Genomic DNA, 72089 nt, shown 5'->3' with positions numbered 1-72089 from the left:
TTTAACTGTCAAACATTAGTGGAATTTTATTGTTTATCGTTTTGAGTAAAGGAAGAAAAACATTCAACCAAGACTTGGTCCAAGAGAGATAGTTTTAGAATTTGTGAATCATTTTTCATGAAAAATTTTTATTTCTCACCAATTACTTCGATTTTTCTCAACTTTTGGTCAGTGTACTTTTTAGTGAATTTTACTGAACTAGCGCCATATCCTCTGTCAGAAAATAATATTCCATTTTACAAGCAGAGGGCCCTCTTAAAATTCTCCCTTCTTTAAATCGACAAATTATTAGTAGGTCTAAGACCATGCAATATTTCGGATGTGAAATTTCAAATGGTATCGAGGAAGTACAATTATTGGAAGAAAGAAAATGTCGCTGAATTACAGTGTTCAATTTGGTTTAAATATCAAGTATAGTTAAAAATTTCCATGTTTAGGAGATTCTGATAAGTTGTTCTGCCCTTATTATTGAAAAACAAGAGGCCCATTTAATGGCCTTATAACAGTCAAATTCAAAAATTGTTGTTCAAGATCACTGCACTTGTTTTACCCACGGGCACTCTATGGGTGAATTTTGAGCCAAACTGGGCCAAGGGGAGAAAAAAATATGCCATGGACAAAGGGATTTACATAGAGAATTTTTCTTTACATTGACCTTTGATTTAGATTTAGAAAATTGGTTCAAGGTCACTCCCTCTACCAACGGGCACTCTATGGGCCAAACTGGGCCAAGGGGAAAGAAAATGTGCCCCGGAGAAGGATTTTACACAGAGATGTTTGATCTTGACCATTGATCAATTGCAAGAAAACTGGTTCAAGATCACTGTACACATTCTGCACTTGAATGCGACTGGGCCAATGGGAGAGAAAATATGCTCCGGAAAAGTATTTTACACAAATATGTTTTCGACCTTGACCTTTGATTTAGAATATTAGTTTAAGGTCCTGCACACCCTCTACCAACGGACACTCTTTCGGTAAAGTTTGAGCTCGACTGGGCCAAGCGGAAAGAAAATATGCTCCGGACAAATGAAATAGAATTGACAGACTGATCACTATATATATTTTAAAGCACCCGCAGACCGGGGCCTTAATTATGCACTTAATTGAATTCTCAATACTCAGGAGCAGAGAAAAAGATGGTAAAAATTAAGCATTTTCACTAAAGGATCAATACTACGAAAGCCTATTAGGATCAAACTACGGTAAAAAGAAGATTTAAAAGGCGTTAGAAAAAAGGCGTAATAACGCCTTTTCAAAGGCGTTATAACGCGGAAAAAGGCGTAATAACGCAAATAAAGGCGTAATTACGCCTTTCCAAAAGGCGTTATAACGCGAAACAAGGCGTAATAACGCCTTTTTTCGCGTTATAACGCCTTTCTAAAAGGCGTTATAACGCCTTTCCAAAAGGTGTTATTACGCCTTTCTAAAAGGCGTTATTACGCCTTTCTAAAAGGCGTTATAACGCCTTTCTAAAAGGCGTTATTACGCCTTTTGAAAAGGCGTTATAACGCGAAAAAAGGCGTTATTACGCCTTTCCAAAAGGCGTTATTACGCCTTTCTAAAAGGCGTTATTGCGCTTCTTTTTTTTTTCTCAATACATGACTTAGCCCACCCTGGGGGCTGATTATAATTAGATTTCTAGGAAAAAAGATTTTTAAAAGTGTATAATATTTTCAGTGTTAAACCAACTTAGTCCTTCTCTGATGCCAGACGCTTCTACCAAGGTGTACGGATTTCAGAAATTTTGTTGAAGGCTAATTGCTCATTATACCTATGCAAATACTTTGCCTGTTTTTTACCAAGAGGAGAGAAAAATATTTCAAATTTGACATGAATTTTTAATACGTGGCTAGCAAAGCCCAAAGCTGGTTCTGCCTATATCCTGGATTTTCAAAAGTAGAGTGTTGACTTCTCTTAATATGCATGCAAAATGCAAACAAATGTCTGCGAGATGTGCAGGAATGTAGAAAATACTATAATTTATAATATAATTTATAATATTAAAACTATAATCTAAATATTGCATAAATAAAGATGGCTTTGGTTCAATCTTTCATGTATTTACTATTTTAAAATAACGCCTTTCCATTTTTGGATACAACTCCTTTTCAGACAGGCCGGTAGTACGAATGTGAGGGGGGGGGGGGGAGTCCCCCACCCCACTTTTTGGGAGAATAGTCTTGCTATAGTTTAAATATAAAAAATCATTAATTGATTGCTTGGCTCCTTAACATTTTGTTGCAGTATGGTTAAACTCGGGCAAGTCATTGCATTTAAAAAAAGTTTTACCGATAAATTAGAAAAAGTTTCCCCTCAAGTTTAGGCAGTTTATTTTTTTTCGGGGGGGGGGGGGGGGGGTTCTTGTTTTTTTGTTTGCTTGTCAATTTTATGGGACCCCCCCCCCCCCACTTTAAAAGCACGGGCCTGTCAAAGACATATTAATGGCCCTTCAAAAGGCATAATAACGCCTTTTAAAAGGCGTAATAACGCCTTTTGGAAAGGCGTAATAACGCCTTTTTTTGCGTTATAACGCCTTTTGGAAAGGCGTAATAACGCCTTTTTTCGCGTTATAACGCCTTTTGGAAAGGTGTAATTACGCCTTTATTTGCGTTATTACGCCTTTTTCCGCGTTATAACGCCTTTTCAAAAGGCGTTATTACGCCTTTTATAACGCCTTTTAATTTTTTTTTGTTACCGTAGTTTGATCCTAATAGGCTATCGTACAATACAGCCCCACCCTGACACCAGAACCCCTTACTCAGGGGCCACCAATTTCACAAATTTGGAAGAGGCATTCTTCCTCAACAAAATCCATGGGAGATGAAAATATTCAGATGTTAACGCATGACGGACGACGACGGACAAAAACTGATAGCAATAGGTGCCGGAGTAACTTTTTTTTTGTATATAGATAATTACTTTCTTCCTATTATTCAACACATTACCAATTTATGCACCCTCTTACAAGGAGTTTTTGACAAGACTTGCCTTCTTTTTCTTTTTTTGTTTAATTATCCATAATGCTCCCATTTGTTTCAATTTCAACCAGTTACCTGAACGACCCACATTTCTTGTAAATAATTGAAAAATTAATTCATCTAAATGAAATCGTTTCAGTAATAAAATGTGAAGTTGACAAAGTAATCATGTTTAAAACTCCAACATAACATTTCAGATTAAGAACAGAGCAAAGACGGACGCCTGAAAACATTAGAGGTGGGTCAGGTTCCATGGAGGAGCAAACATCCTCCTCGACCGCGGTCACACCCGCCGTCAGTCCTTTGTCTTGATCGATGAAAATGGCCAAATGATTTGTATTATCATTCAACGTTCTTGACCTTTAATATGTAATATTATTATGTAGTCGGAAAATAGCTCTTCAGAGCTAATGTTTTCCATTTGATTTACCCGACTTTAAATAAATATTATATTATCTTATCTTTATACTTAACAACAGGTTGCATTTGCAAATGAGGTCATTGTATAAACCGACCAAAGATTTTGCAGATTGTTGACTTCAGACGAGATTAATACCTATGTAACTTCAACTAATTTGTCAGTAGCCTGTTTCGGTTAAGAAATGTAGCGTAAGCAGAACAAGCCCTTGCTCTTTGATTTTTAAAAATGAATTTTAGGATCATTATATATCTGACTTATTTGATGTTTAACAGATTTGTTATCTGAAGAATTTAATGAGAGAGAGAGAGAGAGAGAGAGAGGGGTGGGGGGATTCTTTTCAGCAGATATGTGCCCATAAGAAATTTTCATGATATACCCAATTACCCAAGGTAAATACACATCATATAAAGTAATTTCTAGAAAATGTGCGACAGGAATAACAAAAATGTGACACATCAGACCAACATTCGAACCAAGGCCTCCTGAACTCCAGACAGGTGCTCTATAAAATTAGCTATCTGGTCACTGACATTTAAAACTGCGTGACTACAGCACCCCCCCCCCCCTTTTCAACCGTCTTCCCTACAAAACCGATCCCCAACTCGTTAATTCTAAGGCATGGTCAAAGCTCTAAACTTAAGAAAAATGTGAAAGAGTAGCTCAGTGCTAACCAGGGTTCCCTGAACTTTACAAAAATGGTTACAACTGATGCCCTCCATGTTATGCATCCGATTGGCCGCGCCACATTATGTATCATTGCTAAACGCCACATACTTTGAAATGGTGACACAAGCTTTTTCAATGCCAAGTGGAGACGTCAAATCTTTTTATAGTTGCATCTATACACTATTGACCAAAGACTTGAAAGCTACACTATGAAAACATGGGTGTAAAACAGACAGTGAAATCTAACCAGACGTGAAGAGTCCTTAAATCCTTTAATTTCTTTTTAAAACAAAACAAAACAACCCATATTTCTGTCTTAATTTATTACGTATCCCTTTGCCATTTGGTTTAAAAACCGGCAAGGAATAAATTCTGAATGACAGTTTTTGTTTTCAAGCCATTAGTCAAAAAGCCCAAAGCCCATGTCATCGTCGGATTCCGACTCTGGCTCTGGTTTCTTCTCCTCTTTGGTGGCTGCAGGAGCAGCAGCGGCGGCGGCCACAGGGGCAGCAGCCGCAAACTTGCTGGGATCCTTCAAGTACTCCTTGGTCTGAAAAGTGACAACAAATTTTCAAACCTATCACATTCTGGTATACAGAATTCACACAATACACATCATCACCTACACAGCTGAACTGATAGTATCAGATGTAACTAGGGATTGTATTAATGTTATTCAGAATAAATTCAAATAAAACATCACCTTTTCAGCCTCAGGGAAAGTGTAGTCAGTTTCCACAGCAATGGCAAGGAGTCTCTTAAATCCGTTGGCAATAGAGTGGGGGGCAGAGGCAGCCGTTGGGTACCCAATGACAAGGGAGAGGGCTGCAATATTTCTCACTCCCTAAAACAGAAAGGTTAATTTCCGAATCGTATTAGTTACAAATGACTGGTTTATATAAAGCAAATGATTGCAAAAATTCAACAACAAAAAAACTTTTAAAAGTTATGAAATAATTTGACTCACAATCATGAATTTGTCTCTCAGATCCTCATCAGTAATGTCCAGAATCTCAGGCTCAAAAATGGTACCAGAGTCATACACTGTTAAAGAAAGAGTAGTCTTAAATTGATCGTTTCAGAGTAAATGGGATCAAAAATCTGATGTAAAGAGCAAACTCAAAAATTTTGTATAAAAGCCAACATTCATCAGATGTCAAGAATTTTCTCAAGTCCTCAGACAGCCATCACTGGCAGTTTCTTGGTCTTAGTCCAGGACAAGCATCAGTGGGTTCAACCATTTCTGGTTCTGATACTTTGGTGTCCTAAACTCACAACAGACAATTTGTTCATCACAGAACAAAGAAAACTCTGACATACATGTAATTTTATGAGAACAGTTTGATAATCAATATATTGAATCTATAAATTCATTATTGCCATAAATTTGCCATATTTATAGTACATACAGTCAGAAACTTAGAAATTGCCTTGTTTTAAGAATACAGTGAAACCTCGTTATCTTGAACTCGAAGGGACCAAGAAAATACTTCAAGATAACCAAGGATTTGAGATATCCAGGGTAAAATACTTAAGGAATAAGCAGATGGGACTTCAAAATCACATTGACATATCCATGGTATTCGAAATATCCATGTTGGAGATACCAAAGTTTAACTGTATCTTGTAGATAAAGGACTTGAATATGGTCAAAACTGAAGCCAAATGAAGAACCAACCATCAAAATACTTTCATGATCACAGATGGTTTTTCCCTCCAACAGGAGAGAAAATACAGTCCAGACAATGATTTTACACCGAGATCTTCTATTATCTTGACCTTTGACCTAAGAAATTTGTTCAACGTCACTGCAATCCTCTACCCACAGGCACTCTGGGTGAAGTATGGGTGAGAATGGGCCGAGGGGAGAGTTAATTTGCTTTTGACAAAGATTGTTTTTTTAATATAACCTTTGATCTAGAAACTTGGTTAATGGTCACACCCCTCTATCTATGAGCACTCTATGGGGTGAAGTACAAGCCAGTTTGGGCCACAAGAGGAGAAAATTTAGTCGGGACAAGCGAGTTTTGGATCGACAGATTGGTCACTATCTGAGCACCTTCTCTACCAAAATCTTAACACTGCACTTCAATCAGTATTAACTTGGTCAGAAACACTGCTTTATACATTGCACAGATTTTCAACATGCAATGCAACAAAGAGTTACTGTTTCACTGCATGTTGAAAATATGAGTCAATAACATTGTAGGACCTGGGATAATCAAATGACCTGTAAAATTATCAAGATCAATTTTTGTTTTTCTTGGTAACATACTTTTATCTACATAGGATACTCATGGTTTCAGCAAGTTATGTTTCAGGTTACTAAATAATGTTCATCCTCAGACAGCCATAACTGGCAGTTTCTTGGTCTTAGTCCAAGACAAGCATCAGTGGGTTCAACCATTTCTGGTTCTGATACTTTGGTGTCCTGAACTCACAACAGGTTGAAGATTCATCCTTGGATAGAACACTGAATCATTCACATCTACAAAAACACACTGCATTGTATCGACATATACCTTTCTCAAGGACAAGTCCGTAAGAAAATGGAGAGATGTTCAACATGTTCAGGAGAGTGGACTCAGATGACCCTACCCTGTCACCAGCCTTGATTAGATGCACTTCATTCTACAAAGTTTAAGATAAACATGTATCAATCTTACAGAAGTAGTAACTCCCACTTCTAACTTTTAATGAAAATTTATAATATCAAGTGCCAGTTCTAGCATTTAGGTTAGGACCAGCAGTCATTAGATTTTTAGCATAACTCATTAGACCACCGAGTCTTATGCTTCATACTTACAAGTTACATGTTTAAGTATCTTAGTATTTCATGAATCTCGGACAGAAAAATATAAATTTTACAAGATCAAACTTTACAAAACTTCAATAAAATCCTAGTCAGTCAGTGGTAACTTACCCACATGGCTTACAGTTAAACTGAAATTAAGGTATACTGACCAAGATTTCAATGCATCCTCTTGTAATCTTGGTGGGGATCTGCAGAGCTTGGAAGAAGGAGGTCTTCTCAGGTCCCAGTGTGGTGGCTTGAGCCGGCACCTTAACATCCAGGGGAGCTAGAGCACCTGCCTTAGCTGGAGCTTTCACCTAAAACAGTCAGTACATTTGGATTAGACAAGTAAGGAGGAATTTCTGAAAACTGCTCAAAAGTAGGGGAGTGCATTACATTAGCGGAAAACACACACAACATAATGGTATAACATGTATACTGTATGAAGTTCTTGAGCATGATTTTGTTCGAGCCTGTTACACAGAATTAATTTCTATTTACCTTGTTGGATAAGAGAACGTCTCTGGTCTCAACCAAGTCACCCTTCAAAAACACAAACCCTACATTGTTCTTGATGTGGGGCAGGAGTCTAAAAAAAATGGTAAAACCATTACTAAACACCAATTCTTAAATATACTTTTTCAAAAAAAATTTGCTGGCTTACTTGTAAAACACTTTTTATTCATATTTTAATATAAAAGACTCCCTGCTTACTTTTCAAGAAGTGGATTCTTCTCAATGTGGCCTCTGATGGCCTTCCTCATCATGGTATTCTTCCCCATCAACACAACTGAAGAAGAATTATTATGGGAGTAAAATTAAAAATGTTCTAGAAGTATTACGTGTAACAGCTGCAATTACCTCTCCAAATAATGATTTTTTTCATGACTCTTTATCTGGAATGACCAATACTTCTACTTTATCCAAAATGTTAAGCAATGATTTTTTTTAAAAATTCAAAATATTTTTTTTAAAGAGGTGAAATGATATGCCTCCTTCACGATACAATATGTATTGCAATTCTGTCATGGTATGATCATATTGGATACATTTTGACTAAAGGAAAGAAATTCAAAGTTGTCTATTGTCTTGTTTCATTTGTTTAATTTAAGGGGAAGAAGGACCTTTAGCTGAAAAAATACTTGTCATTTAATTTTTTTTATATTTTGTATATTTCTTATTAAGTATGTCCCACATATCTTAAAGCAGTTATATCATTAGGTTTCTTATTTTAGAGATATTGATTGACAAATATTATGCCCTACAGTATCTAAGTGGAGTTTTAATTCTCCATGTTTTCGGGCTCATTACTCTGTCCATAATTGGATTTTTAAAGCATATATAAAAAATATGTAAGTGAACATGTATCTTTTAAAATATTTCAGAGTATAAATTGGGTTTAAAATTCGAAAAGGCAAGTTTCATATATCACACTGCATCTGGATAGGGAAAATTACGAACTTTTTAAGACAACTTAAACAACAAAAAACGTAATTTACAAAAAATCCTATCATTCAATATTTTTAAATTTACGTTGAAATGCAAGTCCTTCAAATTATTGATTAACTGTAAAAATTTCGAATGGTGAAGCTGACCTCAATATTGCACAGCACATCGTTAAAGACGACATAAGCAGGACAAAAACTTGCCATGTTTACATTTCTCGAGTACGGGAAAAACCAACTATGACGTCACACGTAAGCTAAATAAGCGAAATAAGATATACCTACATAAGATTTCCGTCATCAGCCATGCAAAAATAATTTCTGTTTTCCCCGTTTCTCAAAATACTTCATCATATACTGATTTTGACCTGTTTTTACATAATAATACCGCCCTTGTATTCACCGAGTATGATCTTGCTGTACTAGCAGATCGTGTATGACGTCACCGACTTGTTGGACGCGCAGTTTAAAAAAAACAGAGGAGTGGATCAATCTTTTTTCATAATTTGTTAATGTTTGCAAGAATGTTAAACTTTTTATTTTTTTTAATATAAGATGGTAATTAAAGAAAAAAAATTGTCAAAAATTTATACAGGAACTGATGCTTTACACGTTTTGCACTTATATAAATGGAGACTATGACGTAGTTCAACGATGTCATGTGACCATGTGTCCTTCATCCCCTTAAGTGCAAATTGACTACAAAAGATTGACTAGAATGAATTGACTGTTAATGATTCTCAGGGTTTGACATTAACTTTCATGATACTATACCAGTCAGGCTACCAACCATAATTTTTATTAGCCCTGATTGTTAAATCATTTACCCTGACTAAACTTGCAAACTTGCTTCTCATAACTTGCTAATTTTAATCATTTAACTTTTGAAACCATACTATAATAAAGACATCGTCTCTGTTGAATGTGTCAAGATTTTGATAGACTGTTTAATAGGTCGCGGCCAATTGAATTGGGTTAATCAGAACATGCAAATATTATCAAAGATAAAGAACATTCAATGAACTTAAATAAAATAATATTACCCTAATTGTTAATGAACTAATTAATGAATACTTTATTTGATAACTATTTATAGCATTTGATACTGAACAAAGTTAGTTTTGACTTCAACTTTAGCCATGGTTAAAAATACCTATTGCATCATGCATGGAATTTTTCCATCACAAGAGTGATGACTGTGGAATGATGACTTTGTATAGAGACATTTATGTCTCTGAAGTGTATAAAAATTTTCTTCAGAAGTTTTTTGAATATTTATTTGAAAGACTGAAATGAGGATTTACATTTTTTTTATCCACATGATTAGTCGGCCAAGTTCACATACAACTTACATGACTGGACTACTCATTAGGGGTGAAACGATACACCTCCTTCACGGTTCGATACGTATTGTATAATTTTGTCTCGGTTCGGTTATTTTCGATACGATACATTTTGATAGAAGGAAACAAATTCTACGTTGTTTTATGCTTTCTTTTTCTAAATCTAGTCACATATTTTACGAATTTTATTTGCAAATTGACTAGAAGAAATTGACTAAAATTATTTGACTGTCAAAAATTATTCTACAAGCTATCAGTCATCAAAAATTTACGTTTTCTATACTTATTTATACTGAGTAACGTGTTATACCTTATGCCAAACCCGACTGAATAACGATCCCGACCGAAAAATGAACCTAACCGAAAATTTGAGATTTTGCACCGTGTATCAAACCGAGAAAAAATACCGCGGTGCATCGATACCGCGGTGAACCGTTTCACTCCTACTACTCATTTACTAGACTGGGTCATTCGGATGTGCCGAGGGGTGAAACGATACACTTTCTTCACAGTTTGATAAGTATTGTATAATTTTGTCTCGGTGCGGTTATTTTTGATACATTTTGATAGAAGGAAACAAATTGAACGTTGTTTTATGCTTTCTTTCATTAAGAACCCTCTCTACACTGCACACTAAAGAGTTCTGATTCTATGGTATTTTTCTGCAGTTAGAGTGATCTGCCCTTAGATTCAAATTCCAATAAATAGAAATTTACAGTATATTACTCAATTTGTAATCAATTCAAGTATTCTTAACATTTTAAAAGGCCAAGATAAATTAATTGAACACATTTTTTACATGTATTTTCTCCATGGAAGTAAACAACAGCGATTTCTGTTCCTGATACTGTGTTGTGTTTGAACATTTTTCCTGGGGGTAAATGCCACGTACCATATATTGAAAATTAAATATATAAGCTCAATATTTACACCTTTATTCAATATTATTTTCTCAATGTCCAAAAAACATTTTGCACTAGTGTAGAGAGGGTCCTTAAATCTAGTCACTTACTTTACAAATTTTATTTGCAAATTGACTAGAAAAAATTGATTAGAATTACTTGACTGTCAAAAATTATTTTACAACCTATCGGTCCTCAAAAATTTCCGTTCTGTATACTTACTTATGCTGAGTAACGTGTTTTATCTTATGCCAAACCCGACTGAATGACGATCCTGACCGAAAAATGAACTGAACCGAAAATTAGAGATTTTGCACTGTGTATCAAACCGAGAAAAAATACCGAGGTGAATCGATACCGCGATGAACCGTTTCACTCCTAGATGTGCCTAAGTGTCAAACCCAGATTTTTCTTTTAAACTCTTAGTCTTCAAGAATCATGTTTTTAAACTTTATTCATGACACGTAGCTTTTTTTTTGATGAATGCTAAACATGACTGAACAATGATCCCGATCAAAAACAAGAACAGAACTGAAAATGGAAATTTTGTAACGGGTATCAAACCAACAAAAAGACATTGCAATGAATCGATACCGGGGTGAACCGTTTCACTTCTATTTTTATTATTAGAAGTTGACATTAGTTTAATGTACCTATTTTTTTTTTATTAGAACCTTGACATTAGTTTAATGTAATTAATGCCTTACCAGCTTTTCCTCTCAGTGCCTGACGAATTTGCTGCATCTGTTTGGATCCCACATTGTCAGCATTCACAATGAAAGCCTTTGGGTATTCATCTAACAGGCTCTATAAAGCAGGGCAATTTTTATTTCAAAACATTCTTTTAAGAAATAAAATTTTATAAATAAATTATATAATTCATTTTTAATACTCAAGAAGTCATCTGCATTGAAAACACATCTTAATCACAAAAATTATCATCCAAAATTCATGCTCTTATAGCAGACTAATTCCACTCTTTCATAAACCATCTCATGCACACACTCAATAAAATATTGTGAAAAAAGAAGATACAAAACATTAAGAATACAGCAAATATTTGATCAGAGTTGATCAATATTCTGAACCTATCACTTACAAAGTTAACAATCTACACTGTATATATTAAGTATTACACATGAATTTAACAGGGTTTCAGATTGAAATAAGTAACTATAGGACACCTGGCATATTTACCAGAAAAGTTATAAGCCATACTGTCCTAAACCTCCTAAAATTATAGGCCAATTCATAGTTAGAATAATCTGTGTCTCTGGACAGGTAGGGACCGTAGGACGTATATTATTATAACAATAGAACATTCTATCTAGCCAACTAATAGTCAAAAATATACAATTCTTTTAACAATTCTTTCACCGCATAATTAAATGAAGTCTGGTAAATTTAATTATGCGGTGAAAGAATTGTTAAAAGAATAAAATACTGAACAAGTGTAACTCAATCGTATTTATTTTATTTGGAAAAAATTGTGCTTTTTTTTACATTTTAAAGTCATGTTTTACCTGATTCTCATTAAGTGATGCTACTTAATTATCATCTTGCCCGTTCTCTCAAGCCATGCGCAGACCAAACTCCACTCCTAGCTCTCTACTACCCGAGGCCAAAGAGAGGATCATACATTTTGCCTGTGCTTGGAAACTTTGCATCATACCTAAGGTTAAAGCTAAGCCACATACTCCGAAATCTTCGCATCTCTTTCGGTGTGATTTTCTCCGTTTATTAAACATTATTTTAATTTTTGATTCTTCAGTTCCATTGACATCATTCAAATGAGAACTAATTTCTAAATCAAAGAATTTAATGCCCCACAAATATCACATTCCACGAGAAGTTTATTCATCAGCGGTGCATGTGCTTGTCCAGTACTCCATGTTAATATTGGTAAGGGAGCGTATCAGCAGCAAGAAATAGCATGAAGTGATCTGGTGATCAAGATCTAATACCCGACTGTCATTGGCTGATGAAATCTGCAGTTGCAGAAAGTAGTAATAGAAAATTAATAGGATCTGAATGGAAATAAATAATTTGACTGGCTTTTACATGCAGAATTTAATCGGCTATTATGTCTGTTCATGCAGCGTTAAACTTATAGTCCATTTCGGCAGATAAATTTTCATTTTTCCTGCCATTTTGAATTTTTATCAGCAAATGGCTGATGGCAATCTGAAACCCTGATTTAAGACAAAGTTTAGCAGAAATCACGTTTACTAGGTGTTTATTGGAATAGCCGATGTTCCCACCTAAAAGCTAACTCTACCAACTTACTGAAATTTTCAAGAAATAGTTGGACTTCCATGTTGGTTTGTCTTCCTTGACCATCTTGCTGTGGTACAGGGATCGGCTTATGCAGTTTTAAAGACAAACCTGTCAGAAAAGAAAAATTAGTCTAGGTGCATTGCTTTAAGCATCACAAACATCACCCATTATTTATAAGTAAATGCTTGCACTTCGGTCTATCAAAATAACTCTATCCAAACAGTTACATTTTCTCTTCTTTTTTGTTACACAAGGTAAACTTTTTTATGTCCCAGAATGACTGCAGTGTTGCACCAGGGACGTACAGTCATTTAGGGTATTCCGAATCACCTTTTACATTTTGACTGCAAACGATTTTATTTACAATTTATAAATGGTTATTTGGTATTAAAGGAAAGCCAATTCTATGAAAAATCAGATCTGCATTACAGGGCGAGTCTATCTTCGATACAGCAGCCTTGACGAGGGTTATATTTAATCACCTTTATTGTGTATTGCGGGTCACTTACAGGTATTTCTAATCACCAAATAAATGGCTAAACAACGGTCAGATAACAACATTATAATTAATGAATTAGTTGGTATTGTTTATCAAAAGCCTAAAAAAAAAAAAGAAATAAAAAGAATTATTCTCTTGTTGATTGTTCTTGCTTATTTATTAAGTTATTAAAGCTCCCCCCCCCCCTTTAGTCACACTATAAAACAGCATTCTCAGAGGCAGATCATGGCAGAAAAGCAAATACTAGTGATGGGAATCGGTAAGAATTTCACAATCGAGATCGGGTTACTGTAACTAATTAATTATCGATTATAATCAGACATTTCCAATTTCTTTTAATTTATTTAAATAAATGGTAAGAATGGGTAAATGACTACTTTTTGTGGTGGTCCAGCAGGTCCTTCGTTCATTTTGTAGAACTAGAACCCATAATACATCCATATCCAGGATGCTTTGTTACCAGGGTATGCAGAGTTTTTGAAATCCACCAGTCTCACCGGCAAAACTGGTAAAAATTTCAAAAGTCCAGTAATTTTCTCCATGTAATCGGTCTGAGCAACCGGTAAAAAAAATTCCGGAATATAACCTCTTAACCATGTTAACCTGTGGATATTTAGTTTTATTTGTGAGATTGTCAAAACTGCGTGTATGATAGAATAAACTTTGCTTTTAAGACAGTTAGTTTTTCACAAAATGGCGGCGCCATGGCCTAATAAATTTGGTAAAAGAAAATCAGACCCATTCAAATTACCCCTAGGTGAATTTTTTTCTGCCATAGGTTATCTGTATTTATTCAATCAATTGATTCAATTTATACAAAAAATGTTAATTGTCTAACTAGCTTTATTTGGGATATAACATATGTCAACCTAATCATCATTTCCCTTAAATATAAAGAGTAATCATTATTGTTACATCAAGCATTTCCCCCCACAACATTTAGAAGTTTGTTTTCTGCGCTAGACAGCCATGTTTGGTGTCCACTGTAAATATCACACCTGGTTAATTCAGTCCGGGAATGTTTGACTCTATTATTCATTATCAAAAAAAAAAAAAAAATTCTTCGACCTACACACCCTTGATTCTTTTTTTTTTTTTTGAATGTTAAAGGAAACAAACATAATTTTTTTTTAAGCCTTACTGGAATTAAAACAATTTCTCAGATTTTTTATTATTTTTTTTTTTTACGTATCTAAGCATGTATGCTGATGGACCAGTGAATATTTTTTTTATTTCAACAACTCTGGTTACGGATACAATTCTGCACTATTACGATACACAAATAAAGTAACCGATAAGTCGGGGCTGGAATATTTGGCTTGAAAACTATAATGCATTTGAAATAAAAAATAAACCGATTAATTGAAATAAAAATTTTGTAATCGAGTGCTTGGATTATGCCAGCAATCGACTGATTTTCGATTATATACTAGCAAATACCAACAAAATAATAGTTTCAGAAATTACTTGACTGTAAATTGTTGTCCTGTAAATATAGTTAAGTAATTTTCTTTACCCATGTGAATTTTTTTTTCAATGCAAAACAATTAACATTGAACATGTAATACTTATAAATATGTTAATCATAATTCTACGAGTAGGCTACCAAAAAAAAATTATAATAATGGTGATAAAAAAAAATGTATGAAAAGGAATTAAACCAACTCATGTTTAGATATCACAACTATCAAGTATGAATAAATCATTGCATAACTTGTAAGTACTTGTATACATATACACGTATATGTACACATGCATGTGTCCGTAGGATCAACACTGATCAAGTGTATACTGGACCCGGGCTAGTCTTCTTTGCTCTTGCTTTGTCAAATCATTACTTTTATACCCCTTGCATTTAAAAAAACAATGTTATAAAAAATATCTGACATATAACAAGTGTGTAGTGTGTGCAATTTATTTGGCTGAGGTCATGTACACACATAGTTCAAAATACCCCAAAACTGTAGGGGGCTACAAGTGCGGCCAGAACTAATATATATCTGAGGTGTTACCAAAAACAATTAGTTCTCACAGAAGCAGATAGCTTATAAAATTGCCGTTGTATCAATACCTAATATGCCATGTTTCATCCACCAACAACGCTATGACATCGATGAGAAATATCGTGCAATGTTACTACACGGGTATTTTCTTCGAAAAGGATAACAAGTTAATGAATTAAATTATCAACTTTTCAATTAACGCATTCATGTTTACCTCTTTATTTTTTGTATGTAATAAGTATACACCTTGCTGATAATGACTGGTTGTCACACGTGTGCATATATCGTGCGAGGTGCAGCAGTAATGTAAATACAGAGAGTAGCGATGTGCGGGGTGAATGAATGACTGTAGTATACATAAGTAGCTAATATAGTAGCTATTCCAGTTAACACCATTTTTTGCAAAGTTAGATAACTCGTGTTTGTGACCTGGCGACCATCAATGTTCGAATTTGTTATGTGAAGTAAACAATGATACTAAATTGAATATTCTGATCTATCTGTAAGGACAGTTGACAATTAAAGATTACGCAAGTAGCTATTTTGTTTTCCGATATAATCTTATGTTTTAGATAGAAAAAAATTATTTTGATAAGTATATTTTGATGAAGATGTATGTTGAATATGAAGCATAGCATGTACACTATTTTCCAGATTGTCTTTACGTTTTTAGTGTTAGCACAAAGTTGCTACTTTCTAAAGATTTTAAACATTATTTAAGATTTTTTCATGCCTAAACGAAGTCCCCAACATGTAGCACAAAAGTGCACAGACTTTTGTAAAATTTTGTCTTCATCGGGATCAGAGACATAGTTGGTATTTCATTATTTGAAGAAAATAAAGTGCTGACAGCTCAAAATACCTATAAATATAAGGAAATTTTTGCAATTTAAAATACATTTCTTAATTTTTCCAACTTGAAAATTATTCAAACGCTAAATTCAGTCATCTATATTTTGCTTAATTTCAATCGCGCTCGAAATGCTTCTGATAGTTATCTTCACTGATTTGCTCTCCTGGGTCACAGACGTTGTCAGTGTTTGGGTATTTTGGGGCATCAATATTTAATTTATTGTGTGAAATTCCTTAAAAAGAATGCTTATTCTTTTCATTCTATGGGCTTAACTTCCTAGAAATCAAAGATTTGCATTGAAATTCCTCTTTTTAATTTTTAGGTGGATTAGCTAAATATAGGCCCCTAGGTGCACTTTAAAAATATGCTTTCAAATCGTTTTACTCGTCATTAGATAAATGATCCAAACTATAATAATTTTGAAAAGATGTGCCTACGAACTGCATATGATAAATCTAAATATACTTGTGCATTAGAAAATTTGAAATCGATTTTTGTATCCCCCCTTCCACCCCTGTAAAGCAATGGGAACTGTACTACGCCTCCGTAAGTGCAAGGCCTTAACAATCAACGTGAGAATTAATTACATTTCCTAAGTCAATATTCTTAACTTCTTCTTTGAAGATTTAATGATATCGTCAGTTCTACAATACGCTGAAAAATATCAGTGACCCCCCCCCCCCCTTTCACACTGTTGGCTTCCCTAAAGTAAGCTGTTGTGGTTGACCAGAACTTCAAATTAGATAAATAAAATTAAGACAATTATTTTGGCTGTAAAAATCCTCAAGAAAAGGTAAACAAGTTAAGATAATGATATCCTTTTTCTGGAGCACGTTTTCCACATGCCTTACCGGAAACGTGTTCAGTGTTAGAGAAAGAACACGTGATCTCGACAAACCTACGTAAGCAAATGGGAAGATAACTCTAAATTTTAATGTGGCCCAACGCACTAAAATCTCTAAAAGTGTCGATTTCAAAAGTGAGAGACTGATACCAGCTCACAATTAATAATAATTTATGTAAAATTTTTGGTGTTTTTTCCCCCCGAAGAAAATGGAAATTATGCTTTCGCAGCAAAACGTCAAGAAAAGTCAGGTTTAACCTCTTTTTTTTTTAATGAAAAAAAAAAAAAAATTAATATGATAAAAAAAAATATTCTTTGTTAATATTTTTTAGTAAAGGGATAAAATCTTCAACAAACCTTGTCATCCATTAAAAAGAAATATAAGAAAATGATATTCTATAAAGAAAATTATCATAATGATAATGCGAAATTCAAGAAAAAATGTTAATTTTCATTTATTTTTATTTTTTTTTTTAAATAATGTATCAATTTTGGCCGGGATTAGTTTACTTTCAATCGGAATTGATTCAATTTTAGTTATTTCTTTAATTTCATACGGCTTTATTTCTTTTGAAATATTATTGTTTTATATTTCTCTTCTGTAAGTGACATATTTTTTGAAGATTTTATCCATAACTATGACGGACCCAGGATTCTTGAAAAGGGGGGAGGGGCAACCAGTTTGGGGTCGGGGTAGGGGCCCAGGGGTATAAGCCTTGACAGAATTCACCATATTACTTGAAAGATCTGGGTCCCTAGATTTTGCCCATTTTAAAAATGAGTGATTAATGTCCTTTCTTGTTAACTATACTCATATCACTAGTAACACGTGTCCAGCAGTATTATAGTTGTAGGGAGAAGAAGAACATGGAAACGTAAGAGGATTTTGTTTCAGATGGCCCCAATCAAGACACTATAGAAAATGTTTGTAATTAAAAAAAATTTGGAAGCAATAGCAATAGAATATTTTTTTAGAAATACAAGATACAACCGACCCAGCATCTGCTGTTTGATGTGAAATCAGTATTTTCTCCATAAAACATTTAAAGAATAATTTTGATTAAGTACATTATTTCATACATATACGCCTGAATATCAGACAGCTATTGAATAGATTTGTTCGATTTTTTGGTAGACGATAAAAATAATTGAGAATAGGAAAAGAAACTATATAAAAAAAATTTTTATAGGTTTTTTGACATTTTAAACAATTTTACTTCGGACAAGTCATGTTCAAAATCACGCAAGACTCCATCACTTGATTCAACGGAAAAACGCGTTCTCATATGTTGTATAAGTAGATCGTTTCATCGAGCACCTCAAAAATGTAAATTGGGTCGCTCCGTCTCCAAAAGTAAGCATAACTTGTCTTTCAGTTGCTCACTCACTGTTTACGAGGTTCTAATGTGGTACCTGTAACAACCCATCAATACAACAGGTATATCTTTCAAATATGAGTTTTTAACGGTACTTGAGACGAAGATCTTCTTTTGCTATGAAGGTAAAATGAACGGTCTGATTGTTGGTAGAAGGATTTTTAAAGTACAGGTCCACGTAAGAATCAGGCAGCATATGTATAAAGGGAGATACATGGTGGTTCTCAGAAATTAATGATTTTTTCACTCACAGAGTTCTGTTAGGCTATAAGCCATGTACATGGAAGGAAAAATATTATGAGCCATTGTTACTATGGAAACCTGGCCAAAGAAATTTCCCTAGCAACCGACCAATTTTTCTTTTCTGGATTGATGAAATTTCACCAATTTTTAAGGCTTTATATGAAATGTAAATAAAGAGATTTTTTTCCTTTTTTAGTGTAATAAAAAAGTCAAATTTTTAACGTGTTCTACCAATGTAACACAAAGAAACTACATACTTAGATACTTTTGCTATAGACAAGGCAGATATACATGTTTCCCATTTTTTTGCTGATTCAAATACACTGCCTTGGATGACAGCAGAAAGTAATCCAGACGTAAAGGGAAGTTGACACGATTAGAGCTGTCATTGATAAATTATAGATTCTATATATAGATTTGTCGCCGATTTAAATTGTTTTGTTGCAATATTGATACATATTTTGGGTATCGATACATTTCTCGTTGTTTCAACACAACAAAACATTCAGTTTTTATCTTTTGTTTTGTCTGGTTTTACAGTGTCACTTATGCACATGGATCTCTGTAGTGACAGTACAATGAGTTCATATTCCTCTTTTTAAAATTCATCTTTAATCTTGGTCACCTTATAGTTCATTGTTAGAGTTGTTCAAATGCACACTATTTCCTGGGCAGTGTTTCATAATTAAATTTTTAATAAAATTAAATGGGAAAAAATATATAACAACAAAATACCTTAATACCAATTGACTATCAGTATTGTATATTTTTTGGAAAGAATTTGTAGAAAAAAAGTTGTTATTAATATGTCGATACCTTTTGAGGACTCAATAATTGATATAAAATGTTTTATCATTTAAAGCTCTAACGATTTTTAGCATTTTATGTAGAATCTCTAATGCAAAATATAATAGTGGAAAAATAGTGCAATTTTTCAACACTTATTCCTTTATTTATTACTTTACTTACTTTCAGTGAAAAGAAATCTGTTTTTTGCAATGAATACATATATTTATCTGTATGTGTATTGGTCAGTATTGCACAATTTGATAAATGCTTGTTACACGCTTTGTTTATTACACCTTAATCCGAACAGAGAACCAAAATCTGTAAGAAAAGGCAATTAATTTCAGCAAAAACATTACACCTAATTGCAAAACATGTATTTATCGTTCAACAGAATAAATGACTACGGAAGCCCGTTGAGGCCAGTTCAGAGAAATTTGTTTTGTTTTGTTTGATTATTGTTTAACGTCCCTCTCGAGAATTTTTCACTCATATGGAGACGCCACCGCTTGCCGGTGGAGAGCTACAAATTTTTTTTACCCATACTCGCACTCAGGGCCATTGAGCAGTGAGGGATCTTTTTCGTGCCAACACCTACTGCGACACGGGACCTGAGTTTATATGGTCTCATCCGAAGGACCGGTCTCCACGTCCCACAGTGGGATTCGAACCCGTGACGTAAGGATCAACTCCTTACTTCGCGACTCTAGAGCAGACGCTCTAACTATTGTGCCACGCGGGCGACCAGTTCAGAGAAATAAATATTTTTTATTGCGTTTAAACGCAAAAATATTATTGTGTTAAACCGCAAAAAAGTATTGCGTTTAATCGCAAAAGATTGCGTTTCACCGCTAGACAACACACAATTTCCTAATAAAGAGAAATAACTAAAAGACATCAGTATTCGTGGGTCTATTGTACTCTGATAGGTTTGATACAAATGATTGCCTTTAAACATAAAGATTATTGCATTTAAACGCAAAGATTGTTGCGTTTAAACGCAAAATTTTTGCGTTTAATCGCAAAAATTATTGCGTTTAAACGCAAAAGATTGCGTTTAATCACAATCTTTTGCGATTAAATGCAATGATTATTGCAATTAAACGCAATGTTTTGCGTTTAAACGCAATAATTATTGCGTTTAAACGCGATAAAAATATTTCTTTCTCTGAACTGGCCTCAACGGGCTTCCGTAAATAACAGTGTAGTGAAATTCCTTTGATCGAGTTAATAATTATATAATCAGGGTTAAATTTAGTCTTAGCGATCAGAAGTTATCTCCTATGTCCAGGCATTGTTTCAAACGTTTAGAAGAACAAGATCTGACTCAGCAGATCTTGATAAAGTATATAAGCGGGCTCATTCAAGTCTCGGTGTTCATTTATTGAGAAGCCGTAGAAGAAGAAGGACGTGTTACGGACAAGGTAAGGTATTTGTGTTAGCTCATTTGCGGTGTATCAAACTGCTGCATACGGACCATTTGAGCTACATGAATCCTTACAGGTTACTAAATCAGAGTAAATTACTATATTATAAACGGGTGTTTGAATCCCGGTGTTCGAAACTATAGGTCTGGGAGCTAGTGCTCAAACATAGTGTCAGACCAGGGGATTAGTACGTAGACTAGGAGATAACAAGTTAAGGAAAATTAAAACAAAATAGAGAATCAGTTTAAATCATAGTGTTGTTGATTATTATTGATTGTGTTTGTTATTATATTGAATCCAATCAGCTGAATACGTCAAGTAACGTAAAGGAAAATTCTTTATCTATACTTCATCCGTGGTCGAACCCACAAAATACATAACAAATTTTTGGTGGCAGCGGTGGGATAAACCCACTTGTGATTTTTATATTAAGAACAATTATTTGTTAAAGAACTTTGTCTCAGAAACATTAGTTTTAGGTCTTAAACCATGGATGACGTTGACAAAGAGATAAGTTATCTTGAAGAGAAAATTAAAGAGTTCTCAAATGAGAGTATGCGTTTGAGAGAAAAAGAGAGACAGAAAGCCTCAACACCAATAACAAATAGAGATTCTGGCATTGGTGCCTCGGAACAAGTGAGTTCTGAACCAAGACAAGAGTTTGGAGGAGCTAAACCTAAAGTAAAGCTTGAGGCCGAGGCTGAAACTGATTTTGACTACATCAGTGATAGAACACGTAGACCAGCTTCAGACCATGCGCTATATTTTGAAACACCTAGAAATGTTCCAAGCAATGTTACAACACGCAGGTTTAGAGACAATAGATTTGAAGCACATGATGTTCGGGACCGCGTGGGAAAAGACCAAAAGTCCAGTAAGCTGAAACCCGCAACTTATGATGGATCGTCGTCGTGGTTGGACTATAAGTCGCATTTCAATGCATGCGCTTGCTTGAACCACTGGTCTGAAGAAGAGAAGGGGATGTATCTGGCCGTGTCCTTAAGAGGTCTAGCCCAAGGTGTGCTTGGAAACTTACCAGAATATCTGCAAATGGATTTTAAAGAGTTGTCCAAGTCCCCGGAAGAACGTTTTTCTCCAGCTAATCAGATGGAACTGTATAGGGCGCAACTTAGGGAGAGACGACAAAAAGCGTCAGAAACAATACCGCAGCTAGGCCAAGATATAAGACGACTCACTCGCCTGGCATATCCAACAGCTCCAGGAGATGTGTGTGAAACATTGGCGAAGGAGTATTTTATCGACGCTCTTGTAAGTTTTGATATGCGTTTGAGAATTAAACAGTCACGACCCCAGAATCTAAATGATGCCATTCGACACGCGGTTGAGCTCAATGCATTCGTTGGGGCAGAACGCAGAAGAAATGAAGACAGTGGTTTTGTTCGAGAAGCAGGAGGCGATGATACTCGTCATGAGACTAACAGAGGTAGTCTAGAAGACTCTATAAAGTCTATCAAGGAAATGCTGTTGAACCTACAGACAGATGTGAATAAGATGAAAACTAAGCAACAGAGGTCTCGTACTAACCAAACTTACAACACGTCTTGGAGGTTTGACGAGAAGAAGCAGACAACAGGTACTTCCAAAAAGTGTTTCAAGTGCGGTAAGCCTGGACACTTCAAGAAGGATTGTAGATCCAAAAGTCCAAATAAAAGTGAGATTTATGCTAAGCCACTACCATTTGACTCTGTTGGCAAAAGAAAAGCTGTCAAAAATACTAGTACAGAGACCGGTAAAGAGAAGTCTGGACAATTCAAAATGGCTACCGAAAATGAAGGAAAGTCAGAAGAGAAACTTAAGGGTTCCATTGGAATCCACAAAAAGTCTAATGAACCAGGCATGTACATTCGTGGAACCATCAATGATGTGTCTGCCATGATATTAGTTGACACTGGTGCCACAGTAACACTTATTTCACGAAAGGTGTTCGATGCAATCTGCTTGAAGCATGACGTGAAACTGAATGAGACGAGTCAGAAGATTTTATCAGCTTCAGGCACTCCCCTTAATGTACATGGAAAAGCCGTTGTGAGACTTAAATTCGGCAAGAAAGTCATATTTCAAACAGTAGTAGTGGCCGACATGACTATTGATGCTGTTTTAGGCTTAGACTGCTTGAAAACCAATAGAGGTGTTATAGATTTATGCAATAAAAGTCTGAAACTTGGGGGCGAGTTCCACTCTTTAGAGTTTGAAGGAAAAATTGGATGCTTTAGGATAGTAGCCTCAGGAACAATGACATTGCCATCGAAAACAGAAGTGGTGACAATAGGAAAAGTAATTGTGCCAGACAATGAGGAGTTTAATTTAGACGTTGGGGTAGTTGAACCATCAACAACTTTTCTTAATTCTGACAGAGGACTGGTCGGACGAACTTTGGTAAAAGGAGGTTCAAACGTCCCAGTAAGGCTGTTTAACCCATCAGAAAGTAATGTTATAATACATTCAGGAACGACGGTTGGAGAGCTTTCGCCTATAGAGGATGTAATTGAGGGCGAATTAGGAGAATCGGAATCCTCTGATAATTTGTCTGAACATCTAAAATCATTATTCACCAAGACAAGCTCAAACCTGAGTAAGAAACAAGCAAAAGTTGTAAAGTCATTGTTGATAAAGTATGCCCATTTATTTACCAAGTCTGACAAAGATGTAGGAAGGACAGGTCTGACAAAACATACTATTAATACAGGTGACAATAGACCTATCAAAGAAGTGCCAAGAAGACTGCCTGAGCACATGAATGCTGAAGTAGACAAACATGTACAAGATATGTTGGAAAATAACGTCATAGAGCCTTCCAACAGTCCTTGGGCCTATAGGGTTGTTTTAGTCAAGAAGAAGGATGGTTCCACTAGGTTCTGTGTGGACTACCGACGACTGAACGCTCTCACAGAAAAAGATGCTTATCCAATACCACGCATCGATGAAACCCTAGACCAACTTGCAGGGTGCAAATGGTTTTCAACTCTCGACCTACACTCTGGGTATTGGCAGATTGAAATGGACCCGAAGGATAAGCCCAAAACAGCGTTCGTAACTCGTAATGGCCTATATCATTTTAACGTGATGCCATTTGGGTTATGTAACGCTCCTGCCACGTTTGAGAGGTTGATGGAGACCACACTAAGAGGTTTGCAGTGGGACATATGTCTAACTTACCTTGACGATATAATAGTATATGCTAAGACTTTTGAAGAAATGAACAGGAATTTGTCAAAGGTGTTTGAGAAGCTCGCAGCTGCAGGTCTAAAGCTCAAGGCTAAGAAATGCACATTGTTTGCGCGAAAGGTTGAATACCTCGGACATGTAGTGTCTGAGCAAGGAATATCAACTGACCCGCAAAAGACAGAAGTCATTCGGAAATGGCCTCGTCCGAACAATGTGACTAAATTGAGATCTTTTCTTGGATTCTGTAGTTACTACAGGAAGTTTGTGCCAAATTTTGCTGTATTAGCTAAACCTCTCCATGTGCTGACACAGAAAGGCAAAGGATTTTTATGGTCTGAGGAATGTCAGGAAGCGTTTGAGATATTGCGTGAAAAACTAATAAAAGCACCCATGCTTTCACATCCTGATTTTTCCAAACCATTTATACTTGATACAGATGCCAGTGATGTGGCTGTCGGAGCTATTTTGTCCCAAGTACAGGACGGAGAAGAGAGGGTTATAAGCTATGCAAGTCGATGCTTGACAAAGGCTGAACGTAAATATTGTGTGACACGTAAAGAGCTCTTGGCCATAGTGAACTTTGTCAAGTACTGCAGACATTATCTGTACGGGAAGCCCTTTCTTGTCAGAACAGATCATAGCTCATTAAGATGGCTTTTGAACAAGAAAGATGCAGAAGGTCAGCTAGCAAGGTGGATAGAAACGCTATCTACATATGAGATTGAAGTACAACATAGGCCAGGAAGATTACATAAAAACGCCGATGCACTAAGTAGAATACCATGTAAACAGTGTGGTAACGATTCTTGTTCAAGCAAGATGGCAAAAACCAAAACTGGAGCCCAACTTCGATCTGTGTTTGAGGAAAAAGACACTAGTAGTATGACCTTGTTGGAAATACAAGAACAGGACAAGGATATCTCTATTGTAAAGGCCTGGCTTGAGAACAACAAAAGACCTGTGTTTGAAGACTTAAGAAGTAAAGGTTACTTTCTTCGATCACTTTGGAGCCAGTGGCACAGACTAACTCTAATTAACGGTATACTTTGTAGGCGCTGGACGGTGTTGGAAACAAATGAAGATATGCTACAACAAGTTATACCTCTATTTGAGAGGCGTAATATTCTAAGACATTGCCATGATGATAGAACGTCTGGACACCTAGGAGATCACAAAACGTTAGCTCGAGTTCGCCAAAGATATTATTGGCCGGGCTTGCAACAAGATGTAAGGCAATATGTTACAGGCTGTGATGCTTGTACAATGCGGAAAAATCCTAACAAGAAAAAGGTGTCACCGATGGAAATTGTACCCTCTGGCATGCCTATGGACCGCATAGCAACTGATATTCTTGGTGAGTTGCCCATGACAGAGAATGGGAACAGATATATTTTGGTAATTTCTGATTACTTCTCAAAATGGACAGAGGTGTTCCCAATGCCTAACATGGAGGCTAAAACTGTAGCAAAATTGATTGAGAAGAAGTAATTACAAGATTCGGGACACCCAGAATAATTCATTCGGATCAGGGTAGACAATACGAAAGTGAGCTCTTTACAGAGATGTGTAGGCTTCTGAACATTCAAAAGACAAGAACCACTCCCTACCATCCACAGTCTGATGGGATGGTAGAGAGGTTCAATCGAACCCTGACCGCCATGCTAAGTGCATACGTGCAAGAAAATCAAAGAGATTGGGACACGCATATTCCCTATGTCATGATGGCATACCGATCTGCCGAACATAAGTCCACGGGGTTCACACCCAACATGCTTATGCTCGGTAGGGAAACATCACTTCCAGTAGACTTGATGTATGAGATGCCTGAGACTATGAAAGAGGAAAGTCCTAACCATTGGGCTTGGACTCTTCGAGAGAAATTAGAAAGAGCACACAGTTTCGTGCGGGAGAATTTAGAAACTGCGATGAACAGACAGAAAAGGTACCATGATATGAAATTGTCATGGGAGAAGTTTAAGCCTGGAGATAAAGTTTTTGTATTCTTTCCTCAGAAAAAGATTGGCTGTTCTACAAAACTTACTTCGTTTTGGCGCGGACCATATGAAGTGCTGGAGCAAAGGTCTGATGTGCTATATGCAGTTTCATGTGGCAGAAAAGGAGAAAAACAAATAATCCACTGCGACAGAATGCGGAAAAAAAGGTCTCAAACTCTTAGCTTTGAAGATGCAATAATTGAAGATGAGTCTGAATCAAATGATATAGAATCAGAAGATACAAATCTAGTTGAACATCATGAAATAGATGTTGTGGAAGAGTTAAATCCAGATGCTAGACAAAAACGCATTAGAAAACAACCAAAATGGTTGCAAGATTATGAGACAGATCTTAGTTAAAATATAAGTTTATTTGAAAATGTATATTCTTAATGAAAATAAGCCAAGATGTTTTTTTTTATTTTGTAGAAAATGCCGAATACCAAGTTCACGAAAGCCAAGTCAAGCAGCAAGTGTCCCTTGTGTGCTGGTGAAGTTCTGGATAATAGATGGCGGGAACATCTGGTGAGATGCAATGGAGGAAAGTTTCCATGTAAGACCTGTGGCAAACTCTTTAAGAAGAGCTCTTACCTACAACGTCATGAGAGAAAGTTTCATAATACAGATGAAGTTCCGCTTGAGAAGGAAAGTGAAGCAGACAAAGAGTGGTTAGAACAAGATCCTGGCGATTTGATCGGAGAGATCTCCAATGATAGCTCTGACGATAGTAGTAGCGACAGTGGTGAAGAGGAAGAAAAGGGAAAGGAAATCTCATCAGGAGAAAGTGGACAGAATCCTGTATCACAGGTTGACCAGACAAACAAGAAAAGTGGGGAAGAAAACAATAGCAGTATTTTGGAGGAAGGTAGAACAGTAAGGAAAGCCACAGCCCCATTACCTGTATTCGCTCCGAAGAGAAAGACATCTGACCACATGCCTGAAAAGGGCATGTCATTGGACCGATTCAGGTTTAAGTCATACCTCTCAAAAAGCACACAAACTGACTTTGAAGAAAAGTCACGAAACCTTGTGAAGAAAAGGAAGTTTCACAAGACAACATCTAGCTACGTGAAGGATGACAAGAAAGTCGAGGAGATCATCGAAGAAGAGGAGTTCTTTTATGAGTGATCGACGACTTAGGCGAGAAAAAAAAGAGTTTATGATTAGAAATCTTATTTATCTATATGCGGGACGCATATGTTTCGGAGGCATGGGTAATTGTAGTGAAATTCCTTTGATCGAGTTAATAATTATATAATCAGGGTTTAATTTAGTCTTAGCGATCAGAAGTTATCTCCTATGTCCAGGCATTGTTTCAAACGTTTAGAAGAACAAGATCTGACTCAGCAGATCTTGATAAAATATATAAGCGGGCTCATTCAAGTCTCGGTGTTCATTTATTGAGAAGCCGTAGAAGAAGAAGGACGTGTTACGGACAAGGTAAGGTATTTGTGTTAGCTCATTTGCGGTGTATCAAACTGCTGCATACGGACCATTTGAGCTACATGAATCCTTACAGGTTACTAAATCAGAGTAAATTACTATATTATAAACGGGTGTTTGAATCCCGGTGTTCGAAACTATAGGTCTGGGAGCTAGTGCTCAAACATAGTGTCAGACCAGGGGATTAGTACGTAGACTAGGAGATAACAAGTTAAGGAAAATTATAACAAAACAGAGAATCAGTTTAAATCATAGTGTTGTTGATTATTATTGATTGTGTTTATTATATTGAATCCAATCAGCTGAATACGTCAAGTAACGTAAAGGAAAATTCTTTATCTATACTTCATCCGTGGTCGAACCCACAAAATACATTACAACAGTAAAGCAGGATAAAAATATGAAAAATTGCATAAGCGTATAGAGTTTGATGTTTCATTTATTAATGCATGGACAATTTATTAGCTCATTCATGATATATCTTGTATTCTATAATAACATTTTGTGTTCTACAATAACATCTTGTGTTCTATAATAAGATGAAAAAGTCGCAAAATGAAGATAAAATGACCCTGTGGTTGTCCCCAGAGATCAGATGACATCTGATGACGTCTTTGCCATGTACATATGTTTGTATAGATCTATATTTACAAAAACTTTGCAATTTGATTAATCTAAATTGAAAATCCATAAATTTGTAAGAAAAGGTCATTGGCTTTAGCACAATCCTTTGAACTTCTGATTGTAGCTGATAGCAAAACATAGTTAAAATAATCAACTGACTTAATTAAAACAGTGAAGCTTTCCTAAACAAATATGAAAAATGCATACACATAGAGTTGACAGTATAGAAATTTTATGTGCTTGTTCATGAAAATAGAATTCTATTCTGAATATCTTGTATTCTATATTTAGTTGCTTCCTGTATATTATGGAATGGCATTTGCTTAAGAGAGTTACGATAAGACACAAGAGCCCCCTGGTGGTCCCCACAGAGTTGTTGACAGATTCCAAGAATCTGCCATGATATATCTCGGAGTAATTCAGCAATATAACGTCCCTCGTCATGATGGAGAAGAATAAACAGTTCATACAGAGCTTCTTGTTGTTTATGTGGGTTACCACGGTAACACAACACTAACAACATGAGTGTCATGACATATGGGGGTACAAAAATACAATAAGTATCTGTTATTTGTCTGAACTCTAATTCTAATTCTTTTATTATAGCACTAAGTAAATGAATGTCCTCACTTATACCACTCCTCATTTTCTCACTCAGTGACAGTCCTCCTACCCCCATAATATACCTATCTTCATCTACATTATCATAAGATTGTGCAATAATTGTTTTTAATACCGTTAGATTTGTTATTGCATCCTTATTTTTGCCTATTGAATGCAAGAATAAACTAACATAAAGCTGATCACAAGTAAATCCCATTTCTGAACTAATTTTTCACATATTCAAACAAGCATTTATAATTCTCAATCTGTCTTTGTTGCACAAACTGTTGGATGCATTGTATAAATGATCAACCATGTTTCTGAGGATTGTTGATACAAATTTCCTGAGAGCAACACTCTGCCTTGGGGCTAAGTTTGGGGAATGTAAACCCCTGACTGCATAACATAGAGCAGTGAGACACCGTTTGCCACGAGAATAAAGCTTCACAGAAATGTCATGTATACAAATTTCATTAAAAAGGTCATAATCGATGCGGAATTCTGAAATAATATCTGATTCTGTAGTACTTAATACATATTGTCTGTTACAAATTGCTCGACTGAAGTAGTCTCTGATTGAATGACAATGTAATAAGCATGCAACACCTAGACTGTACATTTCAAAAAGTCGTTCATACAGTAACTGCTTGGAATGTCCAACGACTTTAGTTATGAATATGTTGTTTTCAGGAATAAAAAAGTTTGGAAGATAAGCATCATTCACACATGACAGTAGAAACTTGAAACACAACCAGAATCCAGACAACAGACTTGATGGATTCCAGTCTTTGACCGTATGTTTTTGAATAACCCAGAATAAAACTGTTTTCATAAAATATGAACAAAGCAAAAGCTCTCCATTTGCATCTTTAACAATTAGAACCTCCTTTAAGAATAATTTCAACAATCCATAGCACATGAACTGTGTGTGATTCATACAATAAACAAGTTTCTGTTCAGCTAGCGAAAAAGAAATCCTCCATTCATGATTTTCCTGTGGTGATCCTTTAAATCCTATCGGCACAACATGACAACCGGATTTGGTGATATCTCTTAAAACATGATCCGGTGGCCATGCTTGAGACTGACATCTCATAGTAAAAGAATTGGCAAAAGATGGCCAGAGCTTACAGGCAAAACAGTGTGCAAAATCATACTCTACATCATACCCCTTTCCGCTTGCACAAGGTCCATGTTGTGTAGAGTCTGGCTTTAATACTAATAATGTATTTCCTCTGTATTTTGCACTTGATATATATAATCCATCATTTATTTTAATACAGGACATTATAACATACCAATTCCATGTAAGAGTCAGTAGCTTTAACATAGCAAATCCAGGACGGTTCTCAGAATACTCCATTAGAATCAGAGTACATCTCTTTCTATAGTATTTACCTGCATGCTTTAAATCCCATATGATAGCATGATCACTTTGACAGACCATGAGGTCCAAGTCTGATGCTACATAACCAAATCCCTCTCTTCTACTTCCACTAAATATTGTTTGTCTACCAATAGTTTCCTCTATATGCTTCGATATAGATTCATCGGTGTCAGCCATTTCTCGTCTTATGGACACCTGTGTAGGCGTGCCTATTCTGCGACACATACCTACGTAAACAGCCTCTGACAGCCTGGGTATCTGATCCATTCTGGGGAAAAATAAATTTTGTCATAAGTTGGGATGGCAATCGAATATAGAATTGCTAATCGGTTAATCTCAAGATATTCTGAATTTTTAATCGGTTAGTCTTATCAAAATGCACATTTTTGACATTTTTCAGGTAAACTCTATTCATGTACACAAGAAAACGACGTAAGTAATGTTTTGTTTATCTGTTTATGTTTGATCAGAATATATATATATATATATATATATATATATATATATATATATATATATATATATATATATATATATATATATATATATATATATATATAATTTCAATAGGCAAAGAAAAGCAAGAAAAAGAAAACCCATGATTATGAATAACGATGAACTCTGAAGAAATACCATGGGTTAATATATATATATATATATATTACTTTGTGAATTCAGTTACATTTTTGAGCATTTGAGCATCCAATTACTTTTAAATTGCTAATTTTCATAGTCTTAGGATCGGACTACTTTAAGGAAACTATGTTCAAATTTAAACATGTTTTAACTTTTTTCAGCTATAACCGATGACAGATTTTCCAACTAATTACGATTTTACCGACCTGGTAACCTTTTTTTCAGTGGAAACAATCCAGAGAAAGCTTTAGCAGAACTATCTTGATGTCAATTTTATTTTATAAGCTATGACGTAAAATTTACAGACCCAGGTTTTGTCGGAGGAAAATAATGTGTATTCCATTATTCCTTATTTATAGAAATTCTATTTAAAGCTTAAAGAAAAGTATAAATAAATCGGAAAAAGCTGCTAAAAAAAATTACGCTTGATTTTCACAGATAAAATTAACAGTCTCATTCCTCATTTAGATGCTACAGATTTTCAAAATCAAATAAAATTGAATGAAATCTCAAGCACTAAAGATAAAAATTATTGATTTTAATTCAAATGAATTTAGATTTGAGTTTTTGAAAATATTAGATGGAAGAAAACTAATTTTGTAAGTTAGTTGTTTTAGTATCGTTTTTACACGATCCTCGTTTACACAGATACACAGATATTTTTGTCATGGGATATATATATATATATATATATATATATATATATATATATATATATATATATATATATATATATATATATATATATATATATATATATATATATATATATATATATATATACATATACATATACATATATATATATATATATATATATATATATATATATATATATATAAAAGAAAAAGAAAATGCACGGTTTCCAAATTTCATTCCACACAAGCACTTTCTGGATTTAATAATCCGTCTTCAGGTCTAAATACATTGGAACTCATCGAGTTCAAACTGTGCAACATTTCTTTTTCTTTTATAATTTTTTTTTACTATGTGACATCAACTCTCTCTCTCTCTCAAGTATTAAACTACTGTGATTAGATTTAATTGAAATAATTAGAATAAATTACACAAGAAATTTCAACCCAAAAAAAAACAACTTCTATCTGTATTAACAACCGTGCTTAAAAAATAAGCCAGTGAAAATGTTCAATCTGAAAAATCCATGCACTTTCTATTAGAATTAATATTAATTATGCTTGGGTGAGTTTGTGTCTGTCACGTGGTCAGGTGATATAAGTCCGTGCTGTTCGAGTAATTCTACCGCTCCCTAGAACTATGGCCAAGAATAATTCTGACGACGAAGGAACCGCAACAGCCAGTGCCATGCAGTCGGGGACATAGAAAAGAGGGAAGTTGAGTATGAGTATGATGGCGTTAGTGTTGAAATGTATGAATAGAGTTGAATAAAAATAGAAATGTATTGGTTAAGTCCAATTTACAGAAAATATTATCATTTTGGAAAGGCACATAATTAACTTAAATGCTTTAGCTTGTAATACAATACAATTTAGTTCTTTAATTGTATATATTAAAAGTATAACAGGTCAACTTTAATTCATAGTGATTTCGTGTTTTGGTAGCCCGTTCCTCAGGTTTAGGCCAGCAGTTAAGTAATTGAAAATGCTCACAAAAATGTAACTGAATTCACTTAAAGCTATATATGGCGTATCTGAGCTAAAAAATAAAAATAAGAGAATGAATGTAGATGAGCATGATATTTGTTTATTTACGTTCAAATTAAAATTTTCACCGATTTTGAACTTGAATAGCCCCACGTTTCTATAATTAAACTGACTTTAAACTATGTCTAATATTTAAATGCGGAGTCAGTAAATAAATCGGTTATTGTTTTAAAATTCTAATATCTATGAAACGCGATTGATTTAAAGTCATATATGGCGTATCTTTTTTATAAGTTTAGACTAACTAAAATTAAAAAAGATCTTTTATTTGTTTTATTAATATTATTTTATTTAAAAAAAAAAAAAAAATAAAAAAAATAAAAAAAAATAAAAAAAAAATTAAGACTTTCCTGTAAATTACACAATTTAAATCAATCACGGTTCAAAGATATTAGAATTTTAAAACAATAACCGATTTATTTACCGACTCCGCATTTAATTAAGAGACATAGTCTAAAATCAATTTAGCTATGGAAACATGAGGTTATTCAAGTTCAATATCGGGGAAAATTTTAATTTGACCGTTAATAACATATATCATGTTTACCTACACTCAATCTCGTATTTTTATTTTTTAGCTCAGATACGTCATATATACCGGTAGCTTTAAATTGTGTCAAAAATCATTTTAAAAATCCCATTTTTGGACATACTTTTAACAAATTCAAACAAGCATACACAATATTCAATCTGTTTTTGTTGTTTAAGTTATTGAATGTATTGTAAAAATTGGGAAAATAAGAAGAAGCACATATGACAATACAAACTTGAAACACAACCAGATTCCTGTCAACAGACTGATTCCAGTCTATGACTGTGTTATTTTGAATACCCCAGAACAAAATGCTTTTCATGAAATACAAACAAAGAAAGGACTGTCCATTTGTATCTTCCACAGTCAGGGCCTCCTTTAGAAATAATTTCAATAATCAACTGCGTATGTTTCATACAGTATACATTTCTCTATTCAGCTATAGGGAATGATATCCTCCATTCACAATCTTCCTTTAGTTATCCTTTCCAACCTATTGGGAAAACATAAACAACTTGTTTAATGATATCTATGAAAACATGATTCGGTGGCCACCTTTGAGACTGGCAACCAACGGGAAAAGAAGTAATAACAAATGGCCAGAGTTTACAAATAAAACTATGTGTGAAATCATATTTCGTAACCATTTCACTCCCACTTGCACAGTGTCTATGCTGAAAAGAGTCTTTTTTTCATTATTATAAATAACCCCCATTTATTCTAACAAACAAGTGACTAACATGAGCATACTCTATTCGAGTCAGTAGCTGCAACATGGCAAACCCAGGACGGTCCTCAGAATACCCCTTTAGAATCAGAGTACATCTTCCGTGTTTATCTGCATGATTAACCCCGTAATGATCAGTCCACTAGAGCATATAGTCCACATCCGATGCCACCTTACTGAACCATTCTCTACGACATCCATTGATCTTCTCTCTTCTATTGGCGTATCTTTAATATAAGCAATATCATTGGCTTCTCGTCTTATGGACTTTAGTATGGGTGTGCCTAGTCTGTGACTCATACCTACGTGGCGTTCGCCTCGTGATCAGGAGGCCCGGGTTCAATTCTCAACCGCCGCACCGAGTCAAACCTAAGACGTAAAGATACATATAGGTAGAGATTGTTCCTTCGTCATTTCCTTCTTTGCCTTCGGGTGAGGCCTTAAAAAACCGAGGTTCCTTGTTATGGTAGGCGTTGGCACGATGAAGAACCCTAACTGCTCAATGGCCTTGATTGCCGAATATGTCTTAATTTGAAGCCCTTCACTGCTATATGGGTCGCCCGCGTGGCGCAGTGGTTAGAGCGTCTGCTCTAGAGTCGCGAAGTAAGGAGTTGATCCTTACGTCACGGGTTCGAACCCCACTGTGCGACGTGGAGACCGGTCCCTCGGATGAGACCGTATAAACCGAGGTCCCGTGTCGCAGTAGGTGCTGGCACGAAAAAGACCCCTCACTGCTCAATGGCCGTAAGTGCTGAGTATAGGACAAAATTTGCAGCTCTCCACCGGCAAGTGGTGGCGTCTCCATATGAGTGAAAAATTCTCGAGAGAGACGTTAAACAACATACAATCAATCAATCAATCACTGCTATATGGTGACGTCTCTATGAGTGAAAAATTCTCGACTGGGACATAAAACAACATATAATCAATCAATCAAGCAAGCTTACGTAAATAGCCTTAGATACCCTAGGTAACAGAAAAAAATTTAAAGTAAATCAACCCACAAACCTTTCTTTTAGGAGGCAAAGCTGCAGTTCATGAAATAAACTCACAAATAAGAAACCTTTGCAGTATTCGTCTTTCTTCTTTGATTCTTAGGTGTAAGATGTTGATAATATTAATGGTAGACATCTTGACTCTCCATACAACCAAAAAGCAAGCAACTGTGAAGGATAAAAGGCACAATAAATACTGAAAATTATTCTGATAAAAAGGACTCCATCTTGACGGATACATGTAGTAAAAGGACCAGTCTACAAACAAACAGTAACAACAAAGGTACGTGTAAATAATGTTGTTTTCATATGATTTACACAAAAAATGTCTTACATTTCGACGTTGACAAAACCAAATTGAATAAGATTCCATTGTACTGAAATTAATACATTTCAAAAATCAGCGTCTTGGTTATTTAATGATAAAGAAGGGGAGGGGGCAAAAACACAGATTTGTGATATAATTAAAAAAAAAACCAAGTGTTTTATAATAATAATAAATAAAACTGAACATGTTTTAAATTTTTAGCCTACCTAGTATATTAAAATTACAAAAGAAATTAAACTTTCCCAACTTTACCTACTAGTATTTGAACTGTACATAAAAAATAAACTAACGACAAAGAAAATTTTAATGTTGAAAATCCGTGCACTTTAGATTTCATATTCGGGTAGGTACTAGTATGTACTACATGTATATACACACTCATAACTTTTTTGACAAGGTCTCATCTCCGAGAAATACATGTATACGGTCGGCTAAAAATTTGCTTTCTATTTCAGTTATATTATTGACAATATTTCTAATGATCGATAACTCAGTTTATCAAGTCATTTAAAACATTGCGAAGATGTCCTTTTTCTTGCAGTCTAAATAATTACATTTGGAAGTCCAGTATAACTGATAACCAGTCTGTTATGAATATCAGCAAAGTTTGATTTTAAATATACGGTGTACAGCGATCTCTGTTACACTATCAAAACCTATAACCAACACAGATTGTGAAATAGCACTTACACGGATCGACCCCCTGGAAACAACAGAGGTGGGGATCAGGTGCCTAGGAAAAGTATGCATCCCCTGTCGACCAAGTCACGCCAGTCGTGAGCCTTGGTATGAAAATATATATTCAGGCATTATCAGTACATGTATTTACGAAAATGTAAACGTAAATATAAACATTCTCTCTCTCTCTTTCTCTCTCTCTCTCTCTCTCTCTCTAGATTTGCTACTTTCTTAAGAAAACAAAATCATAAACTCATTTGTAAGATTTTTATAGGGAGGAAATTTGCATGAATAGGAAGATTACCATATTCAGTTCTGGTCATGATATACACCCATGATGATGAACAAAAAGATTAACTACCCAAACCAACTAATCTTAACTCTCTGTTAGACTTAAAGTGACAGTACGGCGCATCTCATCAAAAAACTGACTAGATAAAATTTTCCGACAAGATTTGGAATTTATTTACCACTCATAAATGTATAAACTTTCAGAAAATTACAACTTTTACAATTAAATAATTTGGATTATTTCATTAAAATTAATAGTTATTTATGGGACGTAAATATATACATCGCAACGTGTTCGGGGTTCCACATTCCATGCTATGCACGCATGCGTAGTTTTCATAAATAAAACAGCATGGTTAGAGAGGGAATCCCGGTAGGCCTGCTACATTGACAAAGTCGACCAAAAAGAAAAAGAAACTGAAAATAGAACTTGAAAAAGCAACTTTCCTGACTAAAATTTAGTTTGGGGATTAATAAAATCGCTGGATAAGGAAGAAACGGGAACTCGGCGACACTCACGCAGGGCTCTCGAAGGTTCTATTCGACAGGTTGTTGATACTAGTTATCATTTCTCATTTTTCCGTCGCTTTCAAAGAAAAAAAAATGTGTAAATTCAACATAAAAAATACATTTTTGACTTATAAACATTGTTGCCATTTGAAATGCTAATTTTTTTTTAACTGTGCAGAAAAATATTTTGTTTGACATTTGCCGCAATAACGTATGATTAGTTGGTTTTTCCTTTCTCGGACCCCAATACACAAAACGTAAACATTTGTACTTTTAATTCTGTTAAATTCGCCTGAATACAGACTAAAATCTTTACGATTATTATTTTAGATTATTTTATCAGAAAGTTATGATAATTTGTGTTTTTGAAAATTGCTTTCACCTAATATTCATTATAACTGTAAACTCTACAGTGTAGGTACGTGCCGTTTTGGAATTCACGTGGTACAAATAAACAGATCTAAGATTGCTCCAGTTCGTACGACCCTTGATTTTCCGGCAGATTCTAATTACGTTAATTTTGTTTGAGTAGAGAATATTTCTGTTTCTCAAACTGCTTACATCAACTTTATACCTTATTTCTTAATGACATATTGGGTAAATTTGGACGAAAAAGCACACATTTTTTAGCCGTACTGTCGCTTTAATAAGCAATGCTACAGAGGTGTAATATGATAAAAAAAAAAGTGTCTGCTAAAATGTACACCGTAACTACATGTAGGCTTGATTCGTTTTTGTTTTTTGAAATTGTTTGCAGTTGTGAACTCTATCGATATCCAGAATTATAGTCATTTGATGAAAATCATCATTATACACATTAACTATAAAGTATGTCAACACGAATATTATTGTAGTGACAACTGTGAACTGTGATGAAACAGTAAGGTTTCTTTAAAATTTTTACAGCTCTCCCTTCCAAAAATCCTATTCCGATCAAACGTCTGCTGTTTGCTGATATATTAGCAGTAAATATCGTTTCCAGATAATTTATTAATTTTACTGTTGCTATTTGACCTCAAATTTGGACTCATTGGCCAAACACGACGAAAATTTATTTCTTTAAAAAATTGGTCATCGATGAAAAAATCAGCACTATGTAATATTTTTGTTAAGTCTTTTTACAATGAAACGTATGGAGATAACGAAAAGTATTCAATCTCAAAAGTCCATTAAACAATACAAATTTTGGAGCAGAGCAAACACGGACCTATAAAACATCAGAGGTGGGATCAGGTGCCATGGAGGAGTGAGCATCCCCTGCCGACCGGTTACATCCGCCGTGTGCTCCTTGTCATGATTGGGAAAATCCGTCGACAATTCAGTGCATGTGTAAATAATGGCCTAACAATTACTAGTAGTATGAGAAACGTCAGTCAGCATTTGAATCATTGATAAATTGTATTTGCTGACAAGGTCATTGTATCGACCACAGAACTTACGAAATGATGACTTTAAACGAGACTGCTGATATTCTTGTTTAATCAACTTGTTTGTCAATTACTTACCTCGTTTTAGAAATTGTTCATACGTAGAGCATGCTCTTGGGTATCGAATCAACTGAGAGATATAAACCCCGTATGCAGGTGATGAAGGCATATTGCTGCATAAGTAAGGGAAGTTGACGATTGAAAAGTTAAAGTCATCACGTTTATCATAAAACTTGGTTGTTAAATTACCATTAACGTCTTTTTAGCTCACCTGAGCCGAAGGCTCAAGTGAGCTTTTCTGATCGAAATTTGTCCGTTGTCTGTCGTCGTCGTCGTAAACTTTTCACATTTTCATCTTCTTCTCAAGAACCACTGGGCCAATTTCAACCAAACTTGCCACAAAGTATCCTTGGGTAAAGGGGATTCAAGTCTCTTCAAACGAAGGGCCACGCCTTCTTCCAAGGGGAGATAATTATGAATTCATGAAAAATTAATGGCATCATTTAAAAATCTTCTTCTCAAGAACCACTGGGCTTGGAAATATGAAATTTATATAGAAGCATCCTCAGGTAGTGTAGATTCAATTTTGTTCAAATCGTGACCCCCGGGGGTAGGGTGGGGCCACAATGGGCGATTAAAATTTTTACAGAGGAATATATAGGAAAAAGCTTTAATAATCTTCTTCTCAAGAACAGCAAAGCCATGATTGGTCATACTTATATGGAAGCATCCTCAGGTAGAGTAGATTCAAGTTTATTCAAATCATGACCCCCGGGGGTAGGGTGGGGCCACAATGGGCGATCAAAGTTTTACATAGGAATACGTAGGACAAATATTCAAAAATCTTCTCAAGAACAACAAAGCCATGATTGGTCATATTTATATGAAAGCATCCTCAGGTAGTGTAGATTCAAATTTGTTCAAATCATGACCCCCAAGGGGTAGGGTGGGTCCACAATGGGCGATCAAAGTTTTACATAGGAATACATAGGAAAAAATCTTTAAAAATCTTCTCAAGAACAGCAAAAGCCATAATTAGTCAAATTTAAATTGAAGCATCCTCAGGTAATGTAGATTCAAATTTTGTTCAAATCATGACCTCCCAGGAGAATAGAGGAGCCATAACAGGGGATCATAGTTATACAAAGGAATAAAAATGATATATCAATAAAAATTGTCTTCTTAAGAACAGCTAGGCCCTTATTTGTCATATTAATTCAAAAGCATCCATATGAAGTGTAGATTCAAATTATTTCAAATCGACACCCTCCACCCCCTCGAACCACTTTTACATCAAAACTTTTCAAGACTGAACTGATTTCTGCTTTTTCCTTGCCAGAGTGCTCAGGAGAGCGATGTGGCCCCTGGGCCTCTTGTTCTAGTAAAATATCCAAATATGAAACAGATGTGTCAGACTCAGTGATATCTTTTATTTTAAGCTCATTGGAATATATCATATCGACCTAAGAATCGAAATAACCATTGCTAATTGACAATACGTCGTCGATATATCTAAATGTCGAGTTGAAGAAGGCCACAACAAATGTTTTCTTCTTTTCACACAAGATTTTGAGCAAATTCTGCTTCATATGAATACAAAAATAGGTCTGCTAATAACGGGCGCAATTGGTACCGACAGGAATTCCAATAGATTGTTGCAAGACCTGCATGGTCTCCAAAAACCACATAAATACTGTCAATCAGAAACTCAAGCAATTTTTTAATATTAACGTAAATTTACGAGTTCCATTTTTATTGAAAAAGCAGCTGTCAATGATATCAAAAAGCCTGGAGTTTGATTTATCGTTGGGGAATGGTTATATACAAAGTTGAAAAGTCGTAAGTTTTCATGTTGTTGATTTTGGTAAAATTTTGTGATTTCAGATTTTCCAAAAGTTCCTTGGAATTTTTAAGTATCCATATCTGATTTACACCACTTCTCGAATATATTGTTGCACAGTACTCCTGAAGTTTCTCCTTCACTACTGTTAATATTTTAGTGAGGAGTAAAGAAAGAGGCTTGGTAGAACAGTTACCGGAATCCGCTATGTATCTTTGTTTATAAGGATTTAATTGATTGTAATCACACTTATTGGTATATGACTGCTTGATTACTTTTATGAAGGCAAATATCTTAAGTATGTCAAAAAGGACACTTAAAAATTCAATGTTACAAAAGAAAGCCTATAGCTACTTGTGCATCCAAAAAAAAAGCAAATAAATTTCCAGTCAAGCTTAGATGCTTTTCATTACGTTACAAATGAAGAGGGTAAAGAAAACGACGATACATCTTATAATTACTGATGGGCGTCAACATACTATGTCAAAACTTGAATAGCCTGTGTTTGAGAGAACAAATTGTGCAATGTAATCTTAAGAGATAACCGTGTATCTCAATTATACGCGTGCAAAAGAGATTCGTAATCTAATAATCTTAAAGTATATGGATAGGTTAAAATATTTGTGAATGGTTCATTAACTGTTAGTTACATGTATTAAAACTACACTAAAAAAGCTAATTCAATTTCTCTCTCTTCAAACATCTAAAGAATCGAGTATTTGGAACCTCCTAATTCGATCCATGGAAATGTGTACAGAGAGCCTCTCTCTCCACGCTAAGATGATTTCCCCCCATCAGATGGAAATAAAAAATTTATAAAAAAAAACTTCGACATCAATCAAAGAGTTATCTCTCTTGGCAAAGGCCCATTACATCGAATATTAACAATGTGATTGATGTAGTAAACGATGAAATGTATAAATATTCAGTTGTATCAGGGAAAAAGCACGCAGCAGAATTAGCTACATGTACTATCCTAGCTATACATGTATAATATATACATAAATTCCTGTAAATTTGATTATTCCGTTCTTCAGTTTAAACACAAGGCTAATTAAAGACATGCAGATTTGTTCATTAAATATGTATACCTATTGAATATATAACAAGAGGCCCATGGGTCACAACGCTCACCTGAATAACTTTGGCCCTGCTGTTCTTCACCAGATGATCTTTTTGTAATACCTATTGTGGCCCCGCCCTACCCACGGGGATCATGATTTTAACAATTTAAAATCTACACTACCCCAGGATGTTTCCATATAAGTTTCAGCTTTACTGGCCAAGAGGTTCTTGAGGAGAAAATTTTTGAAGATTTTTCCTATATATTTCAATGTAAAACTTGGATTCCCTATTGTGGCCCTGCCCTACACCCAGGGGTCAAGATTTGAATTCTTTAGAATTTACGCTGCCCCAGGATGCTTCTACAAAAGTCTTAGCTTTTCTGACCAAGTGGTTCTTGAGGAGAAGATTTTTTTTTCTATATATTTCAATATAAAAATTGGATTTTCTATTGTGGCCGCGCCATGCCCCCAGGGGTCATGATTTTAACAATTTAGAATCTAAACTACCACAGGATGCTTCCACATAAGTTTCAGCTTTTCTGGCCCAATGGTTCTTGAGAAGAAGATTTTTAAAGATTTTTTTCTATATATTTCAATGTAAAACTTGGATTCCCTATTGTGGCCCTGCCCTTCCCCCGGGGGTCATGATTTTTACAATTTAGAATTTACACTACCCCAGCATGCTTCCACATAAGTTTCAGTTTGTCTGGCTAAGTTATTCTTGAGAAGAAGATTTTTAAAGATTTTTTCTATGTATTTCAATGTAAAACTTGGATTCCCTATTGTGGCCCCGCCCTGCCCCCGGGGGTCATGTTTTTTACAATTTAGAATCTAAACTACCCCAGGATGCTTCCACATAAGTTTCAGCTTTTCTGGCCCAGTGGTTCTTGAGAAGAAGATTTTTAAAGATTTTTTTCTATATATTTCAATGTAAAACTTGGATTCCCTATTGTGGCCCCGCCCTGCCCCCGGGGGTCATGATTTTTACAATTTAGAATCTAAACTACCCCAGGATGCTTCCACATAAGTTTCAGCTTTTCTGGCCCAGTGGTTCTTGAGAAGAAGATTTTTAAAGATTTTTTCTATGTATTTCAATGTAAAACTTGGATTCCCTATTGTGGCCCCGCCCTGCCCCCGGGGGTCATGATTTTTATAATTTAGAATCTAAACTACCCCAGGATGCTTCCACATAAGTTTCAGCTTTTCTGGCCCAGTGGTTCTTGAGAAGAAGATTTTTAAAGATTTTTTTCTATATATTTCAATGTAAAACTTGGATTCCCTATTGTGGCCCCGCCCTTGCCCCGGGGGTCATGATTTTAACAATTTAGAATCTACACTACCCCAGAATGTTTCCACATAAGTTTCAGCTTTTCTGGTCCAGTGGTTCTTGAGAAGAAGATTTTTTAATGACCCCACCCTATTTTTGTCTTTTCTTGATTATCTCCCCTTGTAAGGGGGTTTGGCCCTTTATTTTAACAATTTAAACTCCCCTTCACTCAAGCATGCTTTGTACCAAATTTGGTTAAAATTGGCCCAGTGGTTCTTGAGAAGAAGTTGAAAATGTGAAAAGTTTACAGACGGACGGACGGACAGACAGACGGACGGACGGACGACGGACAACGGGTGATCAGAAAAGCTCACTTGAGCTTTCAGCTCAGGTGAGCTAAAAAAGTACCTTTTTTTCTTTTTTAACTGTGGACTTTTTTTTTTTTTTAAATCTTGAATCAAAGTTTATGAAACTCGGTACACATGCATACATACCTTCTTTTGCTGGCTATTTTAATTACAATTCATGCTTAACAGTTTTTAAGATGCCCTAATAATGGACAAATACCAAAATAAATCACTAACCATTGATAATTCAGAGGCAAAATTCATAAATGGATTATAAATCTTGTCTAGTCGATCATTTTGGCTTCTTACACTGGTGCTAGCAAATTTAAATAAACAGCCAAAAACTATTCAGATAACAAAATGCGTATCATAACTGTGGGATAAAAAATCTTATTATGTCATCCATTTCAAAACTGGATGTACAGATTTTATGAAACTTGGCAAGAAGTTAGGTCTTGCCATCATAATAATTTTTCATCTTGCTAGATTTTGCCTTTCTTCTCATTTCACTCTGTGTTTTATTTATGTAAACAATGGCCTTGATTTTCATTGGATCAAAAATGAAAATTGGATCCTTGAGTTTTGAGAAGGGCATGTACTGGTTAAATAATGAAGTCTCAGAAAAATCTGTCGAGGTTTTTGAAAAAAAAAGTTTACGATGACAACAATAAACTCCAAGTGATTGCATATATTAGTTCCTGGTCAGGTAAGCTATACATAAAAAGTTTAAAAAGTGTCCGATTCTATAGCTCACTTGTTTCACTGTCAGGGAATTTATTTCAATTCCCCATGTGGAAGCTCGTATAACAAAACTCATCGTTCTTAATTTTGATGAAACAAGATGCAACTTTTCAAAAATAATTTATTACAAAAAAATAAATTTTTCATCAATATACATAAATTCATGCAGTGTTAATAGACACCTTCGAAAATATTCCAACTTTGTTGAGTATTTTCTGGTCACTTGCATTCAAAATGAGTGAGGTGGGGTAGGGTTGCGGGTGGCTGTATTTCTTCGGTATTATGAAGAATATTTTTTTTTAATGAGTATAACAGGCAGAAATAGCTCTGAGGAACTCTTTGGCGACTTATATAGAAGAATAAAATTAATAAATCCTGTTCCCACATTGTTCATTTAAAAAAAAGAGTACAACTTAATGAAATTACACATTCTCCTCTAAGGAGCGCAGATCGCGAGCCTGTGGATCTATATAAGGCGACCAGCTTTAAATAATTTGGAGAAACTTGTATTTACGAGTGAGTATTCAATTTCAACATCAGATTACCTTTCAAATAAGTGTCACTGTGATTAATAATCGAGGATTATTTTTTTTTTTGGATAAAAAGTTGTCACAATATGAACTTCAGATATTCATTTTCAAGAAATAATGGTAAGAATATTTCTAATATAATTAGTAAGGATCAAATTGAACATATTATCACAGAACGAGTTTAATGCAACGACGAGACAAATTTGCCATAATCATACCAAAAAAAAAAATGAAGGAAAGTCATACGTTGTACATGTACTCCTTATGTAAAAATATTCTGTTGAACACATTTTTGCATGAACCAGCACGCATAGAACAAATATTGCATTCACTAACACACACAGTTAAAAAAAATACATAAATACATCAATCAGAAATCTGTTACACTGCACTTTTGTACTAGCAGTATAACAATGTATCCTCCACATCCCATGCCAGAGTTGAACTGAATGGGCGCATACCAGGAATGTTCGTGTAAATAACTTAATCTGCAATTAACAAGCAACATCCGCAATAAATTAAGAAACACACACAACCTTTCATATCGTGGAAGTTCGCAGAGAGCCTTCCGAAGAGTCCGAAGTATTTCCACTCTCCTGTTTGTGAGAGACGACCCCATTCTCTGCCGTGTGATTTACAGTAATATTGAGGTTTGGAATTTTGTCTGAAGGGGGATTATAAAACTTGTAGGCCAACACAAACATAATAGCTGCCAAAATCTTAACACACATCAAAATAATAAAGAAGTTTTGACTTAAAGCTAGATTGTCGTAAATCCAACAGGAAGCTTGTTCATTGCATTTTTCCTTCCACACTAAACATGTACTGTCTATTACAACACCAAATAAAATAGGTCCAGGTACTGTACCTGCGGAAAAAAAGATATTGCTATTAGAACGCAAAATCAAGTGTTTTTTTTTTGGATAAAACCATTTAAGGTTCAGTTTAAACTGAAATTTGTTTTTTTCTGTTGTTAAGTTATAGTTTCATAAAACCTTACCTAGCAACCTAGCAATAAACCACTGTATACCTAACGCAAAGGTACGTTGACTATCATGAATGCACCTGAAATCAAATATACATACCTTTAAAACAATATATTTTATGCCCGATTTTGAAAATGTTATTGCTTTATTTATTGCACTGAATTACAAAGGTATCAAAATGCAATAAGTACCATACTAAACAATTTTTTGCAAAGAAAAAAAAAAGAAACGTTGTTGTTGTTTTTTCTTCAAAGTAATTAAAGATACTAGTATATCATCTAAATGGATAGGTAAAGAGAACTTGTGTTTACCTTAACGTGACAGCCACTGATGGAGGCGATTCAACGAATCGGAAAAAGATGGATAAAAGTAGAATGGGTAGAAAAATGTACATTTTGAAGCAATCAGAATTACATTTGCCCTTCTTGACTGAAGCTAAACTTGACTGCGTCAGATTGGACAAACTGTATTGACTTGTAGCAGCTAGACACGTGCAATGTGAATAAGTCTGAAAATTGAAAATAAAAACCGTTTCACCACATTTCTATGCCTACCAATATAATGTATTACATTTTTATAAATAGTTTGCACTTTTGGGTGACGTGGTCTTAATTGCGTCACACCAAACTATCAGAATAGCATATGCTGTTCATTTCGCATCAGAGCATGAAAAATAAAGACAACGAACAGTGATCATGCTCCAAAGGCCATTGAAATGATACAATTTGTGAGCAGAGTAGACATGGACCTCTAAAAACATCAGAGGTGGGATCAGGCGCCATGGAGGAGTAAGCATCCCATGTCGCCCAGTTACGCGCGTTTGTGCTCTAAATTTGTCATGATCGGGTAAAAGGAGAAATTCATTATCATAAAGATTGAAAATAATGGACCTAACAATTTGTGTTAGCATGTGTAAGCATTGGAAAAGTCGGGTATATTTTATAGTTTTTTGAATTTGGTGCATAGAGCGTTTTTACGATCAAATGGTCAGGTTAATGCCATCCCATCGTTAGCAACATCCAACAATCCAAACTATCAGTGAAATGGCCATATTTATGTATGTGTAATAATAATATGGGTGTAAATGTAGCTAAAAAGTCGAGAAGGTAAAATGATTAAGATATTCTACTTACGCCGTCTGCACTAGCTTTTCCTGAACAACCTGCATGACACGGTGAAAAATACTGAATGTTATTTTCACCACATACTGGCTCATATAGCTCTGTGGTACAGGAGCAATTATTGTTGCATGTTGATACTAAGCCATTCTGGTTTTCTCTGCAATTAAATTTCAGATGTCATTTTAATATCCTGACAACATTTATAAATAGACAATTTGCAAAATTGAAGGTTTATGGGAATTGTACCAAGAAAAACGATACAGATTAGAAAAAAAGTCAAAACTGCGTGATTACCCTTGAAAATATCCGACATTAACACCTGCAATATCTTCAAGATCACATCTGACCCAGACTACAGCATCCAAAAGTAGTGCAACGATGCAGACAATGACGTTAAGCCGCAGCATGCCCTGTACTTTTAACTTCCACTTCTTACAAATAATCCCTCCTACAAACTGCCCCCCTGCAGCCCCAGGGACTGCAACCACTCCTATTATTTTTTGAAGAAAAAAAAAGTTTGAGATACTTTTCGACAGAAGTTTAGAATCATGCTTGATATATGATATTGGTAATGTTATATACACTAAGTCAATTTTATACCTGCTAATATCGCTGCCCACGCAGCGGAGACACCAAACTGATTCTGAATAAATTTCGGTAGAAATGTTGCCATTCCCGAGGTAGAAAATCCCTCGAAGGTTCCAGCCAATGAAATAAACAGGAAGGCTGGGTTTTTCATAAGGATCCAGAAGGATTTTGGCATATCCTTGATGGATTTCCCAAGCTCTTTTTCGCTTTTCTCTGCTGAATTGTCCATGTGTGTTTCTGTCACACGGGTCTCTCGCACATTCTGTGCAGCTGGGAATAAAACAGGTAAAACGTAAGTATAGGATTTTTTTAAATATAAATAACGCATGCATAAAAGGTATTAATTAGAACAAAGCTCAATACAGGTTTTACAAAACATACTTGGTAGTTCTGTCCCATAACCAAATATTGGGATTGAAACTACTAAAAAGAGCACAGAGGCTACTGCAAAACCAATCCACCAGGCACCAACCCATCGGGGGTCATCGGGAGTTATCGATACGCTGAAACGAAAAGAAAGTCCAAATGTCCACTCATTACTGATACATACTACAGTACCACCTTAACTCACAGAAATATCGTTAAACCTAGCTCACCTGTCTACTTCATGAAAATCAACGTATATGTCAAGTAGTCGTCCCCCAACTACGTAACCGAGAGCGGGTCCCAAGGTGGCGAATGCGTACATAATACCTAAAACAAATGATTTCTATATGTGTTTTCATTATCTTTACAGTAAAACCTATGAAGGCTCGAAATACCACACTTTATTTCTTTTTGAGTGATTTTGCAAATGATTTCTATAAGCATTTGAAAAGAAAAGCAGAAGCGGTAGAATTCTGAGAAAGTTACGGGATTAAAAAAGATATATTTTGATATATATAGCAGGTGTTATAGAGATGAATCTTACCTACCAACATATAGGGGAGAGGCAGCGGAGGGTACACTGTCATCAATTAGAGCCACGCCCACAATGTACAGGGTGGTTCCCCCGATACCGTGGAGGGTCTGCCCAAGAAGAAACACATAAAGGTATCGCTGCAGTAGGTGCTCATTGTCCGCGGAACAGGAGCTTTTGGCGAGCGCCGCGGCAGCTGGATCTGAAACACAAAGAGTTTCAGAGTAAAACACAGAAAAATTGCTGAAAAGATGGGAATGTTAATTAGGCTGAAATCATATATTCTTATACACATGTACAGTGTATGTTCATTATCAAGAACATGGCGATGTATGCACTTCAGTTAAATTTATTAAGTTCTGGGGGGGGGGGGGACTAAATATTCATATTACATTTATTTTAAATCAAAATGACATTTCCAAAGTGTCGATTGATACGAACTTGAACAAATGATTAAATCTTTATTCGTAAGTGTAAGTAAAACACAAATTATTACTCATACTGGGAAAAAGATGTCAAATATAATTTACCTACTCTGCAATAATGAATTGCATTGAGTGCAGTTCGCAAAATACACGTGCGGACACGTGCTTCATTGAATACGTATACAAAATAACTTGTTTAAGCTCTTAATATGATGATCACCGTTTAAAGAAATAGGTCATTATTATCATATCAGCCTTTTCATTATTTTAAAAAAAAATCATCACATGAGTGCATTATACATATTGCACCGCAAGGTTAAACTGTGTCATAGGAGCAAACGTTGTTAAACGTGAATGTCACAATTCTTCAGGGTTTTTCAGTAAACCCTAGGTGAACAGTATATATGGTACTCCCCTGTACCCTGGGAGAGTTCAAACATACATGATAATTGCGTAATTTTCCCAAAACAATTTACTAAATTCGGATGTAAAACAAAATTTGGCATTTCATTTCAGTGTCTGTATAGCGGTTTCCCGTTAATGTTTATAGTTCATTATCATCCGGAGGGACATTGTACTGAACTAACATTAAAGACACATTTAGAGTGGTGTCGTGAAAAGGCTGATTCCATCGGATCCTCACACGGATAAGGACGCTCCTAGAAACCCCCCTAGACATGTAAATTTCACTCCAGAATTTATAGAAAGTCAAATCATTTGATTTTCTATTGAAATACAGCCTTGAATATATCATGTGACAAACGATTTGTTGATATGCACATTTTTGACTTAACGTCCTTGATTGGGGGTGATCCGAATCGCTTTCTCCAGTCTAAGGAGGAATTCTGCATAACTTCAGATACACAAGAGTATGGTTTAAAACAACAAGTATGCAATGAATTCACTTTACGTATCAAAATGATATCGTGTTACAGAAAAGTTTATCGTATATGTTACAGGTACTATATATTACAAATGTAAGCAAAATGTCTGAGCATCATGCAAAGTTATATTAAACATCTTAATAACTTTAAATATTACGAGTACTATAAGAGGGAAAATGACAAATTGTACAGGGAAAAAAAACGAACATAATGGTCGAATGTTAAATATTAACCTAAAAGCACTAAAGGACATGTTATTTCAAAGGGTACCTCAAAATTATATTGTGGCTGTAGATAACTCAGGTGCAATATAGATAACCTTTAATTATATATTACAAAAATGTCCTTGTACATTTTTCAGATTTAGGTATATTTAATTCAGAGGATAAAAATACGGAAAGAAATATAACCCAAAGACATTCGTACTTTAAGTGACATTGAGGCGTACCCCTTAATGCATTGTCACGTTTGTGTATACATATGTATGATGCACTTTCAAGCATAGGTAAGTTGAAAAAAAAAAATACAATTTCTTCCTTTCATTTCATTTCTCCTTTAATTAAACGAATTTGATGTCTTATTGCCCAATCGTGTCGGACACAGTTGTTCATGTTCATCAGGCACATGGGCAAACGAAGGGACTGGCAGATTTTAAAAGTGCGCATTCCATAGCTTCACGAAAATAAATGCTCTACTTATAACTTATATAGGAAACTACAAATAATAAAGTTTGTCACCGATTAACACGGAAAAAACAAGGAAATCTCGACTTATCCTTGTTAGATCTTTAAGGAAAAGATCGCCGCTTCACGCTACCAGTCTCCGTACAGTTTTTCCTGTTACTCAATGAATTGACGATAGAGAAATCCCCCTTCTGTAACTGATATTTGAATCCTAAGATTATGACTCAAAGATGATATTGTGGCTATTAAGATCGGTCTTGAAACAATAAAAGTGCAAATTCTTTAAAACTTTGTTAGAGCTAAGAAGTGATCTATAAATATATAGTTATACTTCTTTTACTTGTATTAGTGCATAGAAAATAAATTACGTGGCATTTTTAAAATTCTTTTGGTACTCGATGTTCCAAAATAATCATTTGCACCAAGTTAAGTTCTAACGTTAAGATTTATCCAACTTTTTTTTACGACAAAAATTTATTTTCTCCGCGGGCACAAAAATATATTTATTGGATATGTATTGCAACACGAAAAGAATCAGATCCAAGTCAGTTCTAATTTAAGGTTCATAAACCCTCTGCTCACTCATATAAAATTTTGCTTTAACTTTTATAATTTTCCGAAAGAAAATTTTTTGATAAGTAAAATACAAACAATTATACTATAGCTTACGAGGCAAAATTGAACAAAAAAGACATTTCAACTTTACAAATCTATAAAGGAATAACAATCTTTTATGTCGTTAAGAGTTATCTCTCTTATCGGAGTATCAATGAACCTTAAAATACAACAAAAGAAGAAAAATATTATATATATTTTTAAATGTACAATGTACATAGCAATCTTTCTGTCAAATACCGTTATGAGTTTCCAATTTTTCTCCATTACAAAGTTGTGGCCTCGACAGGACAAGCGGGCGGATAAGGTGATTTCAATACACATGTAACCTCCACCCAATTGTTTAGGGGGTATCAGATAAAAATTTATTAACAGCTACTGTAGTAAAACTACAAATAAAATATACCAATGGTTAACCTGAAGACAAGGACAGTTACCTCGACAAGATTCTGCCAAATTTTGACCCCATTCATACAACCCTGTTGTAAAATGTGGAAGCGCCATGATGAAAGATCCCAATGACATCACTAGACAAGCACAGGCAATCATACGAGGTTTGTTTTTTCCCGAACCGAAGTACGAGATGATAATGCCCAGAATGGCCGCCGAGACATCGTAAGCGCTCGATATGGACCCCACCCGTGAACTGGGCAGTTCAAATCGACGTTCTATTGAGGTAGTATTTACATTATTTATACCATTCACAACAAAACCTAAAAAAAAAAAAATGAAATAAAAATTGTAATATTGACTCATTTACATAAAAAAAAATGCATGACCCGGAAAATGATGTACATATATATGTACTAAATAATGAAGGATATATTGCTTTCTAGAATTACATCAAATTTAGATCGCATATATCATCTTCAAAGGAGATTGTGACATGTTCTCTGCGATACAGTGTATTATAAATCATTTGAATTTACTCTCTCGACAAATAAGCATGTCACCCACGCGTTCGCTGAGCTGCTTTGATTTAGAAAAGAACGACTGATCGCAGTTTGCGCACACATGGCAGAGGCCTTCATATTTAATCCGACTGACATACCGGGGTTATAAAAAAACATACCTCCTGGATGCCAGTGGATTAAAACAATCTGAAGGCCCATGATTTAATATTAAGATTTGCACAACGAAACGTACATTTCTTTTACCATAGAATTCTTACTGGAAGTATGTGGAGCTCCTTACCTTGTAACGTACAAAAACAACAGAGGAAAAATAATAAAGCTTTGGGGTTGTTGAATTTTTGAAGACAATCCGGGGAATACGATCCAAAACCGCACCGGATTCCTCGGACATTTTCCTCTTTCATATGCATGGGTTTGGGTTTGACCGACATATTTCCATTCACATGAACTCCATTCACAGTCCCGTTTGCCGGCGAATCTGAATCCGACATAACTTCGAAGTCAGATTCAGTCAGGGGAAGTAACTCGTCGCCATCATAGGCATTCCTCTCCCTTCTGTCAGGGGGGTTGAGCTGAAAAAAGGGGGAAAATTAAAAAGTTATTTTGAAGAAAAAATGCCGAGTAAAGTTGTGGTTATCATATTTATACCCTATATTTATGAGTTACCTGTTAAATGTATCCGAGGAAATAACAAAAAAGTTTTTGTGTTTGTACACAGTAAAAATTCTCTCCTTTTCTCGATCAGGTTTAAGAAACATTACCAATGGAAGCAACAAATTTGATGTTGTATACAATATAAAATACGTATGAAAGAAACACTTTTCAGTCTGCCCCTTAATATATACTTTTAATGAACAAAGATAAGGAAACAGTAATTGTCATGGGGCGTTTGACTCTTACAAGTTTCTTTAATGACTTAAACCACTTTTGTACAAGAAAGGTTTCAATGGTTAGTGATGATTTCCTTTATTTCAAGTAGCGCCATCATTATTGCCCCTGGGGGCGCGACCTCACATGTATTACTCGTCAGTGAAATAAAATTTGTCAATGTACTGGTCACAAATGGATTGTGGGTTCTCTACTTTAATGTAACAAAAAGGAATGGGAATTGATATATTTATAAAGTTATTGATGCAAGCAGTTATGTACTCGTGAAAAGCCCTCAAACCCAGCTGATCATGTAATTTATCTACAAATCTGATACCTTTTTTTACCTTCTTTCTATTTTTGTAAACTAAACTAAATGTAGGTATGTAATCATTTCACTAATACTTAAATTTACAACTACACGTTCACTCTCAAATGCTCCTCTTTGAACATCCAGACTATAAGAAAGAAAAAAATAGAAATGTGTACGTAGGATATGAATACCCAGCCCAATGGTATATTTATATTGCAACATGAAAAGAAATATAATTCCATCTCGGTCTGAGCTAAAGTATAAAATGATGAGAGAAAAAATAATTTTCATAATCTTTTTCACACAGGTTTGTAGTTTTTGCTTCATCTTTATCTTACAGCTAGATGAAATCTCGTTGTTTCAAGTTCATTCTCACAGACATGTACACAGCAAAAGTAGGTGTGATTGAAATGCTCTCCTGGGAAAATACCTTTCAATGAAGTTGTATGAAGTTATACTTTAGTTATCCTTTATGAATTCAACAACATAAACTACCGGTAACAGTGGGGAAAACTTCAAATTCAAGGTTACAGAGAAGGTCAAGGTAAGTGATTACGACACAGTTGAATGGTAAATGCAAAACAACGTCAAGGTCAAGGTTAGAATATAATAATTCAGTTAAATCACTTTTACCAAATAGGTATCTTTGTATGGAGTGTGATGAAAAAACCCTTTAAAAATGAAGTTCAAGGTCACAGAGAAGGTCAACCCCAAAATAATGAACATGTCTATTTTTTTCTCATTTTGTACCAATGTATGAAGTCTAATGATAGCATCTGGAACATCTTTTTGAAGTAAGGTGAAAACAAGAAATAGTGGTGCAAGAGGCTGTAGTAAATTTCAAGGTCCGGATAAATTATGACACGGTTGAATACGAAGTACCTCTCACAAATTTGTATCAGTAAGTGAAATTTGGTGAAAATTCTTCAAGAGTTTATTTGAAAATAAGGTAACCACAAAATAATGAAGCAATGTCATATACATGTGGGAGGTCAAGGACAGAAAATTATGACTCAATTGAATAGCTAACACTAAAATACATGTATCAGTGAATGAATTACGAGAAAAAAAATATACATTGTACAGAAGTTTTCTTAACAGTTGGGCTAAACGCAAACTGTAAAAATTATGTAAGGTCAAGGTCATAAAATTATAAAACTTGAGTAGAGCTCCTTTCGATATGATTTAATAAATACAACTTGAACAGCAAAGAGTCGCGAACTTACAGACAGAAGATGGACTTGGGAAACATAAACTGTCCCGGCAATATTCATGAGGGACCATAAAAAATAATAATTTAAGATAAAAAATATTAATGAAAGATAAAGGTCTGTGTGGTACGCAATGCACAAAACTTATGGTTGACTTATCAAACTCATGTAACTAGATATTTTTAAAAAAAAAAATAATATCATAATGACGAAATTTCAAACGAGACCCATGGATATGAGTAAACAAATTATATCTTTATACTACAGGGAAACATTTTTTTTAAAGTACATCCTTCTTTAGATGTGACACTCTACGACTGATTGGCATTTCTAGAGGACGGATACAGTAGCACAAGATCGTTAAAGTTTGTTCTTAATCGTGACATAGTTAAACGTTCTCACACATAGACGGGCTATACTGCACATCTGACACGTTCACAGGAAACTGTTATGAATGACGGAACTTTTAATGAAATTAATTATATTTCTTTAAAAAGGATATAAAAATATAGGGTCAATTAAATCTTGGCATTAATTAAGCTTATAAGAATATTGTCATTAAAACTAGCGCTTATTTTTGGATGCGGATGTGAAATGCAATGAAGCTCACTTGAATAACCCTTTATAACACTTTCTAGGTCGAAGTACTTAAAGTAATCCGTGCTACTATTCTTAGCAACCTTAAATACAAGTATAAAACAATTAATCATGGAACCCTTCGCCAAAGTCACCGAATGACACATTTTTTGACATTCCAAGACATATCATTATCACACAAAGACTTTGAATTTACCTTGAGTCGAGTCATGGTGGAAAGTGAGTATTCAAAACAAATTAATATAACACATCAACGAACAAAAAAATTTGATCGTACTCCTTTAAGGAGAATGCAACATATTAATATGATCAAAATGTTTATAATCTCGCGTGGATATACGTTATCTTGTGACATAACACATGCTCCTGATTAGACTGACAGTTTGGCGGATCCATATCAAAACCACAGCTCCGGAAAAAGGTCAGAGAAAAGGTCAAGTGGAGAGAACCGCAAAATGATAATTCTATACTGCATTTGAGACTCGCATGAATGTGAGAGCAAGTCTATGATATGTGATAGATAACAGAGAAGCTAAAAAACTACATACATCTTAATTGAAATTCAGAATATTTTTTCACTATGAAGTAAACTAATGTATTTAAAAATATATGTCATCTTTCGTATGGAAATCGTTCAACTTGAATGGTTTTTAAGCCGAATTTAATTTATGGCTTTTATAACGAAAAAAGAAAGAAAATATCGGTCGTGGAATTTGTGAAATTGCGTTACATACGACTTTTTTTTAATGAGATTTCAAAGGGCTGACTATATCAAAAATTATCATTTTTAACCCCTAAAATGTTATTCAATTGTGAACAGCTTATAATGATACGGTATCTTAAACCCCCAATTTGTCATTTTATAGTTAACTGACAATAAAAAGGATTCGCTAAAATTTGATCAAAATGTTCCACTATTAAAGAAAGGGTGCCTAGTTTCAAAAGGTTACACACGAATGAGAGTTTTAAATAAGCAGCTTCATTTTTATATAAATCTTATTGTGGCCTGGGGCCTTTGTGACCGAGCGCAACAATTATAAAGGTATTAAATTGCAATTTGAAGTCAGTATCCATCAAGAACACCGCGTCTTTTCTTCTGATTGGGTGGTTTCTTTCAAATTTTCTACCCGTGTTGCAGGATCAGGCAACGCATGCAGAGAATTTTTCGGATGTTTTGTTTTTGCATCTAAGCTAGAACATAAGACGTCTAGTTCAGTAATCATATAGTTTCATTTCTTGTCCCGATTTAATATAACATTTTATCAAATTTTATAGTCAGTATCTTTTCCTCCATCACAAAGTCTATCTTAAGTAGGAGACGAATAAATAAATAATGAACACATTATCAGATAGGACTTTTTATATATACCTAGCTAATTGAATTTTATCTACAATTCGAACAGATAAAACCTTTATATATTGCTCCGATTTGAATTAAACGATTTAAAATACATATGCTAAGCTGCTACCATTTCCGTCAAAAACAAACATCAAGTTTGACATTTGTTTACATTTTACGAGTATACTATAATATTCATTGTTTTGTCTATGTACACACTTGTGTTGATTTAGAATATGTCAAAATATTTAAGAAAAATATTAAAGTTGCTATTGAAACAGCAGTTTTACCATTTAATTAAAACGTTTTTGTTGTTAATCAAATAGAGAGAGGATTTGCTGCTTTTGGCATGATGACTGAATGACCATGATTTGAACCCCCATATGTTTAAACATAATCCTTAAACAGGCCTACAAACACTGTTAATCCTCAGTGAAAAGGGGTTCTTAAGAAAACTTTTAAGGCCTCGCATTCATAAGGCAGGATGAGAATGCAATAATTGATTGCACGATATTAAAAAATAATAATAATAAATAATATCACAATTTAACTGATAAAAAAAAAAGAAATTTGACATATATTATATAAACTCACCGCCATTATTGTTAGTTTCGCGCTATAACTGTCAAACAGATTCACTCATTATAATTCCGCATCCATACGATCAGGTAACTATACAACACTGACACACTCTCTGGTAAAATATGATGAGAGTCGCGCTTCCGGAGGGCAAATATAGGACAAATTCTATTCACAATACTCAATGAGGCGCGAGATTTCAAACGTATACTTCTCGCTCACAGCGAGAACCATCTCAGTTGAAGTGGACAAAGCTAAGATTCCAGTTTAGGACACATTCATACAACAAAATACAAAAAAAAAAAAAAAAAAATAGTGGGCGTATTTTAAGTAACAAGTAAGCTATTTAAATCCCATTCTGCAAAAATATTTGGATTATGATCTTTATGGCCAAGAGAAGTAAGCATGGTTCTACGTAATTCAAAGATTAACTTGAACATGTTGAAATTCTTTGAACTGTCGGAATATTTAAAAGGTTCTAGCCTTTTCGCTAGAGACAGCCAAATACCACATCAGCAAACTGGACATCGACCCCACGAATTTTTGGCTGTATCTAATCAAGCTCGAGATAGAATTAACAAACATGGTATTGTATTTTCATGTATAGAGTAACCTGATACCCCGAAAAAAAAACATATACTGTTTTTGTGTCCTAAATCGCTCCATGTAAAGCGAGGTACAAAAACAGCCTGACTCTATCTGAAATGGGAAACTGGCCGTAAACTTATCGGCCCCTGCAATAACATTTTGTAAGTTAATTTCACAGGTGGGGGAAAAGGGCTCTCAATAGACAAGAAATTGGAGTCCAAATTGAAATATAAGAGAAATATAGAACAATATCTCATTTTCATATTCTCAACATGGTATGAAATCTTAACACTGTGTAATATTTTTAAGAACTTAAAAAAAAATATCTGCAGTATTTGAAGTGCATGATACAGGTGTTCATACATTAAACTTGCTTGTCAAAATGTGTACACAGTGTTTATATTAAACTCCGCATGGATGCATGCATGCATTCCAGTGCAATGCAGAAAAAATGTCTTTATAATGCATTTTCTATAATTAACTTGGAACAGACTATTTTTAAAGCATCGCGACTTTCTGGCTCTAATTTTGAATGTAACCATATGTTTATTGCATAATAAACCAAAAAGTAGACATGAAGACATGAACTCCGTCTAAAGTTAAAATGAATATATATACATGTATCCAGCTAATAAATGGTCTCGTAATCTTCTAGTTCTTAGGCATTACAAAGATACAATCTTTCTTTTTGTACTTTCAAACTAGTTTGCTATCTCCAACAAAATATCAGTTGCTGAATTGCAGAGATTTACACAAATAAATTCTATAGGTATTACTTTTTTCTCTCTCCCTACAGAAACTCTCATGATACGTAATTTAAGGGGGGAAAACCCCGCTAAACACAACCACTGGATGTGTAAAGAAAATAGCATGCATGTTGATTTGTCATATCTGAACAAAATACCGGAAATACAATGTTTAGTATACAAAAAAATTACATTGAAATCGTGTAAACTGAAACATATCTTAATTAAATGACAAACTATGGGGGTATTCGATTGCATTTAACGGAAGTTCGTACTGCTTTGCGGGACAAACACAATGAAAACATAAACAGAAAAAACAAAACAGAACAAAAAGCATATAAAAATTGTTATATTGGACATTACTTCGACAATTCGATCCGCGCGCGAGTTTTTATATATATATTTTCTTACTATAAGTGAGCTTGACATTAGAAGCAAGAGACAATGGTCGTACAAATGATGTACCTTCCAACCTTCTAAACGTAAACTGTGCCAGAGATTCATACATGTAATTTATAAAAGTCCCAAGAATAGCGTTAACTGTGTGGTCTTACTGGGTCGGTCCCTTTGTGAAAGGGCTGTCAAAAAAATACTGGAGGAAAAGCATTAGGAAATCACATCACCGAATGCAATTTGAGGATTCCACTTAAAAAATTATTGCGAAGTAAATGTACATGTACAAAAAAAATAAATAATAAATAAAGATTGTTAAACAATAACAATACACGTAAGTGCTAGGAATCTCGAACTTTATGGTCATCTTAAGTAAAACACTTAGAAATACATGAAGCCGGTTCTCTTTCTTCCCCCGTGGGAAACTTTAATTTGTAGTTGTCCGTTAGCCAGATAATCAGTCCATCACGCTTAAGTTTCCAATTCTCTCTCAAGAAAAAAATTAAACTTTATATGTAATCTATCGGATGAGCAAAAAGCCAAAAGGTTAACCTAAAAACCCTGCAACATATGTTTCCGGGGCGATAGCATGTTCATGTGTTTTTTTAACTAACACTTTTTTAAGGATAATAGATGGAGGCAAACAACTAATTATTTGCTTTACAAGGTCATAAGCCGAAGTCACTAGATGTTTTGTATGTACTTTTCCAAATAATTTTTGGTTGATATCTAAACGAAAATTTCCGCAAAGAATATTCCTGTGCATATATTCCACGTTTACAATGTATATCAGACTTCATGTTTGTATACTAGAATATAAAACATCAGGTGGAAAATTAATTACATTGGCAGTATATTCTATGATTTTCTTAAGTGATTTCCTGGTCATTTCTCATTGACTATTTCAATCAATGGATAAATCAGTGGTGTACGCTGGGTGATCAGAAAGTTCGCGAACTAATTGAATTGCTTCCTTAAAAGAAATAAATTGAGGTTTCAGTGTTTATTATTTTTTAAAGTAGTCCTCTCCGATTTTAATGCACATCTGCCATCGTTCTACCCATGCGCGAATCACAGGCAGTCACGTGACATGCTCCGTAGTAGCTAATAGATTACCATGCAAGCTATTTTTTATAACAAGAACAGTCCATCTGTCAGAAATGGCCAAATCTCGGCAATAGGATGGGTGAATAAGGATATTCCTTCCCACAATTAGTATGGTGACCCATCACAACCCGAGTCCTCTGTCTCGAGAGCGTCGTTTATCCAATGTGGATAAAGTATGAGCGCCTTCTTTTTATCATATCTCATATATTTAAAGTCTAAAGTAAACGGTATTTTAGGGATATAATAATTTTATTATTGTTAAGATATTCAACCATTATTCTATTTGTAACTTGACGATGTTTCATAAAAAATTGCTCAACTAAGGACACATCTTTTCCCCGGCTAGTCCGAAATATCTGACGTTTTCCAGGCTTTTTCACGATTTTGATATTTTACGTGCCAGGAAAACGTCAGAACCGGCGCAATTACGAAAACTGGGAATTCGCCGCCTCCAACCAGAGGCGGCATTCTCGGGTTGATTTTCGGTACTTGCAAAGCGAATGAAATGTCAAACTCACAATTTGTCAATAGTACAATGCTTTTAGTACTCACCAACATCGTTTTTATGGTTTGTTTATGAAATAAACAATCCGATGAAAACATTTTATCTGACTGTCGAGATTTGTTATCATTTCGTGCATTTTAAAATCTTTCAAGTCCCGTATCGAAATGATGAGTGATGTTTTCTTTTCGTCGATATTGGTGAGTACTAGAAGTATTGTGCTATTGATAAATTGTGAAAACGACATTTAATTCGGTTTCCAGGTATCGAAAATCAACTCCGATTGGAGACGGCGAAATTTCCAGTTTTCGTAATGGCGCCGGTTCTGACGTTTTCCTGGCACGTAAAATATCAAAATCGTGAAAAAGCCTGCAAAACGTCAGATATTTCGGACTATTCCCCGGCTTGCTTTCGCTGGGCAACAGAACAAACATCATTTTTAACCATCTTCCTGTCTTCACTTAAAGGTGCTTGGACACAGATTTGAAGTTAATATTTTCTCAAATTTTCGGTGTAATATCATGACTTATATATTTTTATAGTATTTCACATGGAAATAAAATAAAAAAAAAACTTATTCTATCTGGAAATTACTGAAACTACAAATTTCGAGACGCGTTTGATTGACACATCAATGCATTTTCAAAAAGTAAACTTTATCCTTAATACTTAAGAAAAGTAGAGATTTTGTTGTGAATTAATGAAAAATATTAACCATAATCCAGAAAATAAAGAGTAGAAATGTGAGAAAGCAAAACTAACTCACCAGTATTGTCAGTCCATGCTCAGTGATGTGTGCAGAGTTTAACAAATTGAACACACCCGTGAAACGTAAACTGTTTTTGTAAACAGGGCACGAGCTCTGTTATTGTTAATGTTTACGTTTCACCGGGTGCGTTCAATTTGTTAAACTCTGCACACATCACTGAGCACGGACTGACAATACTGGTGAGTTGGTTTTGCTTTCTTATATTTCTACTCTGAATTTTCTTGACTATAGTTTGAATATATTTCATTAATACACAACAAAAATTTTACTTTTCTTAAGTATCAAGGATAAAGTTTGCTTTATGAAAGTGCTAGGATGTATCAATCAAACGCGTCCTGAAATTTGTAGTTTCAATAATTTCCAGATAAAATACTTTTTTTTAATTTTATTTAAATATTTTCAACCTTCAAACGGAATCGGACAATTTTGACCCATTCCTGTATTGCCTTAGTGTGGGGCAACATGAAAAACATAATGAACATATTCAAACGGATTTAAATTTGCGAGATATTGTCCCCCAAAATTTGGTAACGTTCTAGAGGGAAAACAGTGTCTTACGCCGGTTGACCCCAGATTGACCCCTCAAAGGGAAATAACTTTTGTAAACGTGAAATTAGTCTATTTATCATGTCTGTTTCACTCCAAGTTTTTGAATAGACACATGTATATATCACGTTCATGTATATGTGACTGCAATATACAGCATTGTGTATATCTGATCAAGATGTCGCGCGTGATATTAAGAATGGCTATTATTCCTTATAGATTTCACGACATTTGACGATAAATGACCATCTCTTGAATGTTTGTCTAAGCAAGACAGCGAGACGTCGATCAATTAATCAAGGAATGGACATTAACATACAAGACGTATCTGGTATTAAAAGTAGGATGGGGATATCGTTTTCAGCGTGTGAAATTGATTTTCTCGATAAGTGGGGGTAAATGGGCAAATAATTACATCTAGCACTGACCATAAACATGTAAACATAGGAAGTAGAGGATAACTAAAAGTGAAACTTGAAGGGATTCATTTATTAAAACCAGACTGTCTAATAATAACGGGAAAAATCGTTGATGTAATGTTAAGTCGATGTACGCGTAAAATGAGTGAGAAGACAAAATTTGTAGTCAGAAAGGAAAACTTTACGTGGAGAATTTTAATGTTGTAAAAGATTTCAATAAAATTTCTGAGGAACTAAACTGGTGTAATAAGGAACTAAACTTTACTGAAGTTTGAATGTAAAGAGTACAAAATTACTCCCTGCATAAGTCTATGATTTATAGAAATACAGTGATTATTTTAGAACGTTGTGAAAAAGAAGGAGTAGTAAAATAAATGTTCAACTACCGAACTCTTATATATAAAACTTCAAAAAACAAACCGCATACTGTGAAAACAAGAACTCCTCTCAATAGAAAGGGACATTCAAAAACCAGTACAATTTCGTTCATAACACATTTTCTGAAATATGCATCTGCCTTATGTTAAGTTCATTGAAACAAGGAAGATAACTCCAATATGTTAAATCTCTAAAATCTTTGGAAAAGTGATGGAAATTTAAATTCAACTGACCTGACAAAACAGCGTTTCTAATTGTCCAGGTAATCTGCATAAATCACGTCTTCAAAACTAAACTGGGAATAAATATTTACCTTTTCCTGTTCCATGAAGGAAATGTCCAAGTTATAAGTACTGCTTCCGTCCCAATATATTCACATCAAATCAATCAAAACCCCGTCAAGTGATGTATAACTTCATGAAATCCGACAAATCGTGTAATTATGGTGGTATTTTATGCCAAGAATTTCTTTCGATCATGAACAAAACACATCGTAGAAATCCCAAAAAATTTACAACCATTCAAAAAATGTAGCACTAACCGCATCCACACGGAATAATTAAATGCATATAATCGTATTAATAGGTGATTCTTATTTATTGATATTTCTTTAGTAGCAAAATTTCTTTGTATTTTTTGGCAAATTGGGAATAAACATTTGTGATTTATTTTTTATTACCGGCGAAAATTTTAATCTGAAACTGTCGAATCCGAGTTCAATAATGGTGACATAGCGTACAAATTCAGTCTCAAACGAGGAAGTATACTACGATTAAAACGATTCCATTAAAAAAAAACAACAAAAATTGAAATTTTCTCTTTCAAGGAACATTGTGTATTTTTTAACGCACAAAATTTCCCAAAAAAGTTGATCCTTATACGTCATTTGAGAATTTTTAACTATAGATACATGTACATGCACAGGGGCGTAGCTACATTTAGGGTTTGTTTGATGTGGAAGCACATAGAGCAGGAGAATCTGGTAGAGGCGAAGCCCCGAAAATTGGTGAATTTTTAACATTTCTGACAGCTAACTTTGAGTGTTCATAAGTGCTGATTTCACCATAAAATTGTATACATGTATATCATGCTCAAGTCATTTCTATAACCACCTGTTTTTATATATAGGGACGTTATATAATGTTGTAGGAAGGAGCGACAACTTACTAGGCTAGGGCTTTTCTCATGGCCTGATTCTTCGAAAGCACCTGTTTTCAGGCCCATAAAACGCGGGATGGGGAGGGGGCACCCCCCTATCCCCCAACTTTTTTTCTTTTTATGAGTATACTCTTTTGCTGTAGTTTTAATATGTATATTTTCAACTAGATGCTGCCCCCCCCCCCTTTGTAATTGTTAGTTGAGCACTGCATGGCAAATTCCAGCATTTAACAAAAAAATTACCAATAAGTCAGAGAAAGGTCCAAACAACAACACCCCCCCCCCCCCCCCGGCCAACCACCACCACTACATGTGATTTTAAAACTTTATAAAATATATGGATTATGTAGTTTTATTGAAGACGCAAATAGTTCCATGCAGATTTCCGCAATTCAAATAAAAATCGAAGGAAACGCACAGTCTATCACCTTTAATAAAACTAGAAAACAAATACTTAATAGAATAAAATGTGTACACTAGAGGACTCAGTAATTGATGAAAAAAATGGACTTTTCGGTTGCCTCAAAGAAGGTAAAATTATTTGAAATAAGTGTGTTTTTATTCTAAAGAGATCAGAATTTTTTGATTCAATATGGTTATTTCGGGATACAAGTGTGATTTGAAAAACAGGTTAAAATACCGAGTTACTTGATGATGACAAGGAAAGCATCCATTGTATTACTTCTGATCTTTTTAAAATGTGGACCACCCAAGGAATAAAGGAAATCGACAGACCTCTAACAGTCGTTTAATTCTAAAGATGGAAAAAAAGATGATCAACAAAATATTGTCGGCAGGTGGGTCCTGAAAGAAAATTTGAAACTAAAAGTGGACTGTTGTAATAGAATGTCGGAAATATAAGAGCTTATCTCTGTTAATTTGAATTTAGAAAAAAAATTGAAGCTTGAGAATTAAGATATTTTTAACATAACCAAAAAACAAAAAACAAAAACAACAAAAAACGAGCAAAATCTTTTACTTCCCGTTTACACACACAGTTGACGTACATGTATATTGCATAATGACTTCCGTGCTTGAGATTCAATTTTAAAGAAGAGTAAAGTTCTTTCCACAGAAAAAAAAGTATCGCAACCCAATTTCTCTTATTCTGAGTCTCAATAAATAGACGTTAGCAGTCGATCTTAATATAATTACATGTATACATGTATCAAAAACGTCCAAGAAACTGGAGCGCTTATCGCCTATTTAAGTAAAAACTAAAGTTTTGTTGTTTGAGAAACAAATAAATAACAAATTGATTTGTTTTTTACTGTATAAATGCATTTATGAAAGTTTCTGATGAGACTGTAGCTCTACTGGTTTGTACTTTTAATAAGAGAGAAAAACTGCATGCAACTTACTAGGAATGGCAGCACCAATAAAGGGCAAGCTATGGTGCACGTCACGGCCGAATTTGGCCCCATTTTTAAATAAAAAACAAAATATTGTTAAAATTATGTAGTCTGCAATTAAGAATTTTAAATGTTGCTTGTTTTGAAACCAGCACTATTGTACATTGGGGCCACAAGAGGGTGCTAAAGTAGGACATTTTACCGAATTTCCTCAATTCTGATGGAATTTTGTCAAATTTGAGGTACTTTTCACTTTGGGAAACGGAGCACAAGCTTGCCTATCTGTGATTTTTATACACAAGATGCATCTAGCTGATACTAGTGCATGAAATATACAAATTTAATTTAGTTGATAAACAAGCTTGTGCTCTGTTTCCTGAAACAAAATGTGATGTAAATTTGACAAAAATTTGCATAAAAATCGAGAAAATCCGGAAATTGACATATTTTGTGGCCTTCTTGTGACCTTTGAGTATTCCAAAAATTAGAAACAATACCCATTTTGTAATGATGAACTTTTGCATCGTTCAGAAAAAGACATTACAAACCAGGGGCAATTCAAAAAAGGGGTCTTGACCTATCTTCTCCTAAGAATTATGATCCTTGGGTTAGTTTGAGTGACGTTTTATTAAATTCAGACCAAAAAAATAGGTAGAGTAATTTTACACATATTCCAACATTATCCTTTTTTTAGTGAGCATTGCAACAGTTCATCAACCCAATAAACAAAACTATGTATCTCAAAGTACTCAGTTTGTGTATAAAGTCATTAAAATCAGAAAAATTCTATATGAAAATGCTGCCGAAGTTTTTTGAGTGCATTTGTTTTAATTAATATCATTCCATGCAGTGGGTATTTAAAAAAAATCTCTCAATCAGAATTATTAATGCTAAAATCTTTATATTGAAAGATATTGTCTCAGCTTGACGGTCAATCCTCTTTTATTCTTGATATTGAAGAAACTGAAAGTCATTTTCAATCTGCTTACCGCCTCTGCATTGTCTAATAATTATATCCCCTGGTCTCCAAATGACATTAGGACGTAGTCTAAAAGGTCCTAAGGGTAAGCACGTTAGAAGAATCTTTACGATATACCTATCTCAAGAGAGCTTTTACGATCTTTGGACTTATAGTTGTATCTTAAGATGCTTAAAGACACTTACAATCCGAAAGATAGCCTCTTAAACACGCCAGTAGTATAAATCACATATACATGTACAAGAAACAAGAGGACAGTGTTCAACAATACATGTACAGTGTATATCAAGTATATTTTCCTCGTGCACAAAATAAATACATGTATGGGACTGTCTGAGATTGCTTACTTCATATATGACACAAAAAAAGATACTAGATACAAATATGCAATGTTTGTATCAGGAAATTCTGAATATAATAAATTCTTCTTTTTTTTTTAATTCAAACCTTCCTATTTTAATTGCTTACTAAATACAAGAAGAGGAAATGGAAATGGACACTGCAGCTGTTTTATTATGTATTATATCAAGTATAAATCGTGCCTTTTTCTGTATATTTAAAGGATATGCCAGATCAACCACCTCATTAATTACAGGCACAATTTCCGATTCCTTTTACGGTTGTTTTTAAATTACCGGAAACAAGTGCTGCCACCCCTCAAGGTTTCATTCACAAAGCTTTGTTTACAAAAAGGTCGAAGTTTTACTTACATGTAAGTAAATGCAAGTTTTCATGTAAATGAATGAGTAGGAAGGAAAACATTAGTTTAATTTCTCGTAAATGTGCTTTAAAAAAATAATTAAGAATTTCAACAAAAAAAAAAAAAAAAAAAAAAATGGAATTAATATTTTTTAAACTTTTGATTTCGAAATTATATATTCATTTTTCATCGAAGAACATGCACTTAAAACTTTAAAAAGGTGAAGAAACGGGACATTTATAAATCCCCTTCCCTCGATTTTGTTTCATGGAATACTAATTCTAATTTTGTATAACTGGAAAACAACGGGACAAAGGAAATAATGGATTATGCAACTTCAAAAAATAAGAATAAAATCAGGAAATTTTGAAATAGAAAAGAAATTTTAAGACCCAACAATTTCGTCATTCTTACGCATTTCCTTGCATCTTCATGATTGAGCCATCGCGTTACCCACTTAAGAGCAGAAAATAGCTTCAACTTGTAAACTGTCTACAACGATTGATATGCATCTGAACAGACAGACTGAACCAATGTCATCATTATGGCTTCATTATTTCCCATCATCTTTCGCAGTTCTGAGAATTTTTTAAATATATCCCAGTGGCCACATCTACAACTTTAATGCCGTTTTTTTTATATCATGTAAATTTTAAAATTTGAATTCAAAATTGGCTCTCGAAAGAGAAATTTACATAAGAGAGAAGGGCTTTTTCAACTAAGTCAACTTGAAGTCTCAAATGAAAGGATATAGCCAATTTCATGTTACATATAGCATCAAAGTATCTGCCAAATTCTCTAACACATTAACCTCACGGATAATGGTATAATTAACAAGCCATTGCCTGGTCAACAAACATTTCTATAACACATTCTGAATATTGCCATTGCCTCTAGAATCCGGAAAATAAACAAACAAGACGTAACCGGTTCGAGTTTTTACATGCCCGAGAGAAGGAAATGTGGACAGTCACAATGGAATTGTCCGATCGGATACACAAATAGATAACTCACCCAGTTCTTCATCCTTCGGAACATCTTTGATTTCTTTCCCAGTGATAATATATTACAACTTTTGTTATGTCACTCTCTTGTGATCATCTCGTATACAGTAATACACCCATTGTCTCGGCGACTCATGTTGACGTCAATGAAGCAGAAAGGCAAAATAAACAGTAGAATCAGTGTCCCGGAAAATGGGCTTTATTTAAGTTTTGCGATTTTATATAAAATACATTAAGGATCAAATCCTTCATTTTTGTTTTAACGGGGAACAACTCTTTCTTTTTTTTTTCAAATCTTTACTATATTTCTTCTTGAGTTACTATGGCAACGATCGAGTTGACCATTTACCTGATTGTGTACATGATCACTGATTAGCTAAGTTTGTTTTTTATCAGCTAGGTTTTTTTAAATGTATTTCTCAAAATCTGTTTTATTTAACATTTCCTTCAATATGTAATGTAAGCTTGATAGAGGCCTAATGTAAGAAAAGGAATTTCAAATTTCTTCAATAAAATAATTATTACCAAAAAAAAAAAAAGAAGCAAGAATTAAAGGCCCAAAAAAGTGACTTTGTCCATTCATGCATCATAAAATTATGCGTTAATGATCTGTTGTAGACAGTAACAGTTTTTTCAGATGGTGTGTACAATTTGGGAGGCGTTGCAAAAATGGAACACCACTGTTCGAAATCCCGTCTTCATGACGTTAAATTTTGATTTTTTTTGCCCCGTAATCGAAATTCGTGGGTACATAGTTTTTGCCCTGTCCGTCCGTCTAGCTGCCTGTCTGTCTGTCTGTTTGTCCGATAAAAATTTAATATTGCCCATAACTTTTGATTGGTTGGAGCTACGGCCTTCACATTTCACATGCATATTCCTTATGACAAGACCTTCCTTTAAGTACCAACATATTTGTGACCTTTTGGCCTTGACCTTGGACTTTGACCCACTTTTGCAAAAAATTACCCAACTTTAACTTTGGCCATAATCTTCCAACAGTTGGTGCTAGGGCTTGCATATTTCACATTTGTATTCATAGTGACAATATTTCCCATAGGTGTAAATTATTTTTACCTTGACCTTAGAGTTTGACCCACTTTTAAAAATCTCTAACCTTGGCCATAACTTTTGAACAATTAGCACTAGGGCTTTTAAATTTCACAGGTTTAATCATTGTGACAAGACCATCCTTTGGATACCAACAATTTTGACATTTTGATCTTGACCTTGGAGTTTCATCTACTTTTGAAAAACTTTATCCTTTTCCATAATTTTTTAACAGTTGGTGCTAGGGCTTTTATATTTTGCAAGTGTATTTCTTATGACAAGGTCTTCCCCTGCGTACCATTAATTTTGACCTTGACCTTGGAGTTTGACCCACTTATAGAAGACATTAAACTTGACGACAACCTTTAAATGGTTGGAGTTTGGGCTTTCACATTTTACCAAGTATACCCATTGACACGAGTCCTTTCTTTGGGTAACAACGCCTTTGATCTCTTGACCTTGGAGTCTGACTTGTATTTTAAAAACTTTTACCTTCGCCTGAAGCTGCCATACGGGGGCATCCGTGTTTCACAAACACATCTTGTTTTTTTTTTTTTTTTTTTTTTTTCAAAAAATGCGTTTATTATGCAGATAACGTTAGTAAAATAATGTGTATTGCTTTGAATTTTACATATCTATTTAATCTTGGTCTGTACTAAACATTATCGCACACACTTGGTAGTTTCCTTTAATTAAAAATTTAACATGTGTCCACGAACTTTTTGGACAGCACTCATACGTTGTATATTTACCCAAGGTTATTAGAAAACATCAGATTTTTTTCCTTCAAAATATTCATCTTAATCACCATCCATTAATGTATAGTGTACCTCTTTTGTTTACAAGCTTTATTTGACGCGTCATATTTTACCAATTTGAAATGCCAAGTTAAACAAGCCCTTCTTGTGCACATATATTCATTGAACAAACCGTTTGCTTACTTTTCAGATCGGCAAACATTATCATAAAATTTAATATTCCACCCAAGTTTACAAATTATATTAAATAAGGTTAAGTTTCTTTATGGGGGCTAAATCCATGACAGACTTTTCAAAATCTGAAAAAAGTCCCAAGTTTGTCGCATTTATGTTTAATTATATGTACAAAATGATTAATAAACTTGATTAATGAGACCACACTTATATTCGTTCAGGCAGATACGAAGACAAATGACAAAAAGGAAAAAAAGGAGGGTCTCTTCCTCTCTTCTTGTGACCAAAGTATGACACACAATTCTCATCGTTTTGTCATCGAAGCATTAAAATTAAGTTTTGCTATTGTTGAATACTACTAGTATTGCTTTCTTCAAGTTCACTGTCAAGTGTTGCATCGTAATTTTTTAACAACTGATAGTAGTTCTTTATTTTCTTTATCTCTTCTTATTTGTACATAATGACCATGTATTTCTATCAAGGAATTGCGAAATGCTATTCTAAATATGACTGTAACAAATACTTTTGATTAGCACTGCTACATGAGAAATAATGTTAAATATTTGCCAGTTTCTTGACCAAGCCCTGAATAATTTAGTGAATTACGATATATATATATATATCGATTCGGCAAAATATGTTAAGTTCATAAAAAGATTTCTCATCTCTGCATCCATTAACAAGTACCACTACTTTTCTATACAGCTGGATTCTGCGCTTCTAACTTTTGCTTAAAGAATGGTGATAATTTAAAGCTTTTGCTATTTTTACTATCATTTGACAGGGGTTTTTTTCAGAGAGATGTTTTATCTGTTAAAAAAATGAACAAAGTTGTTAAAGAAATATTCCACTTACCTTTTTAACACCGTTAACAAAATGCAAACTTAGTCTCCCTTCTTTACTTGAGGCACTGTTGTCTCTCTGTTGATAAAACTCTTAATGTGATAGATTGACTGAACAAACTTAACATAAATAAATCTTCCACGCCTTTTCAACCTTCTCTTAATTCGAGTAAAATCGGTACAGGGATCTAGTAGGGGCGGAGTTAAAAAATCACCACTTTTTCTTCCTCTCAAAGACCTTTTTTCAAACCTCTTCAGATAGTACATGTATATACACTATAATCACTCATGACGCAAAAATCTAACGAACATGTAAAACAAGTGAATCGCCATTACCAATCATTGGTGACTTCTTGACAAGTATTGGCACATATTGCACAAGACATGATTGACCGGTCATAAACTGGCAGAGATGGCTATTAATAGGTCACGTGACTGCGACTAGTTGGTCACTGTTCAGAGAGGCTCGCGGTGTATTCATGTTTTATTATTTCATTAACAGTAATAATTCGCAACTTAAGACACTGGCGAGACATCTTTATAGATACTCTCTCTCTCTCTCTCTCTCTCTCGATCGATCGATCGATGGATGGATCGATCGAAAAGCACATATACAATGTAATTTGGATCTGTTCCCCCTTTCTCTTTCTTTTTTAGGAAATAACTCGTTGTTGTATTTTAAACATAGAGTAAAGTAAGACAAGAACCTAAACGACACGTTGTCCACATGGGTTATCCTTGGCATGTACATATTTGAGTAGTTTAAGGTCGATGAATTCATTAACGTTATCAAAAGAATATGCAAGTGCACGCGTATCAATCTAAAACCTGTCCGAAAGTACATATACTGAATACGAGGTCTACGTTAAGTCACATTAATGTGCAACTAATCAACTAATGCATATTGTTTCCTTGTTCCACCCGAAGGCATAAAATTGCAAATGATTTTTTTTTTCTTTTCGTTTCAAAATTTGCTTTGGCTTTCACTCAGCCGCCAAGAAGTCGCTTAATTAATGTTTAAAAGCCAAATTGATTAATTCGCTAAAATCACTACAATGAAATAAGGTTCATGACCATCTGATAACAGTAAATGTCTTTCACACACATCTATAAATTCATGAAACCAATTTTCCCCAATTTTGGTTCGTTATGGTCTAACGAGGTATCTAGCCAATAGATATTATTTACCACAGGTTTCATATATGGAGACAATATAAAATACATCTCAAAAAGCTTTTTTTAAATTCCACATTTTATTAACTTCTTAAAATCCTTCTCTTTTTTTTTGGGGGGGGGGTGATATTTTATATATGTCAGACTAATCCTTATTTTCCAATCGCAATTATTTAGTATAGTATCTACATGTCCCGAACCTAGCCTTTTTTCTGGCTTAAGAAAAGATTCTTGATTCGGGAATTCAGCCATCCTAATGGAAATCCATGCAAAATTATCCCTGTATCCTACAGAGACGACACATTGTAAGTATAATTGCAAGAAGAATGTACTACAAAATATGTAAATTTAAAACTTCCCTCCTAACAAATAGATTATGACATGGGGCATGTTATTTAAGGACAGATATTCATTAGTCATCCCATTATAATAGACCATGGTTTGTTTGTTTGTTTATTTTTTCTTTTTCGATAAAATATGCATCCCTGTCCATCAAATGTTGGATCCCCCTTTTCGGTTCATTCTTAAAGTTTTTGCCTTTTTATTCAATTTTCTTGGAACGTTTTGTTTGACATGCTAGTATAATGTATTATAAGCAGAATTTTTTTTTAGCGAGGATTCAATTTTGGCATTTTTAGCAAGGTTGTTGAGATTGCTAAAATTTAATATCGCTAACAATTCATTCCACGTCGGAGGTTATCCTTATCTTTCTTGGTATGACAAAATCGCTAAAATTACTTCTCACTAAAATGATATATCGACTTTTTAGGAAAAATCGCTAAATTTGCGTCTCTCTAAAAATTCCACTGATACAGTAGTTAATCAGAATACTCTGTTTCACCTTTTTTGAGTTACTATGATTAGAGTGAAATCGACCGTGATCTCCTTTTTTCAACCTCCATGAATAGATACTATATGTATGACAAGAATATTGGTTGCAAATTCTTAAAAGAAAAAAAGTCAATGATCACCACAAATGAAACCGAAAGTCTCCAAAAATTGTGAGTAGTTCCACAAGTTTCAAAATGAAATATATACTATGAAACACACACTTGTGTAACATCAAGCTAGGCAACGATTAATTAAGCATTTCCTGACAGAATGTAGACTTACTGAATGCTATTGTTAAAAATTACTTCATTGAACACTTATATATTACCTAAGGAGAAAAAAAAAAATTTCTGGGATGTCAAGTGTATGTAAAGTTAACCTTGTACGAGCACTTTTCGGGCATTTCCGACAAGCGAAAACCAAATTGTTATGAAGTCAATAACAAAGATGGATATGGATGATCGTTCTAGTTTGAAATTTTAAAAAAAAATTAAATCATTTTTATGAGATAAAGATTGTAAAAAAAATATTTCAAACTCAGTAGAGGTTTAAATTTTGTCTAAACATTCACTGGTTCGGGGACTACTAAGCCTATAAAACTCACTAGTCCATAATATTAATTCACCAGTCAATTGCTAAACAAAAACATGGTTGATCAAAGATTACGAAGCTCACCTCGACGAAAGTTAATCTATAAGTAAGGCAAATCTCGCATCATATTTTATTCTAGTTAGTGTACATCCCAAGATCAATATCCATGCAAGTTTGGTTTAAGTAGAACTTATATTTACTTGAAAATAGAGCTGCTTGAAAATCTTTAAACCCGTTTCCTAAACAAGAAAATTTTGGTCAGTTTCAACATCCAAAGCAAGTCTGGAAGTTTACATCCTTACATGTAGATGCACCATCTA

The 72089-nt window shown here is 34.5% G+C and overlaps 3 protein-coding genes across 6 annotated transcripts in view; all 3 read right to left on the bottom strand.

The window, feature by feature from the left end:
* The window catches only part of LOC133184776 (uncharacterized), a 232884-nt gene extending 229700 nt beyond the window's left edge, over positions 1–3184 (bottom strand). The window contains exon 1 of the mRNA XM_061319841.1: positions 3172–3184. The gene's annotated coding sequence lies outside the window, so the exon portion shown is untranslated. The remainder of the gene's footprint in view (positions 1–3171) is intronic.
* A 1190-nt stretch (positions 3185–4374) lies between these two features.
* On the bottom strand, positions 4375–17097 carry LOC133184764 (large ribosomal subunit protein uL10-like). Its single transcript, XM_061319830.1, has 10 exons — positions 17036–17097; positions 12839–12937; positions 11260–11359; positions 7577–7652; positions 7364–7451; positions 7033–7179; positions 6591–6699; positions 5036–5112; positions 4772–4912; positions 4375–4618 (listed from the first exon to the last, which is right to left on the bottom strand). The coding sequence occupies exons 2-10, from the start codon at positions 12890–12892 to the stop codon at positions 4469–4471; spliced, it is 942 nt and encodes a 313-aa protein (XP_061175814.1). The 5' UTR covers positions 12893–12937; positions 17036–17097; the 3' UTR covers positions 4375–4468.
* A 26168-nt stretch (positions 17098–43265) lies between these two features.
* On the bottom strand, positions 43266–69240 carry LOC133184693 (solute carrier organic anion transporter family member 4C1-like). Of its 4 annotated transcripts, none has more exons than XM_061319791.1 (12): positions 69188–69240; positions 51087–51378; positions 50330–50605; positions 47302–47487; positions 46984–47080; positions 46769–46890; positions 46400–46657; positions 46094–46289; positions 45812–45956; positions 44990–45186; positions 44693–44757; positions 43266–44560 (listed from the first exon to the last, which is right to left on the bottom strand). In XM_061319791.1, exons 2-12 carry the CDS (start codon positions 51295–51297, stop codon positions 44232–44234), a joined length of 2082 nt encoding a protein of 693 aa, XP_061175775.1. In that variant the 5' UTR covers positions 51298–51378; positions 69188–69240; the 3' UTR covers positions 43266–44231. The 4 variants fall into 4 exon arrangements, with proteins under 4 accessions (XP_061175775.1, XP_061175752.1, XP_061175760.1 ...); XM_061319768.1 differs by lacking the exon at positions 69188–69240 and adding an exon at positions 66364–66419; XM_061319776.1 differs by lacking the exon at positions 69188–69240 and adding an exon at positions 55728–55899.
* Between the last annotated feature and the right edge of the window lie 2849 nt (positions 69241–72089).

Source organism: Saccostrea echinata, unplaced genomic scaffold (assembly GCF_033153115.1).
Source record: "Saccostrea echinata isolate AGI-Se365-2 ecotype Australia unplaced genomic scaffold, CSIRO_AGI_Sech_v1 ptg000001l, whole genome shotgun sequence".
Classification (NCBI taxonomy): Eukaryota; Metazoa; Mollusca; class Bivalvia; order Ostreida; family Ostreidae; genus Saccostrea; species Saccostrea echinata.
Note: the sequence above shows the minus strand (reverse complement) of the source record. Positions and strands in the feature narration are given on the sequence as shown.

Coding starts and splice junctions, on each gene's coding strand:
- LOC133184764 (XM_061319830.1), bottom strand. CDS start 12,892: ATGGTCAAGGAAGACAAACCAACATGGAAGTCCAACTATTTCTTGAAA. Junction 11,360..12,838: donor ACTATTTCTTGAAAATTTCA/GTAAGTTGGTAG, acceptor CCTGCTTTATAG/AGCCTGTTAGATGAATACCC. Junction 6,700..7,032: donor GAGGATGCATTGAAATCTTG/GTCAGTATACCT, acceptor TAAACTTTGTAG/AATGAAGTGCATCTAATCAA.
- LOC133184693 (XM_061319768.1), bottom strand. CDS start 66,387: ATGTTCCGAAGGATGAAGAACTGG. Junction 50,606..51,086: donor TTGTTTTTGTACGTTACAAG/GTAAGGAGCTCC, acceptor TTTTTTTTTTAG/GTTTTGTTGTGAATGGTATA. Junction 44,758..44,989: donor TCAGTGGCTGTCACGTTAAG/GTAAACACAAGT, acceptor ATTTGATTTCAG/GTGCATTCATGATAGTCAAC.